Genomic DNA, 72,089 nt, shown 5'->3' with positions numbered 1-72,089 from the left:
CATAAGATAACTTTATAAGCAAAGCGCATGGCCTGCAGTCCATACAGACAGTGAGACAGATTGTCAGCCACTCAATGGTGACATTCAAATGCTTGGGCTGCCTGTTCAGATTTATTGTAAGCTGGCCAAAATTCCGTATCCAGGCAATGAGGGTCGACAGGGTCAAGCAAAGCGGGAAATTTCATAGAAGGGAATGCATAGTTTTGCTACAAAAACTTTTCACAACAGAATTTCGCAAAAAGGGTTGGCGGGCAGCGTTTGCTTTATTATTATTTTGTTGCTTCATTTTTATATATTATCGGTGGTAACTTTTCTGCTATTTTGGGCACAACTTATGGTGCAAAAAGTAAATTGGGCTCTGAGTCGAACCCAGTCGAGTCGAGTTGCTCTTGCTAACTTCCTACTACCAAGGAAGTCGCAGACCGTGCAAAAAGTTTATACTTTGCCCACGATGAGGAGTGTTTTGGGGGTGAGAGGGTACCCATTACAGCAACTTCCTTTCCACACAAAATTTGTTTAATTAAAATTTTTGTTAAAATCTGTAAATTGTTTTGTTTTGTCGGTTCGCTGGCGATGTTCCCCTACTCCAACCCCAACTCCGACAAACTCAAACTCGGACTTTTGGATGCTGTTCAAGTCGCATTTTTATACTTTGCAACTAATATATGGCAATCTTTTCAAAATAGTTGGCACCAACAAAATATGTCCAACACAATGCGAAATTGTTAAATAATTGAACTGCAAAAGTGTGGAAGTCCGTTCATGTATATGCCCATATAAGAAATATTTCAGAAGTATTTATATGTACACCACTAATTAAAAGTGAATAATATAATTAAAATGAAAAGAAAAACACCCCTTAAATATCTTTATTTATTTAACGTACGCTTAAAACAGTTCACAGTTTTCTTTCTAACAAAATTGTTGAAATTTAGTGAAAGAAAAAGTGAATTTAAGAAGTGTGCGCGGCCATTCATGCTAGTTCCCCCCACTACAACTTCAAAGTATTGAGAAATTTTCTAATATTTGTTTTCAGCTTGGACATCCAAGCAATCTGTCATGTTAGCTTCATATTTTTTGTTTATAACTTTGATGTCCCCGGTGCGATAGCTACCTAGCCATCAATTATTTTCTAATGCGCATATAATAGAGTTGCATAATAACACTTGGCCATTATTCCCACAACGAATTCATCATGCGAACTAGATGAAAAACTAGGTATATATACATATACAGAAAAGAAAACTGTGCATGTTGCGACGACCCCAAAAGGACAAGGCACAAAATTATTCAAGTCAATGAACAATTTAATTTATCATTAATATAAAATCGGACAGTCTCAGTTTCGAAGTCGTTTGTGTATGTGAAAGTGTCGCCTTGGCGTGCTGCCATTCGGAGGCGCCACTTGAGCTAATCTCATATATCATCGTTGATCTGGCAGCGAAGCGAACCAAACCGAGCCGCAAACCAATTCGAAGACGAGGGCTGAGAGGCATCTGTTATGGGTGCCGAGCCTTCTTCTTTTTTTTCTTTTTTTCCTAATACGTATGATTTTACTTTCAAATGCGGCCAGGAATCGACTGCCTGTGTCTGTCTGTCTATCTGTGTGTGTGTCGGTCGGTCTGTCTGTGTGTCTGTGCCATAATTCTGAGCAGGAAACTAGCTGGCATCAGCAGCCGGCAGTCTGACCATTAATACTCAATTGGCTGTGCTTCCCGTGCGGATTGTGGTCGGTCTCCGTTGGTCTCCGTTAAGATCCTTGGTTCGCTGCCATCATCTTTGTCGTCTTGTGCTGACACTTGAATTGAATCGAAATTGGTTATTAGCAATTCTTACGAGACGCTGCCGGCAACGCCGACTCTGGGGTCCGTGTTCGGGTCCGGGTCCGGGAGCGCATCACTTGAAAGCGAATATCTTGGAGAATAAAATTGGAAAATTCAAGTAAATATATTGCGTCGCTAGATACGTCAGTGCTCTAACCGAAATGGAGGCTGCACTCAGCAAAAAAAAGCACCACATTTTAGAAAAGTGCCCTGCCAACTAGAAATTATTCTTATTTTTTAGAAATAATCTAAAAATGTTTCCAATTGTGACTTTTTTAAATTTGTGGGTTTAGAAATGGAAGAAGACTCTTAAAAAAAAATTTGGGAGGGAAAACCATAGTTATATTGACATCTTTCAATTTACTTAAATTTAATTAAAATGAATTTTAAAAATATTTTTTTATGTGCACTTCAATCTATGAAAATTTGAATTAAATAAACTATTTCTGTAAACTGCGTAAGTGAAGCTATTATTTTATTTGCAATTTGTTGACACTTTTCCCTTCAATTGAAAAAAAAAAATGTAACCATATCTATTGAAGAGAATTCGAGGAGTAGTACTAACTTTAATTTAGGAGCCTTCTTTTCTCTGAGTGTAGTTGCGTACACGCAATATTTATGTCTTGGCTTGCCCTCAAGTTTAGTGGATTTCGCTTTAAGGCGCCACAAGTTGCAGAACGCAGCCTTGGGGGCCCAGTCAAGTTTGCCAGTTGATAGCCGATCCGTGTCAATGCAAACAAAGCCACACACAGACAGGCGGACAAACGGACGGACATACTGAGTCAGAGTCTCTGTGTAAAAAAAGAAGAAGAAGAAACCATTGGAAATGCAGCATTTCCAAAGTTGTTGGGCGCAAATGAAATCGTTGTGTAGCAACTTCCGTTTCCGTTTCCTGTAACTGCGGCAAATGGCAGCCATGTTTACGATTGAAAGTCGCATTCACACACACACACACTCACACACACACACATACACAAAAATATTTGATTTTGATTTGTTTGCAGAAAACCCACTCGCATCGAGCACATTGCACATTGCGCATTGCACAGTGCACATTGCGTGCGAGTGCATTCGCTTGGAATATCTAAGTTTTGTGGCCCAGCTAAAGTTCTCAGCACAACACAATACACAACAGCCAACAACAATAACGACATCGGCTATCAACAACCAAAAATATAAAAAGAAATAAGGAATAAAAATGTGGAAGTTAACCCACGTTGCATGCCACACACCCACACCCACACACACACACAGAGTGGATGACAACTCGCTTTTTGGTGATTTCTGCTGATGTTCGCATAAAGTGCAAAAATTGCATGCTTTATGCATAAATAAACAAATCAGTGAAATCAAAAACATTCAAAATGACTTGACAACTCAGCTCAATGCCCATTGTAGTGTATGTGATTCGATAGATCTCTCCATGTGTGTGTGTGGGTGTATGTATGTGTGTGGGTGTATGTCTGTGTGGGTGCATGTGCATTAGCTTTTCATGGTATTTATTTTTGGGTTTTGCATTTGGTCGACTCACATGATATTTGGTTGCTCCGATGCTTGCAACAGATTGAGGACATCTTTATTTGCTCTTTCGCTTTAAAAAAAAGTTGAAAGCATCCTTTTAAAGGACACCAAATATAAAAATCCACAAACAAGAAAGGCAAGCTTAAACAAATGTTTAATTTGCGTGTCAGTCACTTGTAAAAGTTGTTCATTAATCTTTAAAAATATTTATTTATTTAAATGATGTGAAATTTAAAATTAATAAACTAGCTAAACTCAAAAATACCAAAAACGCTTAACAGATATACAAAAACAATATTTATTTAATTTCAATAAACAATTAAAATGAAAATAAAATAAATAAAAATATATTAGGTATAAGATGAAATTTTAAATTAAGATTTATAATGAAAAAGACATTTTGACATAATACTAATAAAAATAAGTGAAATCTTATATGCAATTTGAATATGAAAAAATGTTAAAAATCTTTTAACTGGTTTTGGGATTAAGGTTATATGTACAGACCTAAAGGATGCTTAGCAAAATGACAGCAAAAGAGAGAGAGAGAGAGAGAGAGAGAGAGAGAGAAGTGTTGGCCTGCCTTGGCTGACTTTTGCCTTAAGCCTCTCAAGATGTCAGGCAAACATGCAACACACACACATGTGCAGGCAACACTTGAGCCTCTGCAGCTTGCTGCAAGTCTGTCAGCATTTAGTGTGACAGTTGAGGATTTTATGACATAAGCTCAGCTAGACGTCTGAATTAAGGATGGGGGAATGGAATGGGGATTGGGGACGGACACAAACAGAGAGATGGAGACAGTGACACAAATGTAAATTTGTTATATGAGCCCCATGCTGTGGACACTGTAATTACAAACTTATGTTAATGACTTTCACTCTCTGAATCTGAAACTGAAACTGAATCTGATGAAGGTCGTCGTCGTCGTCCAATGGTTTTGGCCTTATATATAATGCATGTGCATATTTGAGTGTAGCACATGAGACGCGTCTCACAGAATGAAGTTGCGCAAATCATCATCCAATTAGAGGTGTAAAATTATACTAATTACAACTTTGGAATTAGAAATATGCAAATTTGTGCAGACGCGACGAGCCGGCCGACAAACTTTTGTGATTAAAAATTGCCAAAAAGTTAAATGTGTCACATATATATATATGTATATATATCTATGTATATATAAAGTTGCATACATTTGCCTAAATTATATTGACATCTAAAACAGTCCCGCTGCAAGATGCCTGCAAGCCAGCTGATAAGTGAGCTAAGCTCAGTCGGGGGAGGAGAAAAGGGACACATATGAAAGACCAGTCAAAGCCATGCATAAATTATAACAAAAGAGCCAAGTCACAGCTAGCAGCTGAAACTGGCTCGTAATAATTAAAACAAAATATGCTTCAAAATGATAAAAAAAAGGAAGTAAACTTTAAATTCTGACTTGTTAGCACATCAAAAGCGGAATGGCTCTTCAAATGTTGGTGGAAGTGAGTGTGGGTGTGTACACTGAGAAAAGAAAATATAAACCTGTATTTTTGAAAGTTATCATACTTCAGTCAGTCAACAGAGCAGAATTTATTTTTTAAAAGAAAATATTTTTTAGGAGTGTAGAGTGTGTTTTAGCTCATTTCGGCAACTAAGTAAGAGCTGAGAGCAGGCGCAATGCATGGCTGACAGTGCGTATACATAATAAGGCATACTCGTCACGTTGCACGCTGCAAGTCACGCGCGCCGCAAGTAAATTCAGTCAAGTTGCCCCAAGTAGCAACAGCAGCAGCTGCAGCAGCAGCAGTTACTGCAACTGGACACGGATAATTTGTGCTAATTGTAATGCATTTAGTGGCCCAGGGTTTTTACTTGGCCAGGTCACCTTGAAGGACAATGTCGCACAGCACTTCAAGGATGGCAAGAGGGGGAGGGGCGAGGAGAGAGTGGAGTGTTCGAGAAAAATGCGAAACTAACAAGCTTAGCAACTGAAATATCCCCCGGGCTTGCTGAGGTTGTTGTTGTTGTTGTTGTTGTTGGTGTTGTCAACACCATTTACAGTTATCAGTTTCACTTGCGATGCCAATTTCCATTTTCCATTTATTCGCGCCTCACTTTATCATTTTCCAATTGACAACGCACAGCTGTTGTCAGCTCAGAGCCCCTTCCTCCTCCATCTTTTACGCCCCTCCCAACTGTTTTCGAATTGTCAAATTAAAACGGAAAAATGTTGAATTTGATTAGCGAAGCGTTAAAGAAAAGAAACGCCGTAACGCACAGACAAATGCAGAAAAGCAGCAGAAGCAAAAAGCAGGGCTGAGTAGAGCAGAGTGAAAAAACACACCGAATGAAAAGATAATGAGCCTTGGCTCAAGCCAAAGCAGCGTTTAAGCAAAACTTTTACCCGGAACCAAAAGGCGTGCCGACCAGGGCTGCATTAACTGCCAAAAAAAAAGAATAGAATAAAAAAAACTAGTGCTGAGTGTGGGCAAATAATGGTTAACAAATGCATACTTTCCCTAAAAAATTATGCTTTTTCTTCTTTTCGTTTAAATAAAATACTCTTTTTCAAACATTCATATCTCTGCTAATATGCGTATTTTTGACGTTAATTCTGAATCTTACCAAAATTAGAGAAGTCAGAGATTGGCATGACTAAGGTGCAGGATGAGTAACTTTGTCGTTAAAAAAGAACATTGATGTTTAAAAGAAAATTCCAAAGCAACGGTATATCGAGCTTGCAGTTTAATTATAGCCGACGTCAGCAGTTTTGCTTGATATTTTATTCAGGATTAGCTTTGCAGCCCTGGTCGCATAGTGAGTCAGTCAAGCAGGCAGCTATCATTGTCAGTTACACGGAAAAGTGCAGCTGCCGCTTTAGTTCTTCGGCACCATTCAAAATGTCGTCGCAGCAGCGATGCCACTCTACCAAAACAAACACGCGCACACACACACACACACACACACACACACACACATACACACAACACACACACACAGAGAGAGAAGCACACACAGTTTGCAGAGCCAAAGCCTTTGAGTGGTAAATAATTTTGTAATTATTTAACTTAATGGAAAACAAACTTAATTTTCGTGCAAAAATTAAATGAAGCAACTCGGCGCGTGGCATAACAAGCAGCACGGCGCAGGTGGGCGTGTCAGGATAAGAGAGGCGTGGGCGGGGCAGGTGAAAGGGTAACTGTAAGTAATGCCGGCCGACCAAGAACAGTTTTAGACAAGTTGAATGGAAAGCTGCCAATTTGTTGTGCGCAAAAATTATTTACTTCTTGTAAGTGTATGTGTGTGTGTGTGTGTGTGTGTGTGTCTGGCGAAGTGTCTGACAGCAGACGTCAGGCAAACAAAAGAAGTCGGGGTCGAGGCTAGCGAGGATTTGCCATCTGGGCTGACTGGCGTGTTAATTTATTTATTTCCTTTTTTCTGGCCAACAATTAAACAGTAATTTTATTTAATTATGTGCCGTGTTTGCACCGCAAACAATTGGCAGCGTGGCGTGGTATGGCGTGGAAAAGCGCACTTGATAAAATCGATGGTCTAATTGTTTAAAATAGATGCGTCGAAAAGTGCAGCGAAGGTTGCCAACGCGAAAAGCGCTCGCCGCGAAAGTGATAATCCAACCAAAAGCAACCCATAACATTCTTCTACGCCTCCTCCTGCTTCCCAGAAGAAACTATGGATAAAGTTTGAGTTGCACAACGATTGGATGCGGAGGAGGAACAGCTCAAATTTCGCCTGACTGCTTGCACTCAGAAAAAATCTAACTGCGTTTTGGAAAAGCTCTCTGCATATGTAACAGTTTTCTTGTATTTAGTAATAATTTGTAAATATAAGAAAAATATTTGAATATAATTTCTTAACATAAGAAACATTATACATTATAAATGTTTATATATATTAAAATTGGATATGTTTTCCCTCAGTCGAAAATCGCAAATAAATATTTATTTATCTTATTTTTCATAAATATTTTGCTTTATGAAGAAACTAATTTCTCAAAAGCAGAAAAATAAGTTTTATTAATTTATAAACCATTCTAAAATTCATGGCGACTTTTTTCTCAGTGTGCCTGCCAGCTCCTTTATTAAGTGCAGCAAAAGTTGCTAGCACACAAATGATAATTGGGCATTGAGAAGCACTGCACTCCCGACGCTCATCCGCCCCACCCCCATTCAACCCTTCTCCCGGCCAGTCGGCGAAAAATGCATAATTAACACAAAATAATGATAAAGCTCAGGACGCTGAGTCAGCGCAACGATTTCTTAATACTCTTGAGCGCACTCCAGCAAGTCCTCTTCCCCTCCCCCCTCTCGTTCAGTGAAAGGGAAGGGGGAAGCCCAGTTGATACATTAACGTCCCAGCTTCTGGAACTCCCATTCGCGATTGTCCAGCGGACAAACGGATCGGAACTTCAGCCAGCGTGAAATGCAATGGAAGTGATAGGCGTGATTGCAGACGCCCCAGGCAACGGTGCACTCCCCGAAGTCGTTCTGATTCGGATCCGCCTGGCACTCGATGCACAGATCCATGATGGAATTTCGACAAATCGCACAAGTGTCCACAGCAATGTCTGCAAAAAAACAAACACTAGTAGAGGAACGTCGGAGAAAAATTGTTTAATAATCACACTCAGACAAATATTGTCATGAATTACATAAATTATTCCTCATAAAATATATATTATTTACTATTTTTGATTTTTCAACTCTTATATTAGCCAGTGAAATTTATTTCCAAAATAAAAATAATCAGAGTATTTTTGAGATTGCCGATTTGGCACAAGTCTTTCTAAATTTTTGGAACATGTTTCATTGTAATTAGACATTATTAAGAAAACAAGAAAAACTTTCTAGTTTTCAGTGCTATTTTTTTTCTCAGTGCAGCTTTGAGGTACTTAAGACTCACCCCAGGCCCACATGGCAACGCTGTTCCATCGCTTGACCGTAAATCGCTTCTTCTTCAGGCTCCTCTCATAGTCAGCGCTGCAGGCTGGCTTCTCCTCCACATCCATCTTCACATTCTCATCCCTATCCATCTCCAGTTCAACCTGCGAGCTTTCGCACTTGCTCGCTGTTGGCGCATTCTGAGACGTGGTCGGATCCTCGCTGTTCTCCGTCTCGGCTGTGTGGAATGCAGAACTACTCGATTCACTGGTGTCCTCCATTTTGTTAGTTTTGCAGTGTGTAATTTTCGAAACAATTCCTATTATTTTTCTAACTGACTACTTACTGCATACTTTGTTGTATTTAACTTTGACTGTGCTGTTTCGACAAAATTGCCTTTAAGTTTTATTATTACTCGAATTCTAAGACAAAAGGGTGCCAATTATATATATTATTATAGACATAATTCATTTAAGTTGTCGTTTAATTAGTTTAAAGTTTATGCTATGTAAAACCGATTTCTCATTGCTCCATGTTAAATGTATTCAGGATCAAAGCGGATATTTGTATATAAAGTCATTTAATGCATGCTTACTTTGCATGTTCTAAGTCAAAGCTTAAACAGATAATTAAAAGTGGGTAAAATAATAAGATGCTTGGTGGTTGTGGTGGATTTCCTTAATTAGTAATGATGCAGAGTCTATCAGGCTGTCACAGGCTGGTAATATATATACAGAAAAAAAACTTTAAATTAAAGAAAACACAGGATTTGGTTTCCTTCCAAGTGTTTCAACTTCATACATTCGAGTTGCTTCTATTAAAGTGAAATAATTTGTATTTGAACTACTCGCTTGGCTGCAATACTAGTTGGTTTCAAGCTGCTGCACTCGCTGCTCTCGTGCCACCATCATTATGGCCTGGATGATTATGTGGCATTGACCAACTCATTGCATGCACCATCTCCACTCTTCTCTCTGCTCTTTTCTTCTCTGTTCTGCTCTCTTCTCTTCACTTTCAGACGTTCTAATTACGTGACGAGCAAATTTGTACACCGTCCATGGCTCTATTACGCAGTTCTTAGTCAAGGTCCTGCAGTGCATTATGCTTATTTAGGGTCATGCCCCCTACTACGACTTTCCCACCCCCGACACCGCCCCACTGCTTTTTGCGAGTGTAGTGCATTTTTTTAGTTGCTCTCTGTTCGCCTTCGCTGGCCAAATGTTTTGCTATGACGCTTGAGTCAACATTAATTTAAATGAGTTGCCACTTAACTTTTAATTAAAAATGCACTCTTTATTTATTTAGCTGGAAATGGAATGGAATCGTCTCGACCCCCTCTCCTTGCCCCTCTCTGTTGCCCCTCACTCGAGTTTCCTCGACGGTATGCACTTATGGCTGCTGGGTCGCAACTCGGTTTGATTTAAAGGCAGCGGCGCCAAACTAAAATAAAATTTAGCGCAACACAAACCAACAAAAAAAAAATAGAGCAAGATGCCGCAGAAAATTAAATAGAATAAATACAAAGTGCACCAGCGGACGAGAGACGATCGCGTTCTCACACAAATTAAAGTTTGTGTTATTTCATTCTGCTTGAAATGCAGTCAAACGGGTTTCTATTTAATTTGCGTACACTTTAATTGCCAGCTAAATGAATAAATTAGTGCAAATACGTCAGCTCCAGCGCTAGTGTTTAAGGATGTGATTACCTCACCACTACCCCACTTCCACTTCCTGCCACTCACATCCTCCATTTCCCTCCACCCTCAACGATATACGCAATTAATTGCGCACTAATTAAAATGCTATGCGTTTCTTATTTTTCTTACATTTCCATTTATACAAATTTTTATTTTTATAAAGCTGGCATGCGTGCAAAATGCTGTGTGTGGGTCTGCAAACACCTGCACTCATCTACGAATGGTGGTTGGGAATTCCTGAAATAAAGTACGCAATTTATTATTTATATTCAATAGCGATTTGTAAGTGATGCATATCATACTTAATATATGTACCACATATGTCGATCGCAGTTCGTCAAAAATACAAATATTTATATAAATATTACATTAAGCATATTATATCTTGTAACTTGAGTATTTTTGGATGGTTAAATTCGTTTCAAATAAAAATTACTAGTTTTGCCCAGATGATCAGAATTACTGGAAAAATATATATAATTGATAATAAATCATATCATATATGAAATTTACTGATATCTTAAGTAAACATTACTAAACAAGACTTTGAGTTTAGCATACTTGAAGCATTTATGTGGATCGCTATTTAGCTATTTCTGGAAAAGAGTAACTATTCAGAAACGATTTTTGAGTAAAGCACAGCATAATTTATATTTTATAATTTTATTATTATATTTATAAGCTTGGCTCCTTGTCAGCTTTGAATAAAGTATTAAGTAGACGATCCCTTCTACTATACATCTTTATTATCCACTACACTACACTCACCAACTCCTTCTGGCATCTTCTCTTTTAATGAGAACTAGTTTTTTAATTGGCCAAGTTGTGCTTTATAGTTCCAATTATTGCCTCATCGAGTTGCCAATTAACCCTTTGCTAAGCTTGCCACGTCAATTTGCACCTTTCACCAGTAACTATCTATCTCTATGCCCCAACTGCAAATTCATAATTCTTACTGCTGAGCATTTTGAAATGGCGCCCAAAGCGTTGCTGGCAAAACTTACACAAAAGTACTTGGCATGCAAATTGCCGCCTGGCCGCCTGGCGAACAGAGTTGCCGAGCTTGCCAGTTTTGCGGAAGCTGCAGTGTTGCCTTGCGGCAAGTGTCGATTGCCGATTGGCCTCAAATATTCAATATTGCATTTCCAAATGTGTTAATTTTGTCTGCAAGACATTTCCAATTAATTGCAATCGATGCTCGTGGGGCGTGCATACACACACATACACACACACACACACACACACACACACACACACACACATACACACACCATACTCACCTGGATACACTCTCTGTTTTAGTTACAGTAAGTAATGCGAAAATTGCTTTTGTTCTCGTTGTCCACGCATATTAAAGTGTTTTTATGGGCTCATTGAACTATTTGATTCGGTTGCAAGTTTATCAGACCATTTATCGAGTTCACCTTTTGTGTGTGCCACTATGCCACTATGGTGCCACGCCCCTTTTAGCCCCCATTTTGCACCTATTTTGTCCGCATTTTGTAATGCTTTTCATTTGCAATCGATGTATTTCCATCCGTTTGTAATTTCCTACGTGCGCCTGAATATATTTTACCCAACATTTGCCAAAATGCTGCAACCAGTCAACCAGCCATTACGCCAGAAATACACACACACACCAACACACACACCAACACACACACTAACACACACTCGCACATGCATGCTGCTTTGGGAGCAATGAAGCGTTTCTACATCTATATATATGTGACTATATCATCATTTGGTTGCACGTTGTATTGCTTTAATTTCGTCATCATTCTACCTGTCGCTGCCTCAGCTGCATGCAAATTTTATTTACACACCCCACCCCCACCCCCCAGAAATTCCTATAGCCCTCTTGTGTTGCGAGCTGTGTAGCAGCTCCGTCAATATTATTGATCAGGCGACAAATTTTGACTACGCTTCTGGCTGTGTAAATTGTGCCACATTTCCATCGACAGTTTGTCTCATCTGTGTGTGTGTGTGTGTGTTTGTTGTGTGCGTGTGTTTGGTGTGTGTGTGTCTGAGTTCCACTTCAGACATGCACAGCTTAATAATGAATGGGTAAAGGGTTGTGTAGGGATAGGGATGCGGGGCAAATGTTGCACAAATTGCTGTCATTGTGTGTCTTTAGAGTAATTAACATAAGCTAGCGACAAACAATGAAGTAATCCAATCTGATCAACTAACAGATACCCTGAATGCAATACAGACGGCGTAATATAGCAGTTAAAGTAGTCAGTATTTTAGGAAATATGCACAACTGAGTTTACAAGAACTTAAAAAGAAAAAATAGACTCAAATTTCAAATATTGACCTAAACTGTAAATCGAATAAAAAGAAATGAAATGTTCTGTTTCTAAATATACCCAAAAATACTGCTTAAAATTATAAAAGAGTTTTCCTATTTTTAAAATGGGGTTTTAAAAGCCGCAATGAAAATGTAATATTTTTAGTGAAAAGTACTTTCTAAAGTGCAGAAAAAAGTAATTAAATATACAGTATCTAATATAATAAAGTTTAGTTGTTAGAAACATCCAAATCAAATAATAAATAAATAAATGTAGCCACTAAATATAAAATCAGAGATGCTTTAAGCACCGACTAAGGAAAAGATAATTTTGTTGACAGTTGCCGCAGATGGTTTTCATGGCCAAATGTCACTTAACGATTGTGAGAAAGACAAACAACCCCTTTTGTTTTAGAAATCTACTTTTCGAATAAAAAGTTAAGCTGTCTTTGCTGCCAAAACTTTGGTGAAATTCTGAATTTTAGGGTGATATTATTGTTTGTGTCTGAGTGTTTAAAGTAAGTCTCAGAAAAATTATAGTTATTTGAAACGATTTGATGGTTGGCCCAATTGCCTAGTAGTTAAAGTGACTTTGCATTTTTTTGCTCTATTAATTTTTGTTGCCCATATTAGTTGAAGGAGGAGCTGAAAGGGGAGGTGGAGTGGTGGATGAAGGGGGAGTAGGAGTAGTTGGAGAAGTCAATGTTGTTGGCCCAAAGGCCCGGCGTTGCCAATAAAATTTAATTGAGAGTCAAGCGAAGCAAAAAACTGAATAGAAATAAACTGGCACACGCCAAAGGACTTCCGCACGCACACAGACAGACAGACAGACAAAACGAGGGTGTGAGAGAGAGGGGGAGAGAGAGAGAGAGAATGAGAATGAGAATGAGAGAAAGGGAGAGAGATCGACGCACTTGGCTTGCGCCTTTGCGCCTTATTAATAAAACAAATAACAACAAGAACAGCAACGAGCAAACTAGAAAAATAGAAAATAGAAGAAAAACATTTTCAACGGTATTTCCATATAAACCACACACATTTTCAATAACAAACGCGGCCAGCGGCACTGAAACTTGTGCAGAGCTGTTGCTTTCCGCAAGTCTTTGGCCCTGGCACAAGTTTTCTTCTGCAGTGTTAACTACCACGCCCCCCAAACACCCCCAACTTCCCCGCACTTTTGCCCCGTTTGTCTTATTTCTTGCTCGTTTTATTTTCATTGAACATTTCATTGACACTTTGACAGCAACATTGACATTTGCGTGACTCGAGTGATTAGAATATGCGCCGCAAAAGTAGGCAACGGACAAAGTTGTTGCCGGCATTCACTTGCCCCACACCCTTCTTCACCACGCTCCACTCCTTATCATGTCCCCTCTCTCCTTCCTATCATGGCCCCTTCGCAACCAAATGCGACATGAAACTCAATCTTGTGCGCATAAAATGCCTGACTTAGTCTTCTATTGCTGTTTAGAGTCTCTCTCGCCCCCTCTATTTCTTTCTATCTTTATATATATATATATATATATATCTTTGACAGCCACCGTCTTTTAACTGATGGCTATGTGAATCGTTTGTGTCTATCACAATCCAATTTCTGCACTATTTCACCAAGCTTGCTTTTATTTATTTATTTCTTTACTTAATGTCAATTAAATTCAGTCGAAAAGGAAAAATTCAAAATGTCAGAAATAAATTAAAAACAGAATGTATTTAAAAATACGAAATATTATACAATCTAAGTTTTCTTAATATTTGTTTACATCTATTTAGAAAACTCCAGATTTATTAAGTATACGCGAGAGACATCTTCAAGCCATGTTTGGTACAACTATTTCTGCTAACTGTAAATTTGTTTGAAAAAGTGCTTTGCATAATTAAAGCCAAATTCTAGCTCGTAGCAGTCGTTTTTGCAGAATGAAGACAAACGACAAAGCCTGTTGAAATACACTCTAAAAATATATAAGAAAACATTTTTATAAAAATAAAAAAGACTTGCCCAAATCGGCAATCCCAAAAATATGGTGATTTCTTCTTATTTTTGTTTAGGAATATTTTCTATTGTCAAGGTAAGGTTAGAGTTGCTATTATTCAGAATTTTAGAAAAATATACCCTTAAATGAACAAGCGAAAATCGCTGGTTTAAAGTGGAGCTCTAAACTTCAGTTCGAATTGTTTTTCTGAGTGTAGTACGTGCTGAATCGCCGAGAATGCCTCAATGTGTGTACACAAGTACAGGGAAATTTATATGCCACAGTTGGAGTTGGAAGTTGGAAGCTGGTAGCTGAAAGCAGCTGCAAAACGAGTCGCAGTTGCCGTGAAATTTATTTGGCTTGTAATGCGATTCAATTGCTTGTCGCCTGGATAATGCAGGCGTATCTTTTATCCCCTCTTCTCTGCTCTCCTCCACTATGCCCAGTTGAGATAGACGAGTTGCGCTTAAAACGCTTGATGTGCCAATTTTCATAGTTGATTCCGAGACGCAAACAAATAAATATATTTATATAGACAATTTGCCAGATTTAGTGTTTTATTGCTTATTGCTTTGAGTTGCTGACTGCTTTTCTCGCTACTTCCATGCTCAAGTAGTAATGACAGCTTCGAGCTGTTGTTGTTGTTGTTGTTATTGTTGCAAGTGTTGGTGTCCAGCGAGTGGTAGAAGTTTTTGCATTTGCTGCACTTTATGCGACTGCTGCTCATTTTTATTATTTGCTGCAGTCATGACAAACTTTTTGTTAAGCCAACTTTTGCACTTTACTTAGTTGAAGCGCTCCTCTGACGGCTGCCAAAGTTTCGCCAGTAATTCCACAACAATAAAATAAATATAATAATAGCAGCGGCAGCAGCAGCAGCAGCAGTAGCAACAACAACAAAGAGGCACAAATAATAAAGCAGCTTTACCTTAAATGATTCAATTTGCCACACGCACCAACACACACACACACACACACACACTCCAATAAACACACACAGAGCACATACCCCCAATTGAATTAGCGATAATTGAGTTTGCTGCTGTCGCAAACGATAAACATCAGCATCAACATCCGCATCCGCATCAGCATCAGCAACTCGGCCAAAAACTCGAAATAACTCAATAAAAGGCAATAAATTAAATAATATGTTTAATATGCTTTCCATAGTTAAGAATCTGGGCAGTAAGTTGTGGCCAGCGTTTGATTTTAAAGTAACAAATTAAAACGATGAAACATATTTCCTAAAATATGTGAAATATCTGTAACTCATTTATTTTGATTTAATTATTTATTTATTTCATAGCTTCTCGATTTCAGACAAGTTTGCCTTGTCATAATTTATTTCTGTAATTTCTAATTTATATGTAATTATTAAGAAAGCATTTGATTTTATTTGAGAATATATTCTCAGCTTTCTTTATATGTAATATATAAAAATAAAGGTTAATAAGGAACTTAACTTAAAGTATCAAACTAACATCAGAAAATATTTCAAGCTCATTTATTTTGAGGAAATAAAATCTACATCATTTTACTCAAGTATTCTTGCCACAATTTATTTTTTGTAATATATATTCCTATTTTTAGTCCTTTATTTAATGCCAACAATCAAATGGCAAAAGGGAGTAGCAAAGGTCTTGTAAACAGCCAGGACGATAGAGAACTAACCAGCAAAACTAACTAACTAACTAACTGTCTGACTGAATGTCTGTCTGAGTGACAGACTGTGTGTCTATTTTGCATTTTTAAACGGCACCGAGGCATTCGAGGCTGAGGGGCATTTAATTGAACAACTGAGCACTTTATTAAAATGTCACTCATCGTTTTTAGTTATAGAGCTAGTGTAGAGGGTTGAAGGATAAGGGGAAGCTAAGGTGCTAAGGGCTGCCAACAGGCCGTGTGCAAATTTCATTATCGCTGTGTCAGGCATTTGACAGCCGGTTTCACCTACTTTTAACAGCAGCAACTCCGACTCCGACTCCAATGCGGACTTCAATTCGTACTACGACTGCAGTTTCACCTATGCTTATTTAATAATATATATTTTCTGCTGCTGCAGCCCGGCAAAGAGTTGCAGCCCTCGTCTAATCCGCAGCCGCTCGGCAAAAACAACCTAAAAAAAATAGCAAGCAACAAAATGAGTTAACTAAAAACTACACTGCACAACAAGAGAGGGACAACACACAACTCGTATATCATTTGGCGCCATTTGCAAACCCTACCCAAAAAAAATACAGAATGAAAGTAGAAATAGAAAACGGGTTGCTTGGCTAACAAGAAGTACAACAACAGCCAAACACACTGGCAAAAAAGTTTGAAATGAAAAAGCAGTCAGCATATGAAATGAGTTTATTACTCAAAATGTCCACATACACACACGCACACACACATACGTATGTGTGTGTGCTGCTTTAAGTGGCGTGCAGTGTCGGCCACTGGAATGGATGACGTTCTACTTGGCTGGTTTGTTGCCTGGTTAGTTTTGGGCTGGTTCGCTGGCTAGTTGGCTGGTTGAGTAGTTGTTGGCAGCAAGTATTACGGTTGCTTACAACAATGTTTAGTTGGTTCGGCTTGCATTTATGTATAAATATTTTAAATATATACCAAATCAAATTGCATGCCTTATCTACACTCAGAATAAAAAACCACTGCAATTTAGAAATTTTTTGTTGAGCTTTAAAATAATTTCGAAATATGAGAAAACATTTTTCTAGCATTTAGAAGAGCTTGCCATAAATCGGCGATACCAAAAGTCTGGTGTTTGTGCTTCCAATTTCTGAGAAATATTTTATATTGTTAAGAAATGCTTTTCAAAATGTTGAAATGCAAAAAAATCGATTGTCAAATTCAGAATATAGTGATGAATTTTGTCATCATTATTACAATATTATAGTTAGATTGCCATAGTCAGCTTTAGGTCCAAGTAGCAGAATGGGAAAATACTCCAATCGCGAATGATGAGTCTCTTTAAATTAATAAAGAGTTAAATAAGAATTATTTACATATATACAACAAACGTTGAAAACAACATATTGTGTGTCACAACCTTCAATCTTAGAAATGTTCATTCTGAATAATGAGATCAGCTGCCCTTGGCGCCACAAAAAAAATGTTGAATCTCTAAAATAAAGTCAATTCTTTTTGTGAGTGTGCATTTGTGCAAAATGGCGGGAGCACTTATGCAACGTCATCATCAAAATGGTGTGCAAAGGAAATGCATCAAAATCAACCAGTGTTAATTGAGCGCGACACAACAACAACAAAACACAACAACAAATTGAATGTGTTTTTGGTTTTGGCTGCGGAAATTGGTTTATAGATCTATCGCATAGATGCGCATTTAGCCGACATCCAAATTGTAAATTGAAGATGCGCACGTGCATTGCATATGCAAATTGTTTGTCGTCCTTTCCTGAGCACCTCAAATTGCTTTTACTTGCGTATAACCTCACCTCCCCCACTCCACACCCCCTCCAATATACCACCAAAATACCACCAGAAATATGTGGACGAGGGCTTACTCACAAGTCTTTGACCCGTGTCTAGGCACAAGAATATTTTGTCTATTATTAAAGTAAGGAATTTAATTAATTTGTTTTGTCTACTAATATTAAACGAGATTTATGCTACCAGTATTTTAAAAGTATTTTCAAATATATTGTAGTATTTTAAAGTATTTTCAAGTATTTGAAACTGCCCTCGATTGCGCCTGAAGAGCACATTAGCCTTAGCCTTTAGTTTTAGTTTGAGCATTTTTTGCAGCTATTTCTTCCAGCTGGCCGGCAGCACCAACTCACAAAAACAAGCATTCATAGGTCTGAGAGAGGCTGATAGGGGAGGGGTAGGGGTAGGGGTAGGGATGGGAGGTGCAGAGTGGGCTGATGCGGCAGGTTGTTGGCTGCATTAGCTGCAAGCGGCTCAAGTGCAAAATCGAATTTACTCTCGTTGCTAACGGCATTTCGTCTTAACAGGTCAGCAGCAGAGATCCCTCAGCTCCCGCCCCATGCCCTCTTAACATACACTATGCGCTGTCAGCGGCACTTAGCCCCCAAGTTCCCCCTTACATGCTGCGACGTTGCCGATAAGCGCTTGCAACATGCGTGCCAAACACACGTGAGAGTTACCAAAAAAAAAAAACACAAAAAAAATTGCTGAAATACCTGGGAAAAAAACACAGACGAAAAGGGTATAAGAAGTGAAGGGGGGAGGGGCAAAGAGGCAATGGGACAACATCAGCACCTTTGCCATTAACTCGATTTGGGGGTCTCGTTTTAGAGTCTGGTTCGGTCTGCCTCCGGAGGCGGCACAGCTTCTTTGCTATTAGTTTTCGCCACTTTTTGTTCTCTTTCACAGCACATGCCCCACATGCCGCACATGCCCCACTGTTGTTGTTGTTGCTTAAGTGCAACATGAATTGTGCATACCAAGAAGCCGTCCACAGCTGCCACAAAAAATAAGGAAAAACAACTCCGTGCTTGCAACTCATCTGCATGTACTCAGAAAAACAATCGACCCTATCTTTAGCAATTCGAAAACTCATCTTATTATTATTGGTAATCAGGGTTTTTCTTTTTTGAATTGCAGGATGTGTTTTCTCACTATTTGGAATAATTATGTCTAGATCCTAGGGTGTTTTGATCAATTTATTTGCTTTATGTTTGCGTATATTGTTAAGATAAATTATTATTATTTAAGATTACATAAATATAAATCAAATAAATATTTTACATAGTTGATACATTTATTTGTGCTATAAAAAGCAAAATATTACGATTTCCCACAGAACTACTTGTACAACAGCTAAACTCTAATTTCAGAAATTTCATTATTATTTTCTGAATTTCAGAAAGTATATTATCTAGGAATCAGCATTTGCATATCTGCTCTTTAGAAATGCGTTTCTTAATAATAGAAAATATTTATAGAAACATTTTTATCCATTTGTAATATGGAAAAACATGTTTTTTTCTATTTCGAAATGATTTCTGAAAACAAGAAAAGCTTTCTAATTTTTGGAGCCATTTTCTAAAATTCAAGACGATTTTGCTTCTAAGTGTGTCTGCCAGCCACTCTCTTTTTAAAGTACCCACTATCTATAACTTTTTTTCTCCCTCTCTCTCCCTCTCTCTCTCTCTCTCTCTCTCTCTATATTTCTTTCTCTTTGCTGTTTTTGGTATCTGTCGTTAAAGCTGGCCACAAAACTAATACATTGACAATGTGCTTCCACCTGCGTAAACATGTGTGTGTGTGCGAGTGTGTGTGAATGTGTTGGGGAATGTGTGTGTGTGTGTGTGTGTGTGTGTGTCAGTGTGCTTGCAGTTGACTATGTACCCAATGTTTGTTACTCTTGTTTGGCCCCCATACAAAGATATATGGCATCTGCCGAACGATGCAAAACATGACTTTTCGAGCAGACAAAAGAGAAGGCAAAATAGAGAGAGATGAAGACAGAGATAGAGAGACAGAGAGAGAGCGAGAGAGAGAGAGAGAGAGAGGAAGTGTGTATTTGGAATGTCTTTGACAGCTTTTGTTATTGTTGCTATTATGCATTTGGAAGAATGACACTTATTATGAAGAAGAAAGAAAGATGGGAGAATGCCAGGAAATTGCATTTCTCCATAACAAGCTCATTGAAGTCCTTTGTATTCAAAATTATTGTTGAGCATATTATGTGATAAGCTAGACAAGAAAGAGCGATAATCCCAGGAATGTCGCAGATTACATGCCCTTCTAGACAAGAATAAGTCTGACAAAATAAATATATAATGAATGATGAATGATCGAGATAAGAAATTATACGAATTATTTCTATTCACTATAAGCATAAGCGAAAAATGCTGATTAATTAAATATATTTCTTAAGTTTTTCCACTTTCAAAAAGAAGTCAATAAATTATTTCGTTTATTAAAATTTCAATTCGGTGGTTCCCTCTTAAGGGTCTTTAATGATGTCTTCGATCGATTTCGACTCGTTGAGGCTATTGCTTTAGTTTCGATCACGGAAATGCGACTAATTATTTGTTTTTGCTGTTCTCGCAGTGTCTCGACCGAGTTGCGTTTGGTGTTCACATAGTCGATAGTTCTGTCAAAGTCCTTCAGCAGGTGGGGATAGCAGAGCAGGGTTCCCGAGGTTTTGATTTTGTTTAGCTCCCTGCACAGCCTGATGTGCCTCAACTTGCCGTGGTACATGAGATCGTGGAAATGCCGTCTAGATTCCTCGCATTCCTTCAGCCTGGCCGCGAGGCGAGAGTAGGTCCTGAGATTCATGTGCTCCTTGCACTTGAGATGTGCCAGTGCATGGACATCGTATCTGGCTTTCAACTTCAAGCGATTCAGCTCAGCACTCCGCTCTGCAATCTTACCCACCAGCACTTGGACAAGCGTCTGATTAGTCAGATAATCCCGCATATAGAGTCCACCCCCAAGATTTTCTAATTCCTCCGATTTCTACAAAGACGCAGATTAAGCAAGTCAAGTTGATGCACTCAGAAAAATCAATTGAATTGAATTTAGGAGAAGCCTTTCTATTTTTTAATAAAATGTTTTCTTGTTTTTTGAAATTATTTTTAAAAACAAGAAAAGTGATCAACTTTTTAAGGCGATTTTCAAAAACTTACATTTTGTATGTCGGCATATCGATGCTGCATGTGGAGCAGCTCGAGTTGCATGTCGCATAGCTCGTTCCGGAAGCGATCCATGCCATTGAGGAAGTTGTTCATCATCTCCTGCAGATGGACATAGTTCTCATTTGTGAGCAGCGTCTTTTCGATGATTTTCTTCAAGTGTAAATTCTTCTCCGCAGCATCGACTGTCAAACTTTCGACTTTCTGCTGCAACTCGTGGCACAGAGTTTCAGATTTATGCATTGTGGCATCCTCCAACTCGAGCAATCTGTCCAATTCGATAAGGCTGCTTTTGTAGCGCTGTTGATTGATGGCCTCAAATTGATTGGGGTTGATCATGTCGAAGGCTTTCCTGCGACTGAAATAATCCTTGAGTCCCAGCTGCAGGTTATCATTGAACCAGAGCTCCTCGTCAAGCTGGTGGCTCAGCGCGATTAGTTTTTCCATCAGTTTCTCCTTATCCAGACGGTGATGGAGCCCCAACTGCTCCACCCCCTCCTCCTGCGAGTTTCGTTCACATTTCTGCACAACTTGTTCGATCAGATGTTGTAGGAATAACTGACAGATTGTTGTGGCCATCGTTTGCGGATCCTGCGGCGTTTCCTCAGTCAAATTTAAGAATTTCACATTGCTGTCATAAATCCTGATACGTGTGAAAGCTGAGGCAATGTCCTCTTCCCCCATCGATGCCACAGAGCGCTGATCCCAAGCACTGTCGCTGTCACTGAAACTATCCAGCGATGGCAGCGAACTGCTATATGTGGCATCCCCTTGCTGATCTCCAGTCACTTCCTCCTCCACTTCATCAATTGATGCGGACTGAACTGGTGCCACAAAATGTCCCTTAAGATCGGAGACCTCTTCCTTTTCCCCTTCCCCTTCTCCTTACTCTTCCCCTTCCTCTTCCTCTCTGGGTTTCAGCTCGACTGACGAACTGGTATCGGATAACTCATTAATATCTGGTATTTCCTTTAACATATCTAAAATCGCATTTCTTCTGTCCATCGGCTGCAGGTAGACAATTTGTTCCTTTTGCTCGGCAATAGATAAATCTGAACGCTTATCCTCCTCATCCGAGTAGAGCAGTATATCGGAATATGTTTTGGATTCCTGCAAGACTGGAACTGGTTCCACAACTGGTTTCTTTTTTACCCGCCACAGTTGGGCGACGCGTTGAATCGAATCCTTTGAATGTATCGATTTCGAGTCACTCGAGTGCTTCGAGTGTTTCGAGTGGGATGATCGAGATATGGTGCTATTGCTGCTGACACTCCTCGAAGACATTGTTAGCGAGAGATGGGAAAAAATGCTCGTATCACTCAATCTTGAGCCGCTGGATTTTTTTATCTTTAACTTGGTCGAAGCCCTGCTAAGTTTACTGGATGGGTTTGATAATGATTGAGCTTTACTTGAGACACTTGACTTGCTTTGCCCCTTTGAGTCTGGGGTTTGCCTCAACTTCTGCTTCGGTTGTTGCCTTGTGAGATCCATGATAGATTCAACTGCTTGCAATTTTCCGCTCATTTTGGTGTAAGTAGTAACAATGCCAAGAAACACACAAAATATATAACAAATACCAAAATGATAGAAGCAAAAATGTGTTAAGTAAATGTTCTAGTTAAAATTAAAAAAAACTTAAACATTGAATGCAAAAGTAGCCAAGTTTTATTCTCTTTTGTTATTCAATTAAGATTCAGAGTAGCTGAACAGCCGCTCAACGAACTAGAATTTAACTGGAACACTGAATGGAAAAGTTGAAAGTATATTTTTTAAATTAAGATTGCAATGTGAATGCAATTTTGCGCAATTAACCAAATGCTGCGAAAAACTAGTTTTAAACTCAAGCGAAATGAGCCAAAAGCCCAAAAACCACACGATACCCACTAACAATATTTTGTGGCACTAGACACACACACACGTCGCCACACATGTAGCAGCCGAGCTCAGCCCAAGGTAAGCAGAGACGACCACAAGGACGACTCCCTTTCCTGTTTCGGGCTTCCTTTTTTCCTTTGACTTGCTTCCTTTTTCACTAGCAAGCTGGCTGACTGACTGACTGACTGACTCGACTGGTTGACTTGTCCGTCCCTGCTGTGTTCCACTTTCAGTAACTGTTCGGGAGTCAGGCCTGTTGTTGGTTAATATCATCACTCATGTATGTCGCATACTAAAGAGAATTTATCATGTCTGCTGCGGCATACCCGTAAAAAAAACAACAACAATAAAAAGGGTGGGAATCCAAACGAAAACAGCAGCAAAGTTAGTAAAGGCAGCAAAGGCAGCAAAAGCTGCAGTTGCAGCAGCTCTCGAACGGGTCTCGCTGCTGCCATTGTCGCTCAAGTGTTTCGGCAGCTCAACACTCGCTTCCTTTTCCTCCCTCTCTCTCCCCCTTCTCCTCTCTCTCTCTCTCTCTCTCTTCACCTGTATATCCATACACATATATGTACAAGACAATATGTACACTCAAAAAAAAAATTGCCCTAAAATATAATACTAAAAATATTTTCTGATTACTTTTTTTTATTGCTTGTAGATAAACGAAAATAAAATTCTTAAAATACTTTTTAAGATTACAAAATAATTACATAATACATACAAAATACATAAGGGTTTTTGGAAAGACAAAAAGCCACCCCTTCCATTTAAAAACTCTACTTTCTGATTCGTTTTTTCTGAGTGTATGCTGTATAGTAGATGGCACTCTGCACCGGCTTGAGCCTGTGGCCTTCATCTCACCTGCTGCTACTGCTGCAACTGTTATTGTTGTTGTTGTTGTTGTAGCTGGTGCATATTCGGAAATTCGTTTACGTTCTGGTTGCCCCCATCTACTAAGTAGATTTGGTGCTTAAATATATCTATGGATACCTGCATGCTGCAGTCAGCTCGTTACAGCTGCAGCGTATGGGGAATTTTCTCCTGTTCCCTCCTCACCCTCCCCACAGAACTCTCTCTCTCTCTATCTCCCCTCCCTCTCCCGATCTCTCCCTGATAGTTTAGCTTTTTTTGGGGTCGTATTTTTTGGCAAATTGCCTAAAACTTTCTTTATATTTGATGTAATGAATTCCTGACGTGCTGTCGCCGGTCTCGTTCACGTGCAAAATGTTTTGCACTAATGCAGACACACACACACACACACACACACACATTCACACACACACCACCTACACAACTCCGCCCTTCCCTAGACTATACCTATGGACACAACACCTGCATTGGCAGCGACAAAGAATGCGAACGCTAAGCAAAGCAACAGTCACACATTGCGTATGCGTAATGTGTAACAGATAGATGCACAGCTGTGGACAAAATAATAGCACCACTCTCTCAAGCAATGTTCTCAAATTAGTGAATTTAGGCAACTTGTAAATACATATTTAAAAGTTCAAAAATACTCTTAAGAAAAATGAGAAAAATCCATAAATTTGTTCATTGCTTTCAACTCTCTTAAATTCAATTAAATATTAAAAGAAAATGTGGAAGAAAACAATCATAATTCATTTAACTTAAAGTTAAAGAGCATAATTTCTCAAATCAGCTCATAATTATAAAAGCTGGAAATAAATAAACTATTGCCACAAAAAGAATGGTGTTATTTTTTTTCGCTACTTTACAATTGGTAAAAAAGATATATATACGTATATATATACATATATTGAAAATAATTCCAGTAGCAGTACTAACTTTAATTTGTAGGCGGAATATTAAAAAGGACAGAATGTTTTTTGCATTAGTAAGATGAAAATGTCGTAGTGGTGCTATTATTGCTATCACAACTGTGTAGAGGTGTGTGTGTTTGTATGTGTGCTGGCCACATGTGTACGCATGTGTGTGTAAGTGTGTGTGTGTGTGTGTGAGTTCCGCTTCCGCAATTAAAATGTTGATTACATGAAGTACGAGTGCCGCTTGTTTGTTTGCCGCTGCTGTGGGCGCCACAAAGGAAACGGAAATTATGTGAATGCGGGTGCTAGCTAGCGCTTAGCTCAGCTTCAACACCAACTCCACCAACTCCACCACCAACACCACCAGCAACCACAACAGCAACAACAATAATCTGAACAATGCCATTCTCTGACGTCTCCGATAAGATTTGCCAGGTCTGCTTTTATGTCCGACCCTCAAAAGTGGTTCACAATTAACTCTGCAAAACGAGACAAAGCTAGCAATAAACAATTTCCCTGAAAATCGACTCTCTGAATTAAACAAAAATGGACAGCTCGACAAAGAATTTATGCTCAGCTTTTAATATAAATATAGCCAGAAAATACTTAGGCAAATGAATAATGAAATATCAACTAAATAACAAACAATCTGTGCTCAGCTCTTAAAATAACTCAAAATTTAAATTTTAAATATCATTTTAATTTTTTAAAAGCTTTCCTTTCCTTTGTGGATGGTCTCTAGTCCACAGTAAATAAATAATTAAAATCAAATATAACCAGACTAAGTTCTTAGACAGTTTATGCTCAGCTATTAATATTAAACACTTTTTTCAAGTGAACAAAAAATAAGTAACAATTTATTGGCAATACATTATTTTAGTTTTTTGCTCAACTTTTCAAATAAATTATTATTTTTATTTTATTTGTAAATCTAATTGGTATATTTCAAAACTCAATGCAGAAATAGAAAAAAATAATTAATTACAAAACAAAATTTGTATATGCGCAGCTTTAATATTATATTCACTTGCACTGTAAATCAATGCATGAATTAAAAAATAAATAAATAAATATATCCAAAAACGTTTACAAGTTTTTTAATTAAATAATTTCCAATATTAAAATCTGCATTCCGAAATCAGCATAAATTTCAATGGTGCTCAATTCCCAAGATAGGCAAAATAAATGAGAAATGTTACATTTTTTTACAGCTGCTACTATTTTGAAGGCCAAATGTCATTTAAGGGCAAAGGTCAGGGGCATGCAACAGTCTGTTGCTCAAAAAAAAATCCAAAGCGGGGCAAATTCGATGAAAAGGCGCTTGTCAGACAACTCGCATTGCATGGTAATTAAATCAATCATACGCCACGTATAGGCAGCAAAACGCGCAACACAGCGCAAAGCGAAGACACAGATTGGGGCAGAGACTGCGCCAGTTAATGGGGCAAAGAGTGTGGCAGAAACTGTGGCAGTGGCAGACACTTGCAAATACTCACGCGACGGCGCTTAGCATAAATGAATATTTATAATTCAGTGTCTTGGCATTGCCCCCAAGCCTTGCCACCTTACCACCTTGCCACTGCCCCCAAGCCTGCTTGCCCCCTAAAGATCTGCAGAGTGCTTTTGAGAGTGCAAAAATATTTTTTTCCTCTTTCTTTTTTTATGAATATTTATTTGCTTTTGAAATCGAAGTTATGCATTTGTTACTGCCACACCCCGCTCGCCTCCAAAACCAAGCCCCTGCCACCCTGCCCCCCTGCTCCACTTGGCCATTATTGCTGAGGTCGTCAAAGTTTTGCCCTTTGCGAGTTGTTGTCTGAAAGGTGCGTAAGACAATTTAATTTATTTGACGCATTAAAGCAAAAATATTAACGCTATAAATCAATAAAAATCATGCCGCAAAGTGCACACAGTGGAGCAGGGGGCAGGGGGCAGAGGGGGATGGGGCGCACAGAAGTTTCTTTTCTTTAGCAAAATATATATATATATATTTTATTTTTATTTAAGTATATGGTGGAAAGTTCGTTTCGCTTGCCTTTTTTGTGTTTTTCTTCTTTTTTTAGGCAGAACTTCTATTAATTTATGTGGCATTCGGAGTAGAACCTTTGCTGAGCAGCGAACAGCATTTTTATGACAGTTGCGCAAGTTATAAGGCAAAGTCAAAAAGTTACTTTAATGTTATGGGCCCCTAAGGGTATTGCACTTCATAATATAATCCCATATATGTATATCTGATTTCCATTCGAAGTAGCCGCCATGCTCAATAAATAAATCTATATTCAAATGGAGAAAGAAAAGGGTTGAAAAATTTGCGGCATTTCATTTTTGAGATTAAAATTCACTTAATTACTTGACATTTAAATAGGCTACAGAGTGCATGCTGACTACTGGATACCCTCTCTGAATATAGAGAAATCTAATCATTAATCATACGCACCGTTGACCAACAGAAATAATTTTGTGTATGTTTTTGATAGTTGTGCGAATTTATTGAATGCACAATTAATAGCAATTATTTGATTTACAGCTGACTGGAGTATATATAAGCAACTTAGAGTGCTTAAGTTGTGTGTGCACGACTAGCAGATACCCTGCTTTTGAATTCCTCATATAAAAATATCTTTTAATTTTCAAAAATGGTCGGATTGTCTACACAGACAAGCAGGAATATTTATATTTATTATTTATTGTTTATTATCTGTTATTTATCATTATTTATTATGTGTTACATATAATTTTCTATTTGTTATTTGTTTACTATTTATTTATTTTAAGCTTATTATATTATATATTTTATTTATTTATTTTCACAGCTTAGCACAACTTAATCATAATATTTGCTGCCATTTTTAATGCTTTCGTATCAGAATGAAAATTACCGACAATTTGGTGAAATGAAAAATGTGCATTTGGTTTTTTGTTAGTCAGTCAGTGGGAAGACCACTTGTAAATATAAATATATATAGAAAATTATCACAATATTTAATGAGGCAAAAAACCAAAAGCCAACTGAGGCAACAGCAACAAAAGTTGCCCGCATTTGTTGGGAATTTAAATGTGCATAAAATGTGTGAAATATGACTTTATCTTTTCGATGCATACAGCAAATATAGTAGAGGAGGGGGGGAGGGGAGCGGGGAAAGGCGGATCGTCAGTCAGACAGTTAAATGGCTAAATGACAATGTAAAATTGCAGCTGCCAAATGCGAGCAATAATTAAATTTTGCTTGCATTACTTTTTTTTTTGCACTAAAAATTAAATTTCATGCATTCTTTCTCTTTTTTTAGCTGTTCAAAAATAAATAGGTAGAAAAAATAGTAAAAAAAAAAGGAGCAGCAGGATTAAAATAAGCTGCGCATTAATTAATTATTATATGTGTGTAATTTGAACTTTTTTAACTGCATTTTGTGTGTGCTTCAAACTGCAATTCTTTAATTCTGGGTTTTATTCAGGCAATTTTAGTTTGAAGCATTTTTAAATGCTTGCAAAGGTGTCCAATGTTGTCGAAGGACACTTACACCCACACACACACACACACACACAAATATATATATATATTTTTTTTATATATATTTACTTCAGCCTTACAAATGCAAATTGTGTCCGAAAAGGGTAGTATAAAAAGTAAAGAAGTAAAAAAAAAGAAATGGAGAAGAAACCAACGCTGACCAAGGCTGCCAGGGATGTCAAACACATCCTGGCAGGAGCAGCAGGAAGAGGAAGAGTAGCAGCAACAGCAACTTTTGGGTCAATGGCATTTAACTTCATTCTTGCTGCAGGATTCGACTTCTTCTTGGACGAGAGAAAGACCAGCTGTGCGAATCCTTTTTGCATAGTTTCCCATTTCTCGTCGCAGCCCAATGAATGCAGGTCCTGCAAGGGAGCTGAGAGGATGAGTGCTGAGGGGATTGGGGCAGCTGGTTGCAAGGGGCTTCTTCTATGTGTGTGTTTAGGTAATGGACCAGCTGAATGCTAAGTGGCAAATAATGCGGCTCTCTGTGTTTGGCTTAACAACTGCCACAAAGTAAACAAGGCAAATCAAAGAAATTAAATTAAATAAATACTCCACTTAAACCAAATCTATTTCTTTTTCCAATGCACAATAAAACTCTCACTTTGTTATTTCTTAAAGTTATTTTCAAAAACTAACAAAAAGTCTGCAAAGCAAGTCAAAGAAATTTAATTAAATGAAAACTTCAATGTTGATTTTCTATTAATTCATTTGCGAACCAAAAATAATTCTTGGAACAAAATATATTTAAATTTACCCTGTCAACGAAAATAGCCAAGGATACGTTAAATTTGTTAATTTTTGAGTAAAACAAAGCAAGGCAAATCAAAGAATTAACTAAAGTAATTTCTTTAACTATTAAAACAATAAATATGTAATTATTACTTCATCATTTTCTTGATTTTTTGTAAATTATCTTAAGTCTTGCAACTTTGAAACTAAGAAAAACAGAGGCGACAACGGAGCTGGGCAGAGGCATCAGGACTCCGTCAAGCCAGATACCTCTTGGGAGGCTATAATCGTAAACGATTTAAGCAAGTAATAACCATGGGGAAGAACAGGCTAAGGATACTCACCGGTCTACGGACAGGACATTGTAGACTAAGAATTCACCCAACTAAACTAGGTATTTATAGCAGCGAACTGTGCAGGATTTGTGACGGCGAGGAGGAATCCTCAATGCATATACTTAACCATGAAAGGATGCATTATTAATTTATTTTTACAAGCATAAAAAATAAAATTAATTATTCAATTTACAATTTGAAGAAACTTTTTAATTTATTCTCTATTGATGAATCAGTCAGATTTATAAAAATTTAGCAAAACAATACAATAATTTATGCAAAACATAAATAAGAATTGAAAATAATAATAATAAAATGCAAGTGGTGAAATAAAAATCAAGCGCCAAATAAAATCCCAATATTTTAACAGAAGCAGCGTAGAGCTTTCAGCGCCACTGTTAACTAACAGCGGAGCACTGGCACAGCGCGCGAGAGCATAATGCAGTCGCTGAGAGAGAGAGAGAGAGCGCGCACGAGAGAGCGTCAGCAACCGACCGGCAGAGAGCGCACTGCATGCTCAGCCCACGCTCGCCAGCTGTCGCTGTTCGCTGCACTCTCCCGCATGCGCTGCACATGCACCGTGTGGGCGTAGTTCCGTCGTTGGCCACTGGATGGCGCGCCAGAAGCTTGCACAAGAAATGTGAAATTTTTTTTAGTTATGATTTGCACGCCAAGACGAACGCACGTCGTTTTCATCGAGCGCGCGTCTCTCAAAAGCTGAAACAGCAAACAGAAAACAGACAAAAAACCCGAAAGCGAAACGAAACCAAAGCGAAAACGAAACTGAAAACGAAACCAAACCAAACCCAACGACAAGTGAGACACACTAACACACACACACACACACACACTAACACACACATGCTCATCGATGGACAAGGACTAAAAGTTATTTCGTGTTAGTTTTGCCATAAAAAAAATAAAATAAGAAAACAAAACAAGAAAAGAAACACCACAAAAGGGAGCCAAAATAAGTGTTTAAAAAGAAAATAGAACAATTCAAGTTAAATAAAAAACAAAGTGCAACTTTCGAGTGCTTGAACAAATTGTGCAAAATAAATATAAAAATAAAAAATAATGTGACAAACATTTTGTTTGGTTGTTGTTTTTGTTGTTGTTTGCGGCGGTTAAATAAATTTGAAACATTTAAGAGTCTAAAGAATGTTAAAAATAAATTAAACTATTTATTTATTTATGTTAAAATGGGACTAGCAAAAATTAAATAATTATTTTTATTTGAAATTACAATTCGTTTATTGGTTCATTTGTATTAAGATTTAACATTTCAAGAGTCGAAATATTTAAAATAAATAAATGTAAATAGCTTACAACTAAAATATAATGCTTCTGTTTATTTTCAATATAATGGAACCAAAAATTCAAAAGTTTAAATACTTAAAATAAATCAATTTATATCGATTAAAATTAAAATTAATTTATTTGTTGTTTGAACTGAATTAAAACTATAAATACATATAAATTAGTTTATTTTTAGCTTAAATTAAAACGGAATCTTTCAACAGTCAAAACAGTGTTTAAAATAAATGAGTTTATCTTGCTGAAATTTAAAAATAATTGATTTGTTTATCATTAAAGTGAAGCGAGCGGAAATTCAACATAAATACATAAAAATAACTTAATTTATTTTTTGCAATTAGCTTATTTTTTTTGCATTTGGTTTTTTTTATGGTTTATTATGCCCATTATAATTTTTAATTATTTTTATGCCATGGCTCTAATTTAAGCTAATTAAGTTGCCTTCCTTCAATTGTCCACGCTGCGCAGTCTGTCTCTGCCTCTGTCTCTGTCTCTCCTTAGCCCTGCCCATTATTCCGACCCACTCACAGGCGCTGTGTGGTTTGAGTCTCTGCTGTGTTTCGTGCACATAAATATTTTGCTGCATATTTTTGGGCGCGCACTCACTCAAAACAATGACGCGCCGTTTTTTATTATTATTATAATAACGGCACTTGTCTATTGCCAGCTTTCTGCTTCTGCCTCTTCTTGTGGTTGTTTGTTATTCTTTGCTGCTCCTCTTTATTATCTCTTTTCTCTTGTTGTCGTTGTTGTTTGTTTTTGGTCCATTGTTTGGCAAACAACAAATTGACAGCAACAATTCTTAAACATTGGCAACTTTTTTGTTGTTTTGAGAGAGTTTGTAAAAAATTTGACAATATTTATTTTTATGCGTGTTTTGTTTTCATTCAACATTCATTGTTGTTGCTGGTGTTGTATAAAAACTTACATTGACTCTTGTTAATCGACTTTTTTTGTTATTGTTCTTTTCTATTCTGACCTGACAATAATATGCCATTGTTCGATTTTAATAAATGTTTCACGATTTGTTCACTCTTTTTGACTTGAACTCATTTTAATTGGCTAGGCAAACAAATAGAGTTATTTAAAAAAATGTTGTGTTGATATGAAAATTAATGTGACACAAATGGAGTAAAAAGTTTAGCTTAATTTATTTATTCAATTTGTGATAAGATCAACTTTCTTTAACTTATAAAAGAATAACAGTTGCCCCACCTTAAACTATCTTTAATATATTTAATTTAGAAAACAAATGCTTGTTGCATCAGAGCGATTAGTAAAGGTTTCCGTTTTTGGCTTAGAACTTAACAATTAAGCAATTTAAAATTAATTAAAATCTGCCAAACGGCATTCAAAGAAGACTTTCTACCCCTGATTTTTTTTATTATTATTTATAATAAGAGTTCTTGTGTGAAAAACTTTACTACCAACCAAAATATCCCAGCTAAACCAAAGTATTTTTCTACTCCAAGCACTTTGAGCCAACATGTTTTGCTTTGAATTAGTTTTTCTTTTTAACTGTTGTAAGTTTGTTTTACTCTGCATCTCTTCTTTGCGTTCTACCTCACTCTCTCTCTCTCCCCCTCTCTTTCTTGTTAACCATTTACTTTTCTTACGAAGTTACTAAGGCTTTTCAGTTTTTGGTCTGTTTGAGATTTTTCTGGGTTTCCTCAATTCTGGCATTAAATGTAAACCATTTTTCATTTTAACACACCAGAGATATTTTGTACTTTATTTTATCTTTTTTTTTTCTCCTTTTTTCATTATATATTTTTAAATATGCATTTAATTTGTAACTTTGATAATTATTTAAAATATAGCTCTACATTTTTATTTTGAAAAAAATTTTCATAAACATTTGAAGGTTTTTACTTTAAAATAAAATGTGAAAATCCACACTTTAAATTTAATCTAGATTATTTAGAATAACAATCTATTATTTATTTCGTCAAACCCTTTCTAAAAATGGTGTACACTTTTAGTACCCTTCATGCCAATTATGGTTAGTTTATTGAATTCAAACTGTAACGCGACGTATTAAAAATAAAAGCACACTTATATTTATACTAAGTATAGATGGTTAAAAAGTTAATGACATTTGTTTAGGGTCGTTGTAGATTTATTTGTATGAAGAGAGGAGAAATGAGGAAAGCAGACGCTGCCGCTAATCATGTTTGATGGGCACTTTAGCTTTGGCTATTGGGGCACATGTGGGTCAGCGGCGCGTGTGGCATTATTCTTATTATTATTACTATTATTATTATAGCAGACAACAACACCAACAACAACAATGACAGCAACAACAACAACAACAATTGACAACAGGCTCAATTGCCTCGTTGTAAACGTTGCCCGTTAGCCGTAAATCAAATGCCTAGAGAAAGGGCTGAGGGGGGGAGTGGAGTGAGGCGGGTTAGATTTTGAATTTATGTTGCATGCGCCTCAATTCACAGCAGCCAGTTGCTGCCACTGCTGTTGCTACTGCTGCTCCTGCTGCTGCTGTTGTTGCGTCTCCCATTTAGTCTGTGCTTTTGCTGTTTGTAATTAATCTTTGGCCAAAATGCTGCAAAATTTATGTCTTTAACTTGGCTCGCTTTTAGCCGTCTGTCTCTTGGTCCCATTTTAATAGTTTCGCTGCCTTTTTGTGCTACTTTCTGCCAGCTATTTTTTATACTTTTTTCAGCTCTTTTTCTATATTTTGTTGTACTGTTTTTCCAGCTCGGTTTTCTGCTTTATTTTTTATTTAGTTTTGTTTTCTGCCTAGTGATTAATTGGTCTGGCAGTTTAACCAACAACAAAAATAGCCCGTCAACTCAATATCTTAATTATATAGGTGAATTCTTGCCACCCACAGAAATTAATAAACACATTGCACACACACATCTCACACACACACACCTAACACACACTGTGTGTGTTTGTTTGTTTGTTTGTTTGAAAACTCTCTGGACGTATAAATAATTCCCAGAATTCGTCGAGTGAACAAAGTACAGTGAACCCCCCACTAATCAACGAAGCAACCCCCGAAAAGTGAAAGTGTTTTTGTAGCTGCCTGAAAATGTGTGCATTGGAGCCAGCTTACACACACACGCATACCCCAAGGCACACTCCGGGACAGACTTTGAGGCACACTTTGAGGCACAATTTGAGGCACAGAATTGATCCCAGTAGTCAGGCACATTTGGCGCCGCACCACCGACAAATACACCACCAACAGCAGCAGCAGCAACAGGCTGGCCAGAATGCTGCTAGCCTGGCCAAAAGGACAACAGCAACAACAACAACAGCGAAAACAGTTAAGAGAACGCATCTGCAGCTTTGGTATTTGCTACATGTGATATTAGTGCTAATTGGTGAGTGAACCCCAAACAACACACAAAACTTTCATTTTTATAATTATTTCAAATGGCCAACTATTAATTCTACACACACCACACACACATACTCCACACACGCACATACACACACACACACACACACACAGACATTTCTTATAGACCCTCAACCACAGCTACCCAAAAATTACGATTAAATGCTTCAAAAGTTTGCAAACATTTGCGCAAATTGAGATGAAAATGCTTACACATTTATGTGTGGAATGTGTGTATGTGTGTGTGTGTGTGTGTGTGTGTGTGTGTGTGTGTGTGTGTGTGTATGTGTATGTGTGTGTGGAAGAGATTGCTCACTTTACATACAAATCCATAATTAATTCCAATTGTTATCTGGTCCAAGATGAAGTTACTATTAAATGCCATACGATTCTATTCAAGCAAATAGTATTTATCAGTTACAGATCAATTTTTAAGCTTAACAAATAATTACAACCTCTCTTAAGACGAATAAGTGTACAGATAATCGAAATATTTGATGTGAAATCACAACATAAATAACTAATTCTTGTATATTATAATTGACTTCATTTAATAGTTTTTAGTTACACCTTCGACACTTAAAAAGAAATGCGCATATTAAATTCGATATTTAATGCATTTGAATTAATAATTTACCTGTGAATAACCTTATTTTCAATAAAGCTAGAATCAATAGACAAATATGAAAGAATGTATTTACAAATTAAAACAAAAGATTCAATGCACTTACGATAAATTCCGTCTCAATAGAACATCAAAGTGCTCGCGATAATTAAGAGGATTTTCCAGAAAGAATCCATTTATGCTCTCCTTGAATCCAATGAATGAATTCAAAAGCCACAACTTTTAATGGAAGCCCCGATATTATAAAGATGCATGAGCTCAATTATAATTGTGGCAATAAGTTAAGAGGATGCGCCCACACATTGGAACATCCTTTTGTGTGCTACAACTAGGAAAAGGAAAAAACTGAAAATAAAAAGCAATATAAAACAATCAACAAATTGAAAGCAAAGCTCAAATAATTCCAAGCGGGCAAAACTGGTACTTAAGTAATTTTGCTGGCTAAGAAAGTAAAAAAAAAGAAGCAAACAACAACAAAACAAATTACGATACGCATGCTGCATAGAAATTAATAAATTGCCTGAAGATGGATAAAAATAAAGTGAGGGGGTGGAGGAGTTGTGGGTTGGGAAAACAGACATTTTCCGAGCATAAATTTGTTGTTGTTGCTGCTGTTTTGTCACTGGTAAAGCGCAAAAAAGTTAAGTTGACATTTCCGCACACAAACAAAGTGAACCAAAGAGCACTGAGAAAATACAAGTCACGATGCTCTTCGTTGCTAGGGGAGAGACAAGAAAGGGGCAGGGGTATGTGAATCGGTGAGGGGGTGAGGTGGTGAGGAGGGGATGTTGCACACATTAAAGCCATTGAGCAGTGTTCGCTTTCATTATTTTTAAATCATATCAGCAGGGGAGAGAAGAGACAGCAACAGGAAACGGATATGAAACCAAGTGATGTTTGTATGCCTGCCACTCTCTCTCTCTCTCTCTCTCTCTCTATGTGTGTGTGCGCGTGTGTATGTGTGTGTGTGTATGGGCTTAATTCAACGTCTCATTTGCATACATTAAAATGTCACATTTTACATGCCGTTTGTGCGTCTCTCGCCCTAAGCCAAAAACGGTAGGCCGTCAGTTAACGTTAAGAAGCCTCCGCCTGTTACACATAAACTACATTAGCAATTGCCAGTCAGCCAGTCAGCCAGCCAGGACGGCAGGACACCCAGTGATCCTACACTCAGCGAAAGGGAATCACCCTGATATTTCGAAAGTTTTTCTTGTTTTTTTTTACATATTTTTTTATATATATAAATAAAAATTGTTCTTGAAATTGCAAAGGTTTGTCATAAATCAACAATCCCAAAAACAAGGTATTTTCTATTTTAAGAAATATCATCATTTTTTAAGGAACGCAGTTCTAAAAAGTAGAACTGTTAATTCGGATTCTTTATTTCAGAAAATGGTAATTACAACTGCTATTGTAGAGTTTTCAGATTAAATTGATTACACTCATAGAAAGCAATACCCTATAAATTAGTTATATTTTTTTTAAATTAAAAAAATCCAATCTGAAATTCAAGACCGGTTTTAAGAAAGCCACAATCTTCAAATTTAGAGATATACTTTTTTTTTGAGAACAATGTGAGTTACCCTTGCCTTCTAAGAGTATTCCAATTTTCTAAATTGTTCCCACATTTTTTCTGAGTGTAGCTGGAAATCGGGAGCAGTGAGCAGGGAGCAGGATTCAGAGAGAGAGAGAGTCGGGGGTGTTGGAGAAGGGACATCTGTGTGCCTCGACGGCATTGCGGCCATGTAAAAATGGCTTAACGCGCAAATCTTTCAACTAAACATTAATCCTAATGGTTTTCAATTTTTTTCGCTTCGCTCTTTTTATTTTTTATTTTTACTCCCGTCTGTGGCAAGTCAACTTAGCAGCAACAGGAACAGCAGCAGCAGCATCAGCAGTCATGCCCCAAACCTCAGTTGTGCCACGATTCCTGTTTTGCATGTAAATACGCTCTTTGATATTGCGACGCATTTCGCATTTCGCCTGCAGCCTGATTGCCTCTGACAGCCACGCCCTCCCTCTCCCCCCTTCGGCCCCATCGTAAACAGGCCCTAAATTGACTGACTCAAATATGAAATTTTAGCGAAATGCGAAAAGGCCAAAAACACATCAAATTGGGCCCATTCTCATTAGACCATCTCATTAATCAGCAGACAGGACCATAATGTAAAAAATAAAATAAAATTTATTAACGATGCCCTTGACTTATTAAGTTGGCCAACTGCTGTGCGCCTCAACGAGCTAATTTCGACTGATACAGCAGACAGCTGGCCTCCCTAATAGACGTGAGCTAAAAGCAACAACTGATTGACTATCAAATACCTCTTAGCCTTATACTAATTTCCATATATTATTCAAAAAGCGTGGAGTTATTTTTTCGTAATTAATGGAAAATATTACACTTTGAACGTATATCCAAATAAATTCTATATACAATCGCTAATAGACTCTAGTCAAAAACATCAACTGATCGACTAACACATACCACTTAGTCTTGGACTAATTTCTATTTATGCTCTAGACTTCTTTGCTAGCAGTCAAACTAATAGCAAATATTCTCGGAATATATCCCATACTATCAAGTTTAAATCTATTCTCTATCCCGAATAGACTCTAGCCAAAAACCTAATCGACTACAAAATACCCCTTAATCAGAGACACATTTACATATTTATTAAAAATGCGTTAAGTTGTTTTTGGAAGTCAAATTTATAGTATATGCTACAGAATATATCACGTGCTTCGTGGAATGTATCTCATCTTAAAAATAAATATTCAAATAAATTAAAAATATAAGAAATATTTATAAGACTCATAAGATTTCTGGGGGCATTTATTTATAAATATTACAAATACCAGTCACATTTTTCAACATATTCACTTGAATTTTTGTTGTTTATGTTTGTGTATTGATTGCACTCTAATAATATTAAAATCTTTGATGGACAAATTGTAATTGAAACTGCAAAAACAAAATATCGGCAACAATTGCTCTTATAATTAATATTTTTTGCGAATATTTTCATTGAATTATTTGCATTGCATTCACTAATAATAAATAAAATATGTGATGATATTCGATGACATTTTTTGTAAGCACATTAAATGGGTCAACAGGGTATAATGGTTTTGTGCAAAAGAAGACATATCCGATGGCCGAACCCAGAAGCCTCAAGAGCTACATACTTTACATTTGTAATATAAGTTCTCGTATATCTCGAGTAGATCAAGTTTATTAATTAAATGGATAAATGTCGCTGTTTTGCGAGTATCGAAAGATATCGATTTCTTATTGAAATAATTTTAAAGGCAGATACTTCAAATGTATATATTATGCACTTCGACATATTATTGACCACCTAAACAAATTTGCATGAAAACAAAAAATAACTTTCCGTTTTGATCTTATTACTATCAGAAGACGACAAAAAATAAATATTTTAACTGTCATATATTTATTAAAATCTTTTGAAGCGGCTTCTCATGGTATGGTGAATGTGAAAATTAAAATTTTAAATAAAGAAATATAAAAACAAATTCAAGACTTGATTTGGGAATTGATGAATCTCGATTTGGCTTTTCAACTTTTCTAAAATTTGAGTGAGCAAAACGCAAGGCAATTGGAATATATTTAAATGCTGCTGCAGGGTATCTTCTAGTCATGTCAACTCAATAGCAGCATGCCTACTTTTTTTATAAGCCCACACACACCTTCTGCGGCCTTTGGGTGTATTGTGTATACTATTTGAAGTACACTTTAGGAGGTCTACTGTGGCACAGTGGAGCTCATCACATACTATCACATTAAATAGGTGTTGTTATTGTTGTTGCATATGTTGTTGTTGGAGTGAAGTGAGCAAAAGGCTCAAGTGGGCTTTTGTTTTGTTTAAATGAAACTGTGTTTTTGCTACAACGGCAAAGCAAGTGTTTTTGTTTTGATTATCCCCCCACACACACACACACACACACACGCATGTGTACAATAGATGATGATAGCTGTCTGATTGCGGGATATGTGCACACTCGCACACACACACACACACACACACACACACTCGCACTCACACACTTCCGTGTTGCCCGTGTGACACACATAAAAAAATATATTTTGAGCCACTAAGCCATTGTTGAAGTTTATCTCTGCATTTGCCAAATGATGGCAACTTGGCTTTTGTTACTGTCCCCGCTTTTTATTTAGATTTTGTTCTGGTTTGCAATTGACATTGACGTCAGCAGCAGGTAGCTTAAATAGAAATACATTTTGGCAATCGCAACGCTCATCAGCGTAATTCCATCATTCATATTTAATGATGACTCCACTAACCACATTTTGATTGTCTTCCTTAGATGTAGTCGTAATGATTGCTCTAGTTATTATTATAATGTTTAATAAGTACTTCAACTATTTTAGAATAATTTGATACCATTTGTATTACTGATTGCCTTTTATCCACGGAATTTGATTGTTTTCTTTAGATCTACTAATTTGAGTGGCAATTGCGAATATAATTTCAAGTATGTAGCTCAACTATATTTGACGAATTTGATATCATTTATATTTTAGATAATCCCATTTTTCAAAGGGATTTAGGTGTTAATATAAAGTTAAATATATAATTAACTACAATTATATTTTTTTATAATAATTTGAAGTGACTCTATTGACTGTTCCCCTTCGTGAGAGATGAAATAAAAAACTGAATTATTTTTTAAATAATACAAGTCTCATGTTATTTATATTTCTTAAATAATTAATAATTTTTCTAGTAATTTATAAAATGTTATTCTGTCACTTATATTAACTATTCCCTTTCTTAATAGGGTATATTTTCACTTAACTATTTCATAACAATACAATATTATCATTTAAATTACTGGCTACCTTTCATCAAATGAATTTGACTATCTTCCTTGGATTAATTAGTAAGACAATTGTGAAAATAATACTGAATATCTATTTCAATTATTTTTCTAATAATTTGCAGTCACTTAAATTAACAATTCCCTTTCACCAAAGGGTCTATAAACTTTTACCTTGTCATTAGTAGCAATTAATGGCCTTTTTTGAGTTCTACGTGATTTCGATTTGAAGAAGAGACAAAAACAGATAGCCACCCACAATATTTGTTATATTTTTTTTATAGTAAATTGATATGCGCAGCGCCATAAATTGTAACGTTTCAATTAAAAATGATAGCCATGGCTAAAAGCCAACAAAAGAAGGGCCCAAAAAAACAAGAAACCCGCCAAGACAAGTGGTTGGTGGGGGTTGGGCAGAAGTCAAAGTCAAAGACGTTGGTCAAGGGGTCAGGGGGTCGAGGGGTTGAAACGCCAGTCTGACCGGACAACGCCCAAAGCATGCTAAGCAAATTGAAACAAAATGAAACACATTCTCTGTGTATGTGTGTGTGTATGTGTGTGTGTGTGTGTGTGTGTGTGTGGGTGTGTGTTGACTTTTTTCGATTTGTATTGAAATCATTAGAGCGCAGCCAAACAAAAAAAAGAAGAAAAAGTAAAAAAAAAAACAAGGAAAGTTGGCAAAGGGCAGAGGCGTAAAGGGGGTGGTAGAGGGGTGCTGGTTGGCCAGAAGGTGCTTTAATGTCTGACGAGCAAACAAACGAGCGACTGACGCCTATTAATCATGCAGACTTTACGTACCATTAAGCACGAATATTTCAACGCAGACCAAAAAGGCGTTTCGACTTTATTTTATTTTTTTTTGGTATATCATTGCGGCATGATACGAGAGTTCCCACGGGGCAGCTAGATAGTGGGCGGTGGTGGCTACTCTAATGAGTTGAACGACTGGCCAAATACCCTCTGCCTACACATATACAGCTGTGGTCAAAATAATAGTAGTGCACGCAGATGCTTTCGAAAGTGTTAACAAAAAGTACTTAAAATATAGTTTAACAAAATATGAAAATTTACTTTAAACACAAGCAAGCAATACTGATAATGATGAAGATAATTGAATATTAAAAGTTGAATCTTCATTATAATGAAGTGGAATAATAATAAAGTTTTTCAGCTTTCCCTGCGACTGAATTATATTTCTAAGAACTTGATTGGTTGGTTATATTTTACGACGTTCAGTATTTGATATACTCGTACAATAGATTTTGGAAACATTCGCAGATGAGAAACCAAATATTTGAAAATGTTGAAGAAGTCTCTATTTGATCGTCATAAAATTAGTACAATTTTTAATAAATCCTTTGAGAAGCAGCACTACTGTTATTTTGACCGCAGCTGTACATATACTACCCTGTGGCTGTAAAAAAGGTTCAAAGCCAAAGCAAAGTTTAAGCAACAAAAAAGAAGAAGAAAAACTGAACCCTCGAACGCAAACAAAGTAACTGGTCGCATTTTTGCCCATTTGGCTGCCTAATGGCAAAAATATTGTATTACAACAATTTGTGCAGTTAACCCGAACTCCAGCAAAAAGCAAAAAAAGAAGAAAAAAAAGAACATCAACATGTATAAAATGCTAAAAAGGGAACACAGCCCAAAGGGTCGCCAACGATATGGTAAATTTATCAAAAAATACAAGACCCACAACATCAACAACAACAGCAGCAACAAGATGAATCCAGTCAACAGTCAACCATCAACCAAGTCGGCAGTCCACAGTCAGTTAAGAGGCAGGCATAAAATAATCAGCAGTCGACACCAGAAATGAACCAGAAAAGGCAATGTTAAGGCTAAAAGGCTTTTCAGGTCGCCGCGATGACCCCGCAGGGCCAGCTGCAAATTGATTTGTTACCCCTGGCCAAAAATGGCCAGCTCTCTCTCTCTTAAATTATTTAAATATTAGCTAAAGCAAACTATCGAGCTATTTGCAATATTCAATGCAAATATGACAAATGCGAGCGGAATTGTTTTTTTTTTCTGGCGAATCAGCGCTTAGCTTAAGCCATGTAAGCAGCTCACATAAGCGGAAAAGACAATTCAATCGATTTGCTCAAGTGTGTGTCTGTTTGTCTATTTAATGCGCTCTGCACAAAAACTAACACACACATCCACACACACACAGGCAACACAAAGCATTGCGCAACTGAAATATTTTCATTTTGTCATTTGCTCGAGCAAATTCCTGAAACGCAAACAAAGAGCAACAAAAAACGCTCCTAAATATGTTCACACAAGTTAAAGAAAATTGTAGCATACTTTTTAGCGCGGCCAATGGAGCACTTTGAGATGGCAGCGTGATACAAAAAAAAGACCACATTAATCCAAGAGCTGAAGCTAGTAATGCAACCCAATACAAATATATTATTTACTCAATGTCCATTATTTGCTGATATCTTATAATGTTAAAAAATCGATGGCTTAATGAATATAACTGCGTACCAGGATCTTTAAAGTTGTGGGCAAGGAATAATTCACATCTCTAAGTAAATAAACAAATACGAAAAAATAAATACTTGTGAAAGTTGGCACTTTAAAGAGAATTCTGAAATAGAACAATGTTTTTTTTCCCAGATAAAAGAGAGTTTTATCTGTGTGTGAGTTGTTCTTAGTCCTTCGCACAGGATTTGGCTGGCTGGCTGTCACGTGCCCATCGCTGGGTGCTAATGGGGATGGGAAATCGTGCACGGAGCTGGAGCTGTCTGCGAAATGCCTCCAACACTCTTGCCCCTAAAAGCAGCGCAGTCGAGCGCAACTTTTGGAAGCGCCTTCAAACTGGTAAATGGCAAATGGCAGATGGCAGCTCGATGTTAGTTTTAGGTGCTTGCACTGAATTTTTGGCAATAGACGAGCGCAAATAGAGCAGAAAAATTGCGATGACCTGAGAACTATGCAGCACGACTGAGTACTGGCAACTGAAACTCAAAATCCAACAGTGAAAGTTATAAAGAGAAAGTTTTTTCTCTCTTTTTGCTGTATATTTTTTTTATTTTTTGGAGCGAAATATTGGTCGAGTAATTTATTTGGTAAGTGGTAATCAATGGGCGGCTGTCCATTGCCGTTGATGGTGATATACGAGAGATGGGTTAAGTCGTGCTTATCTTAAAGTTGGGGAAAGTAGCCAATGCGGTAGTTTTATGGCCGACAGTTGAAAGGTCACTGCAAGATTTGTGGCCAGGATTTATGACAAAGTGGCACAGCATTAGCATTCCAAACATGCTGTTAACATCAGTATTTGCATATGCATATGACTACCACTCACACTCATACTCACACTCGCACACTCATTCGGAGACTCATTTGAGTGCTCGCTCGCATCATATGTGCGAATAATGTGCGGCAGTCCAAAGCACTGCCAAAAATGTATCCATAACAATAAAGCAGCATTAGCAGCTGCAAAGAGACAGCAACAGCACCAACAACAACAAGTTGTTAGCTAAATTATGGCCATCATTTAAAGTGTTATTTCCCTTTATCCCCCATTTCAGCTCATTGCTTTTGCTTTTTGTTTTTGTAGTCGGACAAAAAGCAAAACTCAGCACTAAAATTGTGGCGCAAATTATGCCAAAAGCAAAAATGTAGAAGTTAATATAATAAAAAAAAGTGATGAAATGCTTCTTTATGCAGAATACCAAATGCTCTACTTGTCAGTGAATTTTGTTTATTTAACAAAAGTAACTTTCTTCAACTCTAAAATAAAATAGCACAATAAATTAATCACTACGGATTTCGAAATATGGAGGAGTATTTAAAAAATACAAATATACTTGGCCTGTAGCCAGCGAAGAATATTCTTAAGTAATTAATTAATGTACTAAAAGTTTTCACACCAGCATAATTCACGGAAATGTCTAAGTTTGCTTAACTTTGGTAAATTTACCTTAATCCACTGATTAACGTAATTTCCTATATCTTTTTTGTCTGTCTCAATTCTTATCCCTCTCTTTCGACATCCCTTTTAAACTTTTTTCGTTGCGTTTTACTTAGCTAATGATGTTTAACCATTTTTGATCCGCTTGCGTTTTTTTTTTTTTTGTGTTGTATTATATACCCCATTTTAATTTCATTTTTCACTGTAAGTTTTTAATTGACTTCCTTTTAATTTTATATCATTTAATTCGTAACTTAATATTTGACTTTATTATTATGAAAAATTTCAAGTTCTTGAATAAAATGGAATATATTTACTTGATTTAAGAGACATGCTGCATGCTTGTTTACATAATGCACTTCTAGTCTGGTTAACCCCACTGCTGGGATTGCAGGGTATTCTTTATGTTTCTGCCAAGTGCGCAGCACTTGTGTGCAGTTGGTGCGGCCACAGAGCTGCCAATGGCCGCAATACGCTCATGTATACACTATGTAGTCTCTCTGTGAGCGTTGTATGTGTGGGTGTGTGTGTGTGTGTGTGTGTCGATGTGGGTGTGGTGTGTGCTTGCAGCTGCTTTCATTACAAGAGTCGACAATTTCAGGCCGCACATTTGGACTTTGTGCATTTGTCGCGATTTTTATGCGCTGGCAAACTTTTTTATATTCCAGTTGTTATTTTTGAGAGTGTGTGTGTGTGTATGAGTTTGTGTGTGTGTGTGTGCTTGATATTTGGTTTCTCTTTTTTAGCTGCAAGCTCTGCCACTTTGTGCATATCATGAAATTTTAATTGAATTTTCGCATTTTTATTATGCATATTTGAGGGAAAAAGATGGCAAATGATGCGGAGACAAACTTTACAGCTGTCAATAACTTTGACAGTCAGTCAACCGCCCTCATCCCCTCTACGCCCAAGGGCAATGGTGCAATTGAAAAGAGTGGACTCCCCTCATTGCCCCCATAGGGAGAACTACTTTTCGGGCTTGTGCGTCGGTGTTTTTTAAGCATTCATTCATTTGGCCTCGTTCCGCGAAGAGATTCCATATTCAGTTATTCAGTTATTCACTCGCTGGGCAACATATTCAATATTGCAGATGTATTCTGCACTGCACATTCCATTTCCATTGAAATAAAAATAATAATTTTTATTTTTAATGCAATTTTAATATGCGCGCGCAGCTTAATTAAATATTAAATATTCGATGCGATGGCGAAACTGCGACTCTGCTTCTGTTGACCCGGTCTGCCTCTGAATATTAACTGATTTTATTTTTATTCCGTTTTTATTTACATCGCTTGAGAAGCGAAAAGTTAATTATCAATAATATTTGTACGCATCACTTAATAAATTAAATTAATGTCATCCATAACGAGCTTGGCCTTTGACTTATTCTCTGTGCGCACACAGAGTTGCACGAAGTCGCCGAAGGGGATATGTCAACAATAAGCATGTAAATAACATGTGACAACATACTCATAAATCATCGGCTACAATATTAATGTAAATCGGTTGGATTTAAATTACACAAACTCGTAAGCCGATTTAAAGTTGCAATTTAAGTGCGTTTCAGATAATTAGGCGGAGCTCACTAATTTGTGTAAGAAGGAGTAAGCATGTTTTATTTAAGTCAACTCGACTACAACTTATGGTTTTATTGCTTTCTGAAATCGATATTTATCGATATTTGGGAAACTGGTGCAGTTATCGGTAGTTTTAAATAAGCCTGATTTGCTTGGGATATATGAGAATTTATATTCTAGTCTCAATTGTTGATCCCAACCAATAGAATATTCCTATTGCGCGTTACATACTTTGCCACAAAATAATTATACCATTTTTAACGCATTTTTAATGCGTTCAGTATCTATAAAAGTTGACAGTGTTAAGTTGAATATTTCAATGTTTGCCTATCGCTCGTATTTACCTACATCGATTTGTACACAGATAGATATCTGTTGGGTGCGACTCTGTCTTAAATTTCACTTAAGCCTTTAAGTAAATTATTGCTAATGGCTTGCAAACAGCCACAAGAAAATCAGAGACAGGAAGAAGAAGATCTCTATGTGCGTGTGTGTGGCACTCGAGTAAAGTAATCACAACATTTGATTGATTGAAATCAATTTCCCGTCAAAGGCATGTCTGTCTCTCTGATATACATTTAAGTGTGTGTCAGTGTATGTGTATGTGTGTGTATTTATTTGTCTATGCATATTTACTTAAACTTCATTTCTTTCTTGCATATCTCCAGTGTGTGTGTGTGTGTGTGTATGCTTGAGAATGTGTACTTAGATGGCGCCGATAAACGACGATACGCTTGAAATCAAACGAAGCAATGACTACGGCTCCGACTACGGTTCTAACTACAGCTACCGTTACGGCAACGGCTACCGCTCACTGGGTTGCCGAACGCATACCTGCAACAAGCACGAATACACTCCAAAATAAATAGTCCTACATTTTAGGAGTACTTCTGATGCCAAGCATAACTCACTTTAATATTCCGAAATACATTTCCAACTTGTTGTGCAAAAATTTAGACAAAAATATGTCTAGTTTCTATGTTGTTGTTTTTCTGTGTGTATACGTAGTAGTATTATTATATTGGCCTTTATGTTATTAATTAATGAATTAAGTTAATTAAATTAATTATTTTTATAGGTGTGGATACGATTCTTAAAAATAATCTGAAAATGTTTGTTGAAATTTAAAGACTGTTGTTCAATTTGGGGAAAAACTCTTCTAGTTTTTGGAAAAACATTTAGTTTTATGTAGAAATTATTTGAAAATTAAGAAAACCCATCGAATTTTTTTTGTGAGTGCACCTTAAAGGTTTCCAACTTGTCGCTTGTCCCGCAGCTTTATTCCGCGAAATTAATTTCAAATGAGTGACTGATGACGATTATAAAGAATCATGTGAACCAATGCAGACATAAATGAAAAGTGAAATGCATTTGTGTGGAAAACAAGCGTGCCGCAAAAATTTAGCCACCAAATTGACGGAGTCCTCTTTGTCTATGCCTCCAAAAGCGAATCGCAAGAAACAAGACAAAATACGTGGCTGGGATTTTTATAACCAAATCAGGACAAGGCTCCAAAACAGCTCCCTCAGCTCGGAGCTGGATGTTGGCCTCGTTTCTTGGCGCTTTGCTTTGTTTTCTTGCTGGCAAACTGCAGATGCCTTTTGGCATTGCTTTTTATTGTTTTTTATGATCATTTGTATTCATCAATTTTGTATTGATTTGGCTTTAACCCAGGCCAGCGTTTATATGCCAAGACCACCCCAGCGAAAGGATGAAAATATTTACAAAAATAAACATATATATTTATATACATTTATATATATATATATATATATATATATATATATATTGTGTGTTGGCAAAAAGCAATGAATTCGGATGTCTTGACTTTGCCCCAGTGCCGATGGCTTTGCCTTTGCCTTTGCCATTGCGAAAACAGCATCTTACAAATTTATGAGCTATAAAAGCAGCTGCTGAGCTCGGCCCAATATCAGCCAGCCCAAAAACAAAAACAAATACAAATACAAATACAACATCAACAAGAGTAACAGCGACAATAGCAACAACAACAGTTAAGAGCCCCATTTTTTGATTACTTTTGTTATTGTTTTTATGCGTTCTGGCATATTTGTTGATTTTATGCTTTTTTATATTTTAATTATGCGCCAAGTGGATGATAAACAAAAATTAATGTTTATTGTTCAGTTCAAAGATACATTTTGCAAATGCATTACCACATTTTCAAATGAAAGTTATTTGATACTGTGAAATAATTTGTGGCAAACATTTTTGCACAATTTCACATTCACAATTTGGTTCTTCTTAGAAGTGAAATATATTTAGAAACGGGAATCGAATGTAATATATACCACTCAAAAGTCTGGCTCCGTCCTGTCTCTCTCTCTCTCTCTCTCTCTCTCTCTCTCTCTCTCTCTGTCCTCTCTTTCTTTGCTTGTCGCTGTTGCGTAGATTTTTATTACTTTGAAAATGACATGAGTTTTGTCAAAGTTAAAACAGATGAAATTTATACTTTTGACAAATTCTGATTTTTCAGCTAAGAATGAATGTTGAGCAATAATCGTATTTCCAAATTTAAATGTAGTATTTTTCCAGAGCTCGAATCATTAAAAAAGCCATGTTCATAAAAATCAGTAATTTTTTTGGACAGTTTTGACCCGTGGCTATAATTTTAATATGAACTTCGATCAAGAATCGCGTTTTAAACTTCAACTATAGAATTATTCTGGAAGCCAAACCATAATCAAAAAGCACTCATTTATTAAAATCGGTTTAATTTTGACAAAGTTATGGATGTGTACATTTTGACCATCGTTAAAATCATTCTTTGGTATTTAAATTTTGACAAGCACACAGTTTTGATAAAGCTATGGTTAACACAGTTAAATTGGCATACGTGGAACGTTGTGGGGCCTTCGATTTGTCAAACTGTTAATAAGTTCATTAGCCAAGTTAATCAATCCTGTCAACTGCATCAGCACCAGCATTAGTTGCTATTGTTGTTGCAAATGCGGCAGTTGCAAATGCCATTGTTACCTGCAACTGGCCACAGCTCTAAACTGGGGCAAGGAAACTATTTGGACAGAATCTTATTGCTTTGTGTTGGGCTTTTATGATAAATTGATCGATATTTGAATTTAATGGTAAGCGGGCAGTTAGCAGTCAGTCTCGACCACTGATGAGTTGGCAATTGAATTGTCTTTGGTTTTTCATATTTCATTTTTCATTATTCATTTTTCAACTTCAAGTTGAGCGCCAGAAGCAGACGATGCCGTTATGGTTTGGTCCTTGATTCTTTGTCCTTGGCTCTTCCTCCACCCGCTCTTATATACTTCTCCATGTGCGTCTTGTGCCCTGGCGAAATATGCAAATTATTGTACACTTGATGCTTGATATAAGCAAAACTTTTGCACTGATAATGACATTTTTATAGTGCGTTGACGAGCTCAACAGCCATTAGGGGCATGCCACAACTTGGGGTATGAGCAGCAGCAGTTGCCAGCTGGTCGCCTCCTGCGGTCCACTCACAGCTTCGGCTTCAGCTTCAGCTCCGGTTAAAACTGTCGCCGTTGTCGAACTAACATCAATTTGTGGCATTGCTCGCATTGCTGGCGATGGGCAATCGATTTATATGCCAATTTGCATAATCATTAAGTTCACACACACACCTACACACACACAAGCAACGACTAACTGTTACACACACATCTATTTTGCATATATTTGCACACACACACACAGCAGTCCAGACATATTGCCAATAACTTGAGCTCCAGCAAAAGGTTCGCATAAAATTTGCTTGAATTTTTATACGAAATTGATTTTCTCAGGCATTTCAACGACCCCCCCGCCTAGCTAGCTCTGGCTTATTTCCGGTAGACAGACTCTTTCCACACTTAAAAAAAATTGCTTTGCATTTTTGTAGATTCGCCAGGCGTAACTCACCTCACTATACAGAAAGTATATTTCTAAGAATGAGCTTTTTAATACCAGCGTATAATTTTCTACAATTTAGAAAAATAGTTGTCTAATTTGAAGGGCATTGCTTATATTATTAAAAAGGATTATTATTTTAAAATGTCACTTATATAAAGATTTGAGGTAGATCATAAAAAATATAATTTATTATTATTATTATTATTATTGGGGGGAAAGTGTACCGCAACCTATTTGATCTATTGTGCCCCGTTCTGAGGCTATAGCTCTTCCATCAACCCACACGAATGTGAGGATCTTTGCTGCGTTGAGGTTGAGGAAAAACATAAAATCGAATCTAATTCTGACTTTAAGAAAAGAGTTTTTCCTGAGTGTAGCCCGTTTTGTATGCTGCGTATTTACCTTTGGGATGCGCAGGATGTAAGCAAAACGACTTCAACTTCAACTCTTGCCACATGCGAAAGTTGAAGCCTTGGGACATTGTCTGATTTTCAGGTCCAATTTTAATTTGCTCATCTTCTGTTTCCTGTTTTTTCTCTCTCGTTCTATCACAATCTCGCTCTGTCTAACAGTCTATGTGCATGGCAAAATTTTCATAAATTTCAAATTGTTCAACTTATGAAAGTTACATAAATTGTTTAAACTTCAGATGGCCAGGCTGCCAATCTTCATTCATTTTGGCCTCATTAAAGCGCCCCCAGGCCAGACTTGGTCCACTGAATTATTTATGAAGCCGTGCTGTGCGAAAGAAATGTACAAGTATAATAGCATATATATACATATGTATGTATATATATATATATATATATATATATATATATATATATATATTTATATGTTTATATATTATCTGGCATGGGCATGAATATGGACTGAGCCTGATCCGCAGGCGGAGCCTGGCTATAAGCATGATAATGTCCCACAGTCCAAAGTCGGCCTTTTTTTCTTCATTCTTTTTTTGTTGGCCAAGGTGTGCCAGTGCCAGCTGTACGGCCACCCTACCCTACCCTACCCGACCCTGGCGTAGGGTGGGTCAAAAACTTGAATATAAGGAAGTGCTGCAAATTATGCCGGTAGCACTTTTCGTTGGAAGCAGCAAAAGCAGCCAAACAGAGGAAGTCAGGCGTTTCACTTTGGCCTTTTATTTAAACTGGTATATTTAGACACACATCAGGTACACACACACACCTGTATACACCTACACACCCACACACCCACACAAGCGTAAGTTTTGACCACTCTTACATGCAAATGTATTTATTTTGAAATAGTTTTGCTTTTACCCAGTTAGCTAAGTTAGCTAAGTCGGCCAGGGGCATTAAATATTCTTTTAAATTTTGGGCACATGGCAATGTATGTTGGTCAGGATTAGTCTTTCAAGGTATTATATATAGTACATATAGAATGGTTTTGGCATCTGCACTTAAAGAGATGAATAATGAATGTTTAATTTAAATTTAATCTTCTTTTACCCAACTCCATACTCGAATTTGTATGCCAAACGTTTGGATTTATTCAGAATTCAGATACATCCTTTTTTGTTTTATTTTGGTAATCGGTTTGGTTTAGCAAATACTATATATCTATAAATACACAAAGTCTGAGGGTTAGGGTATAATTAAATCCACTTTGCTATACCAAATTGTTGTGCTGTCTCATTAAAATGAATTGCTGTTAAAACATTCAGGCAACTCTATTCGTACACTTGAAAAAAAAATCGCAGCGCAAATCGAAATTGAATATTTTAATATATAATTTTTACTTTTAGAAAAAAATATTCGTCAAAAATAATAAGCAACCTATTTTTGCAACTGTCGATTTACGGCAGACCTTTCTAATTTCAAAAAATAAGTAAAACTTTCTTATTTTCGGGGAGCTTTTCTGAAAATAAGGAAGAGGTTTTTTTGACTGTATCCCCTCGTTGAGCTCTTGTAAATTTAAGCCGCTTTTAACATGACTATTCACTGGCAAAATGAGAAGACGTTTAAGTCCATCTTAGCCCTACTCTAGAGCATGATGTGCATAATCCGCGCACTCTATACCAAGATTATTAAGCGACTGCCAAAGGTAGAAGCAAAGGCAAAGGAAACGGTAAATGAACTGAGGCAAAGTCAGAGGGTTGCCCGGACGCCACTTTGAATCACTTTGAGGCACCTTTATGTGCCACAGATTGCATTAAGCGTATTAATTTGGCTGTTAAACTGGGCTTTGCCTTATAAAATCATTGCATGCGCGAGTATTGCCACAACGAAGTATTCGGCACAACCCTCAAATACCCTGTACGACGTTAAGCTATGAAATCTTCGCTCAAAGTGTTCCGATCCCTATTATATACTAAGTCTTACACCTCGCTATATAAATTGTGAATTGAAATTTGAAAATAAATTTGGAGAAAAATGTTAAAGCTGCAAATTCCATATCTTCAATAAAAAAATGTACCGGCAAAAGTGCAGTTATAAACTGAGCAATCTGAATAAAAGCGTAGTTATAGCATGACTTCTATGGCCTCCAGCTAAAATTTTACAACATTTAAAATTCCAATTTCAATGTTTTTTAATACAAGCTTTCCGACTTCCCGAGTTAATGTTATGCTGGATTTGTTACCTATATTAATTCCGCATTAAGACTAGCTACATTTATTTTTTCTCTAACATTTCTAGAAAAACACGGCTTTAGAAACGCTTATAGAAAGTCATAGTTCCAACGATATTATGCAGGTTTTCATAAAGTACTTCTGTAGTAGAACTTAGAGGTATATTTTGGGAGAGACAGGTTTCAATCGTTTTTTGTTGAGTTGGAACTCTATTCCTATATCTACGAAATAATGAACAAACTCTGCATTAATTTTCTTATCTGTGTTAATTCTATATTCCATATTAATTCCTAATTAAAATTTGAAAATACATTTTTCTGATACACTTTCGAGAATTCTTCAGCTACAAGGTAACGCAGAGTCGAGCACTCTCGACTGTAATTCCTGTCCACATCCACAATCTGATGCTGGCTCAAGGGGCTCAGAGCTGCCAGTTGCACTTCCACGCCATGCCACGCCCCCCAGATAGCTGGGCAAAAAAAAAGATGGTACGCAGCTCGGCGCTTGTGATAAGACGCGACTCGGCGGCGAGCGGCGTTTTGTTTCTTTTCAATTTAGCGCCACTTGAAGCTCCACACAATTGAAATATTACATTTGATAACTGTCGCCCATTTAAGCGACAAGGTAGCCAAGTAAATTTTCCGCCCTCCCCCTCTTAAAGCAACTCCCAGCCCCCTTTTTAAACCTCCAACCCTGGGGGCAACAACAGTCAGCGAGCCGTGTCGCAATGGCATTTGTTACTTTGCCTTTTGGCTTCTGACTCTGACTCTGACGCTGACTCCGCTTTGCGCTTTGATGTCGTCGCAATTGGAGTGGAATTGGCTTCAGGTGCAGGTGAGTGCCACAGGGGTAGGAGGGGTTGTGACTGAGGGTTGAGGGGTAGGCGTGGAAAATTGTGCGCCGCAATCTCTTAAGACCGGGCGACAAATATACTTGAGCGCCGTGGCCTGAGTCGCTTTTTGGGCATTAACCAAGATTTAACAACAACTTCACAGCGCTTTGTCTTTGTCTGCCTCACACACAGGTGTGTGTTGTGTGTGTGAGTGTTGTGTGTGTGTGTGTGTGTGTGTGTGTGTTGTGCTGTCGTTTTGTTGGTCTGCGGGTTAAACGAGGCGTTGTCGCTCAGGTAGCGCCGGCATCGTAAATAATTAATCTGGCCGCAAAGTGCGATTATCAAAGTGTTGGAAAAATGTTAAATAGCTCCCCGGAGGCAATGGCACATTAAAATGTGGCGACAGTTGGCCCATTGCTTGACAAATGCGCCCACCCCCGCACACAAGCTGCCCCGGCAAGAAGGTAGAAATGAAAAAAAAAAAAATGCCACAGGCCATTTTGATATTTGGCTGGCAGCTTCAGCTTGATGTTTTTCAATTATGCAAATAAAGGGCTTAATTTGTTGGCCCGAAATGTTTCGTGATAGTGAAATGAGGAGCTACGCTAAAAATTGTTTTTAAGTGTGCCGCGAGGCGCTGATAAAAGTTGCTCTGCCCCGTGGCAGACGCAAAGCGGCAACTATAAATATTTCAATTACACGGCTAAAAGGGGTGCAAGCACCGTGCAGGTTGGATTTTGCAGGAGGGGGTTGCGCCAATTAAGTTAACTGCATTAAATATATTAAAAGAATTTTGGTGCGCGAGACAGCGGCAGATGTGTGAGGAATAAAATATGAAATGTTTCCACTGCTTCGCATCGGCCTCAAGAATCTTAAGCTATTTCATAATAATTTAAAATGTTTATACAAAATATCTTATATACAAAATTTCAGTTAAGTAAGGAATTTAAGCTACATCAGAGCTATGGCTAAAATGAGAAATGTTTCCACTGCGCATCAGCCACAAATATCTGAGCCTATATCATAATAATTTAAGCATTTTTGTACAAAAGATTTTATTGACAAAATTGCAGATAAATTACATAGTAAAATTGTAAAATTGTATCAGTACGGAAGCCAAATTAAATGTACTAAATGTTATAAGGAATTTTTGGATGCAGATGTGAGCTTAGCGATGCTGAAATGAGAAATGTTTCCACTGCGTCGCACAAGCAACAAAAATCCAAAGCTATTTCATAATAATTTATATAATACTGTGCAAAAAGATGTTGTTGACAAAATTGCACTTAAAATACAAATTGAAAATCTAATGAAAACTCATGGAAAAATCGCCGAATGTTGGCAAGTGGAAACACAGCAAAAGGGTTGCCTGACAGCAGTGCCAAAGGAATGAGCATTTTCGGGTGCGCTTCATTTAATTTTATTTGTCTCAAAATGTGGGGCGTCAATTTCAGCTGTGTGATGGTGTGTGTGTGTGTGTAGGAGACTATGTGCGTAGGAGTGTGCGTGTGTGTGTGTGTGTGTGTGTGGGTGTTCTCTTTGAGTGTGACTTTTGTTTAGTTGTCTGTCTGTTGGCATTTATTTTATTTGCCGTTTCAATTGTGAGCTGATGCTGGAAGTGGCTGTCGGGTATTAGGTCTAAATGGGGTATTACAACATTTTAACAACAACAACAACAACGACAACAACAACGACAATAACAATAACAAAAATAATAAGAATAAAAACAACAACAACTGCTTTTGTATGATATGAGTGCTGGTGTTTGGTGGTTGTGTTGTCAAGTGTAGCAAGCAGTTGGGTGGGGTTTTGGGGCACGTTGCACAAATTAAACCCGAATGAAAATTAAACGATGCATGAAATTACTTTGCTGCTTCTTCGCTCTGAGTTTCTTTATTTTTTTGCTGCTACTGCTCCGGCTCAACTTTTTCCTTGGCTTTGCCTGGCAAGAATTCGTCGTCGCCTCTTTTAATTTTTAATGTGCAGTCAGTTGTTGTTGCTGCTGCTGCTGCTGCCGTCGTTCACTTGAAGCGTTTTTTGTGCCACACTCGTGTCGAGTCGGAGACGCAGGAGGCGTGGACTGGATAACAGCAGAAGGATACACGCCATTTACGCAGAGCTAGCACTGCACTGAAAAGAAAAAGAAAAAAAAAACAACGGGCAAATACGCAAAAAGAGACGCCAAACAGCCAAGCCAATTTATAAAGTCAAATGTCAGCTAACTGCAATTAAGGCGCATTTAGCTGAAGGCTGCCCGGTGGCAGGAAACAAACGTGCCACCTGTCCGCCCTTGACTTCAACGAAGGTCTGCTGAAGGCAAGAAGATATCAGATGTAGATAGAAGTTGAAGATCTTTCTGGATCATTGGCCAGATTGTCGTCACATGTACATTATGCCTTATTATTTATTCAAACTTATTTTTTTTTGTTATGTTGGTTTTCAAATATAAAATAGAATAGAAACTTGATATTTTCATAGTCTAATACATTTAAAAAAATTGTTCCATATCAAACATTCCGTTGCTTTATTTAGCGATTCTCTTCTGAAAAGGCTAATTTATTTAATCATACAATATAATTTTATCTTCGCCAAATATTTAAAGGAGTATTTTAAAGGTTAAAAGGAAAGAAATGAGACTTAGTATTTCTTTGTCTAATAAATTTAGAAATTCATTTTAGAATATAAAATATTCCTTTGCGTTGAAAATTTAATTCGTGTGTGAAAGGGTAAGCTCTTAACTTTTATTATTAATACGTATATTTTTGACTTTTAAATGTAAAATAGATAGAAAAGAAACTTCGTAGTAAATTTTAGCATAAATTATTCCACATTAAATATTCCATTGCATTGTCAAACTTTGGACACCTCATAAATGAAATCTAAATTTGGAGAAAGAGCGCAACCACATAATAATAATAATAATATATGTACATACATACATACATATGTATGTTTAAGTGGCGAAACCTTTTCGCAGTAGGCCACAATTTATGGCGGGGAAGTATGCAAATGAGCAATGGCCTGATATTGTAGTCCTGTCTGATGGCTCCTCGTCATCCTTTCTGCTCAAGTGACACAAATCTTGTGCTTATTAGCACATTTTATTGCCTATTTTAACCACTTTTTTTGTTATGCGGCACTTTCTTTTTGTCAGCGCCAACAAAAGTGAATCATGAAATCAAACCAAACGAGAGACTCGCATAATATAAACGGAAATGAATTTATAATGTACGACTTTCTTTGCTGTTTATCCTTTTCTTATACAGATACAGATATATAAATATATATATATATATTTTTGCTGTTATACTTTATGATGTGGGCCATAAATATGTTGGCCAAAATACACACACACACGCAGGCAGCAGAAAAACGCGCATACAACTGACTCATTTTGTGGTTGGCATCTTTTTTTTTGTAGCAATTGTCTGGCTGGCAACTTTCTTTTTTATATGCTTTATAGAAATCGCGACAGCGATTCCGATTCAGATGTGTGCTTTTGAGTATCTGATGAGTTGACTTTATGTCTGAGTGTGTGTGTGTGTGTGTGCGCTTGGGTGTGTGTGCCAAGCCAACATGGCTGTGGGTTGAACGTGTGACAGCTCAATATATTTGCCATTTGTCGCCGTAGCAAGGTGTAGTCGCTGGAACTGTCGCTCTGCGGTTGCCGCATGTTGCAAAACTGTTGAGCGCTGGCACAAAGCAAAGCACACAGTGTGTGGCACACTGAGGAAAAAAAACAGCACTCTGAATTTTATAAATTCAGTTAGGGTAACTCACCTTACTTTACAGAAAATATGTTTCTCATAATCAGGGTTTTATTTTCTTACTTTTGGACCACATTTTTAAAAAAATAGAAAAATGATCTGATTTTAATTAGTAATTTTTAGAATTTTTTTTTCTTAAATGTAGACAATCTTTCTACTTTTCTGCCGATTTGCTCAAATTACTGACGATTTTTTTTAGTGTTGCAGCAGCAGCAAGGAGCTGTGTACCAGTGTCAGTGGAAGCCACATCGACATCCACATTCGCATGTGGGCGCGTCCAAGTCTCAACTCCTTCATATGTTGTTCTTGCTGTTGTTGTCCTTGTTGTTGTTGTCGTTTGTTGTTGTCGTCGTTGTTATTGTAGTAGAAATGCAGGAAAATCAATTTCGTTCTCCATTTGCAGTTGGCAATTTGCATAATAAGGTCGTTTGGCGCAATTTGCATGTGAATGTGATAAATTCAACGGGTGGCGTTTTGCCGCACGCGGCGTATACGTTACACACATACACAGACACACAGTCACACACATGTGTGAATGTAATATGTGTGTGTGTTTGTTTTTTGTGCGCCTTTTCAACTTTCCCCCATTGGCTTTTTCACCTTTGACACACACTCGCAAGGGGGGACTGGGGACTGGGGACTTTGAGAAATGAAAAGTGTAGCGGTATATTAAATAAGTAGGTGTGCCCGTGTCACGGCAATGCTGACTGCTAACGACCAACTTGCAACTGCCAACTGCCAACTGCCAACTGGCAACTTGCAACTACCACAATTGGTGGCAAGTCTTGGCTTTGGCTCTTTACGGTCAACTGCTGCGGCAATTGCAATTGCCGTGCAATCATAAAAACGTGAAAATTCAACGCGCCAAAATGTCGTAAAAGCAAATATGAGAATTTTTGTGATTTAAACGCTTTGACGTTGCACATTTTGGATGGGTGGGCGACTATTTGGCTAGTATTTGGAGCCAGACCATTTTTGAATTGTGGACTGCAGTAACGTTTGTCCACTCAACGGATTTTGCGGCTGTAGGCCATTTTTTGTACGCTCAGCCGATTTGTACTATTGCCGCTTTCAAATGCAGCAGCAGCAGGAGCGGTTCAGGCTGGCGGGGATGAGGCCGGGGCCTGCTAGGCCGGAGCTGTGGGCAAAACAGTAGCTGCATATGCAGTCATCCAAGCATAATTCATGTGACAGCCGGCAGTGAAGTTTTCTTTTTATATTCTGTTTTAAGTTTTTTGTTTTTTGGTTTGTTTGATGCCCGACTGCACTTCCTATTTTACATGCAAAATATGGCAAAAGGCTGACAGTTCTTTTTGTTAGTTTTTGTTGTTTTTAGCTTTTTGGATTTAGGGGCGCTTAGCCCATAACTGGTAAGAGTATTAAAAATATGCATGCGCTCAAAAATCGATTGAATTTTCCGTGCTGCACATAGTAATTTTTAATACGCGCTTTAGGTAAAAATACATAACATGTAGTGGAAAATATGGGAAATTAAGAAGAACAGTCTTTCAGCAAGTTTAATTGATGATGGATGATATCAGATATTCGTTGGACGATCTGAAATGTTTTGGGAAATAAATTGATGTAGTTATATAATAAGCTGAGCCATAATTGAATTCATTAATAAGTATTAAGTACTAGGTATATGCATGCAAGGACTAAGTAGTATAATTTTTACGCTGCGCCTCGAATTCATATTCAATACGTGAAGTGTATATAAAAAATAGGAAATTAATTGATATAGTTGTATAAAAATCTATTGCAAATTCAATTCATTCATTAATAATAAGATATCCCCAAATTAGTTGGGTATTTTAAATTAAATGCAGCGCTCACATGACATGTGAGCTTAATAATACATCCTGATGATGATAGCATTTGAAATTGGAGATGTGCAAAAAAGCGTCTGACCAAAGAATATTCCCCTCTCTCTTTCTATGCGGCATTGCAGGAGGGCAAAGAAAAAAAAAGAAGAAAAATGTGTGGCACGTTCTGGGGCAGCTAATGCATGCAGCTAACATGGCTGGCACTAAAAGTTAACATTTTGCCACAAAAAAGCAAACCATAAACCCAAACTTAGTTACCTTGCTGAGAGAGAGAGAGAGACAACAAAAAATGAGGAACACAAACTTTATGGGCAGACAATGCAGTGAGGGAAAAAACAATTGAAAGCTGGCAACTAAAACTAAATGGCTTGCATTTAAAATGGTTCATAGTCAGAGTAATGCTTACGTTTCCGTTTTCACTCTATGCACTAATTGCAGATATAACCAGCTCGCTGACAATGACCGAGGTGAAGATACCCAATCACATAATGCGACTGAAGAGCGCCCTGCTCGGCTGTCGCTATGCCCTCGATGGAGAATCCCTTTACTCCGTCAAGTGGTATAAGGATGGACACGAGATCTATCGCTATGTGCCCAGGGATAAGCCACCTGGACAGGCATTCCCATTGCCCGGCGTCAACATCGATGTGAGTACTATAACCCCACGTCAAAAAAAAAGAAAAGAAATAACAACAGGTGTTCCTCCAATGCGCAAAACCGAGAAAAATGTAATTTAAAATTTAATTGCAATTTACTGTGGAGCTGGAGAGGATGGTGGTTCCAAATTTACTGTTACGGCCTTATCATAATGATTATTTTCAAAGAGCATGTAATTGCCACAGCAGCAAGAGTAACAAGCAAACACTCGACACTCAAAAAAATTGCTTAAAATAAAAAATAATAAAAATCTGAAGAAGAGAAAAAATGATGGGAATTTTATAAATAGTTCCAAACTATACGAACATAATATTCTTTAAGTTAGAAAGTCTTCTTCTATTTCCTAGAAAGGTTTTCTAATACTAAAATTACATCTCTATTTTTAATTTTCAATATGGTTTTCAAATTCAAAAAGAAGTAAATCAAAATTAAATTAAACTTAAAGTTATTAAAATTAAAGTGACTTTACTCTATAGAATGCTTTGTCGAATTGCTTTCTGAATCAACCTTAGCCTCAACCATACAGCAATGTTCTAATATTAAAGTCTGATTTTTCGCTAAGTGTATTTTGAACATCTTGTTGCATAGTTGTTGCTGTTATTTTTGCGTGCTGATTACGTCGTCGCAAAATGAAATTGCTGCCACGTAGTTTTGCCATTTAACTTTAATTTAATGTTGATGTAATTTTTTGTTAGCCATAAAAATGTTTGCTGCCAACTCTGCATGTGTGTGTGCCGGGTTAGCTTAGGTCACGTTGCGGTCTGGGCTCTTAGACTGCGCTCTTTAACGTACATTGTACACGTCACTCAATTTCAATTGCGATTGAAAAGGTTACAACACGGCCATAATCACTTAAAGCTGCCAATCCTCAAGTTGAGGCCAGCACAGCCCCAACCACTCCACTCAACTGGATGGCTGACTGGCTAAACCGAACTCTAATAATAATAATAATAATTTGCTAAAGCACTTAAGTGCGTCTACTTTGAGTGTCGTTTTGTTGACAGCCAAGAAAAAAATGCAACAAAAAAAAAAAAAATGGCAATGGCAAAGACGAAGGCAAATAAAGCAAAGCCGACGCAATTGCCGTGCGGCTGACGCGGCGTATGAGCAATGCGAGCGCGACTTTTATAGCCTCTGTGTGCGTGTGTGCGAAGTCTGTCCAACAATCCGCGTCCAGCTCGTCCTTGTACTCCTTTCCCCCTCTGCTGTGCGTAATGTGTCGTCGTGAATGTCTGCATTTAGACATGAAAGAGTTGTGCTCAAGTTTGTGTTGTGTGTGTTGTGTGTGTGTGTGTGTGAGTGTGTGTGGAGGACCACGCAAAATTGTAACAGACATTTATGGTCGTGATTCGAACAAAAGGCAGTATTTCGTCGAAGGGCGGACGTTGAATCGCTCAAGTGACATAGATTGTGGTCGACTGTTTCGTTTAAGTGCTGCCAATTAATGGGTATATAAATGCATACGGGGCAGCCCGTTGTTGAAACATTCCACAATTAAGGGAGGAGGAGGGCAATGAAATTTAGAAAATCGGTAGTAAAAGAATGTTCTGGCTTTTAAATATAATTGGAAGGGCTTATTTCTATCCTTCTAAAAAATGGCATTTCTTCTTAATAAAAAAATATTTCCGTATGGTAGATAAGAAATTCAGAAAATAAATATGAAATTAAATTATATCGACTCAGAAACGAGACATCTTCCCTACTAGATTCTAAATTTGAAAAGGTCTTTAACAAAGTTTCTCAGTAGCTTATCTAGAAGGTCTGCTAAAATGTCTTTTATGAAGTCTTCTAGAAGCTCTTCCAGGCGGTCTTCCAGAAAGTCTTCGCTGTGTTCTAACAGTTCTTCTAGAAGGTCTTCTAAAAGATTAGGAGCATTTCTAGAAGTTCATTTATAAGGTCTTCTAGTAGGTCTCCTAGAAACAAGATTTGCTCTACTTAATATCATTTTAATTTTCTTCAAAGTGAGCAATATTTAATGCTGAAATATTTATCCTTCAACCAAGCGCATTTATCACTCTCGTTCTGCACCAGCACAGGGCGTATACGTAATCTCGCAACAGGTACTAGCCATTAGTAGTAGTTTGCTACCATTTTTATATATATTTTTAGCGTGAGTTGAGAATCGTGACTATTGAGCGCTTTGCTGAGCGGACAGAACTGTTAACTGCTGCTTGCTGGCAGCAGAGGAACGGGTTGATAATCATAATAAATTGTGTGAATTGCATTTTGCTGCAGCCATCATAAACAAAATGCCGCTCGCACGTAGCCCTGGCGATGGCAATATAAATGCGAGGGAAGACTCCCCCCTCCGCCGCACACCACTAACCCCTCCTTTGTACACTCTGCCTTGTCCCAACTACAACAAAAATTTGAATTGTGGCCAGTTTTGGTTCCGGGCTTTGGGCTTTGGTCTGAAAGTCGCCTAACCTGCCACGCTGACAACTTGGGCGCTCATAGAAATTGGCAAGCGGGAGCTGTATCCTGCCACCCCCACCCACCACAAGGGAAGGGAAGGAATCGGCTTAAGCACTCTCGAAAGAAGCAAACAAAAGCCAGTTCGTCGCAGTCATTGTAACGGGGTAATGCCACTAACCAGGGGAGGGGATGGTGGGTGGGAGTTGGGGGCTATGGAACAAGCAACAAACCAAAAATAATGTTGAACGTGACTTTTGTGATTGTTTGCACCAGCAGAAAGAGAGAAAGAAAGCAAAAGCAAAAGCAAAAGCTGAACTGGACTTGAAGCGGAGCCGGAGACGAACGAATTTTCATAAAAATTTGCTCGACAAGTTTTTCGGGTAGAAAGAAATGAAAACTTTGCCAAGCACTTTTCGGCTGCGTGTATGTGTGTTTGTGTATGTGAGTATGTGTATGTGTGTTTGTGTGTGTGTGTGTGATCATAAAACTGCAAGTTAAAGAACTTGACTGCAATTGTTTCTGGCAAAGATGTTGAGTGACTTTTACAACAGGCACTTCTGTTGCTCCTACAGCAACTCCACTTTTGTTGAGCTTACATTCTCATGCGTTCTGCAACGCTTACAGAGTTGCGTATGTATTGTCCCCAATCCCCTATTGCCAGCCCCTCCCCCTATCTGCCCTTCCCCACTTGAGTTGTGGATGAGAAATGTTACGATTGTTTCAAGATATTTCATTGCATGTTTTGGCTTTGGCTCTGACGCTGGCTTATGACTTGTACTTTTTTATATTTATTTTTTTGTTATTGTGCTTGCTCAAATTACTTTTGAGAGACGCCTCCAAGCTACCTCCATTCGCATCAAGCTGGTGCGTCCTTAAACTAATAATAAATACAATCAGCTTTGGTTACCTCCTCACAGCTACTTGCTTTTCTTTTTGTACCAACACAAAAATCATCATCAATCTTAATTTTTCACTCAAAATAGGAAAGCGAATTTCGGCACAAATCTCAAACGAGTGCAAAATGTGAAAATCTGTGAAATCTAATTGCCTTCATTGTGTGGCCAGCAAGCAAAGACTGCCGACTGCCGACTGCTGACTGTCGAGTCATCGCGTCGTCATTTATTTGAATTTCGAATTTATTTAACAAACATTTCTAACGCACGCCCTCTCTCTCTCTCTCTCTCTCTCTCGACCTCTAATAGCTGCGCAATTCCTCGGACACACAGGTAATGCTGCGACGTGTAACGCTCCAAAGTTCGGGACTCTATCGATGCGAGGTGTCCGGCGAGGCGCCCGCCTTCAATACCGTCTCCGAGTCGGAAACAATGACCGTAGTGGGTAAGTCAAAAGATCTTAATGAAATAAAAAAAAAAAGTGCAATAAGTGACTGTTCCCTCCCCTTCCCCCATCCCATGTGAAGAGGTGTGCAAAAATTTAATTAAAATGCTAATAGTCCCAAACAGCAGTCAACAATGTTGTCGATTGACAGACAGCTTCAAGTGGGCAACAGATCAGTGAGCATGTGCAACATAATTGCCAGTTGCAAAAATAAAAGAAACAAGACAAATTCGACAGGAGCTTCGACAGAAAGCCAACAAAAAGTGGATAGCCAGAGTTAGAAAGAGATTTACGCATAGCTTTTAAATGAATACTCAGAAAAAAGTCCTATGTGGGTTTTAAAGACGTTCAGAAATGATTTTTTTTTTAAGAATAAGGCTTTGCATTTGTGCATTTTGGAAATATATTTCTTAGTAATATGAAATATTTTATTATTATTTATTTTATTTCTAATTTGTGGAAAAAAGTAATCTTATATGCAGAAATTATTTCGAAAAACAAGAAGAACTTGTTAGTATTCTAGGCGATATTCTGAAATTCAGTTCGATTTGTATTATCTGAGTGTGGGGTTCATTTGTAAGTGCTTGAACTGAAGCAACACTTTAGACTATGCTTAAAGCACAATTTCTGTTTTTTTTTTGTTGTATTTTACAAGAAAGCATACTTGCAGCAGAGCTGAGACCTTGCAACTTGTCGTCCCCGAGCATAATGCAATTCATGCCTTGCTGCTGCTTCTGCTGCCACTGCTGCCTTGGCCTCAGTCTTAGTTTCTGGTTGACTTAAAGCCTTTAGCTTTCTTAGGCTGGATGGGTGGCAACCCTGGCTTCATTCCCATGTCTCTATTTTTTTGCTTAATACAACTGCATAATCTAAGCAAACAATTGAAATGGAATTTTTGCAGTCGCCGCCGCAGTCGCCAGAACAAAAGCCGCCAGCTTTTCAGGCACACTCCCATGTGTGTAGGTGTGTGCGTGAGTGTGTGTGTGTGTGTAGGTGTGTACGTATGTGTGTGTAGATAAAAGCGTTCGCTTGTAATTGAAAGTGTGTGGGCGTGGCTGGTGCTGCTGCAACTGTCATTGCAATTTGAAGTAAAATTATGTTTTCATGTCGTGCGATTTAGTTGAGTAAAAAATCCAGGAAAAATGGGTTAAAACAACGCGCCATCTGTCAGAGGGCTGAGACTGGCAAAAAAAAGTGTTGCCTTTTGTCTTATGTGGCATGCCGGAAACGAAAGAGCACTTGGGCAACGTGGCATTTCATTTACATATGCAAAGTGCTTGGTTGTTGGTTGTTGGTGGGGCAAGAGCCACCGCAACAGCAACAGTGTTTTATTGGAATTTGCGCCACGCAACCACAGCGTAAGCAACTCACTCAGAAACCACACAGCCAGCCAGCTAGCAAATCATAAATTTATAAACTCATACAAAATCAAACAGTTATCAATATGTGCAGCAACAGTCAACCACAAGCGCAGCCGCAGCCGCAGCCGCAGCCAGAGCGTCAGAGTTAGCCATCGAGTGCCTCAGGGAGGCAACATCATCAACATCATCCTCAGCATCAATATTACACTCGGAAAAACCGTCCTGAATTTTCGAAAAAAAAAACTAATTTAAATTTCAAAATAAAACACACTTTTTCATATTGTTGTGTAGAGCGATATTGGTGGACATTAAATAAATGTATATTAGAGTTTAGCTGAGGTTTTTTTCTTCTACATTTTAGAAAAATGTGTACTGAAATTATGAAAAGAAAAACTCGAGTTTTTAGATATATACTTTCTGAATAATAAGCTGAGTTACTCTTGGCAAGTTTCAAATATTCAGTACTAGTGTTTTTTGTGAGTGTATCATCAACGCCCACAGTAAGCGCATTTCATGCTGATTTGGCAGCCTTTGGCCATTGCTCATGCTCTTCGTATATAAGCGATTTCCCCTAACAACCCCTAAGAACAACGAACAACGGACTCAGACGCATTGGAATGTGTTGCGGAAATGGTTTTGCATATTAAACAATGTCCTCGGCTGCCAATTGGGCGACATTCGACTCGATGGAGCAAAAAAAGCCTGACAGTCCCACGGTCCCCACAGTGCCCAAAGAGCTGTGTGTACTTACATGTGTGTGTGTGTGTGTGTGTGTGTGTGTGTAATCGAACCAAAAAAAGGGGGCAACTCATCATCAACAACTACGCCAGCATCATCAGCCTCAGCAGCATCATCATCATTCTTCTCAGAGTCTTCAGAGTCCTCCATCCAAACAAAATTTCTCATGACTGCCTCTGCTGCCTCAGCTGCCATTGCCACAGACCCTGCTGCTGTTGCTGTTGCAAGTGAGCCATAAAAAATGCTTTAGTGCGTTTGCTTCGAGTATCCAAATTACGCAGACAAGGCGAAAAATCGCACAATGGGTCAGGAACATCAAGTCATCTTAAGCACACTAACAAATCAAAACTATTATTTTGAATTCTTAAGTAATATTTGTTCATGAATTGAATTTGAGAACCAGACGTGATTTCTAACATAATTCCTAATTTAAGCTCGAATAAACCATATTCCATTCTGAGTAACAGTAATTTAAATCTGAATAATATAACTACTACGACTTATTTGAACTTCTATTTGATATCATTCTTACTTTGAGCTCAAAGGAAACTTTTTCTCATATTAGTTTAACACTTTTCCGTTCAGGAGATTCTTCAAAGATTATATTCAAGCCCCTTAATTATTTAAAGCACAAAACTTGCCTCTAAATTTTCACGTATATGGAAAATGCACCTTATATATAATTGGAATTTTAAATCAGAATTTCTCAGAAGATTAAATCTTTTCTTATATTAGTTTAACAATCTTCCATTCCTGGCGTTAATGGAGTAGACAGTTAATAAAAGTCTTTGAATTCACAACTCTTTTCTCTTAAGCTTCTCGCAGTTCAATAGATAACATTGAGAAGTGCAACTACAATATAATTGGAATTTTATATCGGCATCTCTCTATGACATTTATTCGCCCCCATGGTAAGCCAGCCAGTGCCAGCGGGGTTTCTCTTCTTTCTTACCAATTGAAATTTACATTTTGCTGGTGAACCCCCAAAACCCTTCAATCCCCCCTCTCGCCTCGTGTTCTGCATGAGTAGTTGCCTGGGCTGCGGTCAAAATGTGTCGCGCTCTCAGCCTTTTGCTCTCTCCCAGCTGTGGCAAGCATTACTCATACGCCGCATTGGACAGGACGACTGCTGTGCAGTGCTCTGCCACGAAAACAACTTAAAGGCAACAGTGAAAATCGCGACGGTTTTTGTTATTGCAGTTGCTGTTGTTGTTGTATCCATATTCAGCGCACTCAGCAGCAACAGGAGCAGCAGGACACGTCTCGCTCCCCGAGCGACCCTTCAATATTTGTTATCTTTGCTTTTACATATGGCAACGATTTTTAATGCACGATGCGCTGCTCTGCGCCGCTGCCATCGTTGAGGGCATGTTTGAGTTAAGAAAACATTACTGTAACTAGTAACCAGTAACCAGTAACCAGTTACACTGCAACAGCTACACTGTAACTGTTATTCATTCATTGCTGGGGGTCCTTGTCGAAGTCGTTGTCTGTCTCGGTCTCTGCTTGTGTATCCTGGGCACAGAAATAAAAGTAAAGCGCGTTGTTTTATAATTAATGAGCTCGCAAAGGCGCATATGTCCTTCCCCCTACCTTCTCCTCCCCCCCTGCCCCGTTGTGTGTGTGAATTTATGGTTAAGTGCACTTTAAAGGACAAACATACATATAACTCACCCTGCTGCTGCTGCTGCCTGCCTGCCTGCCTGTCTGCCTCTCTGCTGCCTGCTGAGTTACTTCATTCCATGCATGCACACATAATGTGATCGCTTATCGATTTTACAATATAAAAAGCAATTGCCCGCATAAGGGTTCGCCACGCCCCCCTCGTCGCCCTCATCAGTGGCACACCCATTACCCCCACCCTTTGTGTAGGCCAGGCAAAACATAATAAAAAATTAAATGTAATTTTTATGAGCTTTGAGTAGCCACGCTGCAAACTACAAGATATTTATGGCAGCTCCCACTCCCCCTAACCCAAGAATATGTTCTTGCTAATGAGCTGTAAATTTGAAAAGTTACAGTTAAAAGGTCATTTGAAATTAAAGTGACGACTGAATATCGATTTAAAACTCGGCCACTTAGTTTTAATTAAAAATTCTTCGTTTTCATCTTTGACATTTCTTGCAATCACATTGCATGCAATTTTTAAATTATGTTAAATAAAACAAAGTCCTTAAGTCTCTTAAATATGGTGATCAGTTAAGCTTCTTTTTTTTTTAAGTTGTCCAATCATATTAAATGCAATTCTTAAAGTAAATTGAATAATGCCAAGCAGCTGATTTTTAATTGTCTACAATTGCTATTCATAAGTCTCTCAGTTCTCAGTCCTCAACTCTTTTAAATATTTTGCAAATGCAATTAATAAAATTAAGCATACAATTTAATTTTACTTTCTCATTTCTCAAATGAAATCTTTTCTCATATTAGGCGAACAATCTTCCCTTCTTGGTTTTAATGTAGGAAATTATTTTTTTAAATCTTAAAACTTTTTTTAAAGCATCCCGTTTATCAATGAAAATTATTGCAAAATGCAATAATAATTGGAATTCTATAACGGCATCTCTCTTTGATATACTGAAGTGCCCAATTCTTGATTTTCCTCAACTCTCCAAAGTATCGGTTATTTCAAGTCTTCAACTCTCTTAAAACTTATGCACAAAACAGTCAATCAATGATTTTCTGTGGTTTCGTTTACATCAAATATATATTTTTACATTGGCGCATAAATCTCAAATATTTACAAGTTATTTATGCACACATTTCAAAGTAACTACATATTTTGCAAATTGAACTTAAGCTTAATTTATTGACATACTTAAATAACATTTTATTTTTAAATGTGAAATATAAAACAATAAAGCAAACACTTGAATTGCAATTTTGCCTCATATTTCAGGGTTGCAAATATTTATTAAAATTTTCGAGAAGCACTTAGAGGCAGATATCAACGCACAACATGTGCATAATCCACATACTCACGCACTCCACACGTTGACTTTGCATATAGATCAAGTTGCTGCTGGCAGTCCAATTGAAGTTACACCCCAAAACTCCCTCAACCCCTGACCCAGCTTATCGCCTTCTGCAAGGTGCGCTTACCAAAATAATAAGACGAAAATGGAGGAGCACAAAAGCAAAATAAATAGAATAAGGGAAGAACATACCGCAGCATATTAAAAGGCATCCCCCAGCTGTGTTGACTAGATGCGCTGCTTGATAGAACTCCCCTTCCCTCCCTAGCCCCTCCACATTGCCACTTAAAAGGCTCCGTGGAAGTAGTAGTTGTTTTTGTTGGCTTGGTCTACAGCATTTGCTGGCCTGAAGGCAGCTGCACTTGCAAAAATTGCCCTTAATTTTGAAAATTCTGCAAATTGATGGCGTTAAGGTTAACTTATCTTATTATTATCTTATCATTTGAAAACTCCAACTTTTCCTTTCTTAATTTCAGAGTATATTTTTGTAAAATATAAAACAAATATGTCCCCCTTTTAGCAACTCTAATTTAGAGAAATTTTCTACATATCAGGTAGACTTTTTTTCTGAGTGTTGGCTGCTGCTGCTGCTTTTCACCTTAATGCCAGAATTGTCGTAGCGTTTTGGCCATTTTTTGTCGTGCTGCACAAAAGGCAACAAACGAGCAGCCAAAATGCGATCCGAAAAAAGAGGGAAACCAAATAACCGTACCGAAAACTGCTTAGTCATAGGAAAATGCTTGAAATATACTTGAGCCATGTTCCATGGTCGCCACTCGCCGACTTATTGCAGCTTGCCTGCCCTGGCTGGTGACTATGGGTTCTTTCGTCCTTCGTTCTTGGTCCTTGGTCCTTGGTTCTCCTTTGTTCTCGTCCTGCGCCTGCTTCTGATTCTACCCCTGTTTCTCTGCCGCAGGTCCGAAAAATGTTGTTGCTTTTGGTGTTGCCATTGCGTGCTAAGTTTTTGCCAGAATAAATTGCAAACACACCCATAAGTGTTTGTGTGTGTGTGTGTGTGTGTATGTATTGTGTGGTGTGTGTGCTACGGGGCGCCTTTAGATTTATGCGACAAATAAAACTAAAGTGCGACAATATGGCGTTGGCTTAAAAAATAGCCATATAATATGAAAACAATTATCAGTTAGCTGCCTGGAGGTGTGTGAAAAAGGTCTTTGATCTTAACTGCCGGGCAGTCGACCATGACAAAGTGGGTGTGTGTGTTCGTGTGTGTGTGTGAAAAATACGAGGAGTAATTGTTTCTTCAATTGAGGCAAATATGTAAGGAACAAATTATAAGTTATGCTTGAAGATGAAGAAATTAACACGGGACTATTTTCATTCTATATTCCATTGAAAACTATAAATTATATAGTTTAGTATTCATTAAGAAGAAATAAATGGCTGAATATTACAATGACATGACAAACTCATAAATATACAGTTTCTATCTGTATATAGTTTAAGTCGTACTTGCCTTGCAACAATATATATTTACGTACATAGTTAATTGCTTGAACTTAATGGCTGAGCTTTAAATAAATGAAATAGTAAACAATAGACTATTATAATTCTTTCTTGCATCACAAACTAGTTGATACCTCTCTTGAATTGATTGCCTTGCTGCAATATTTATTTTTGTACATAGCCAATTACTTTTCTGCCTCGGATGTTCAATATAATTGCCTCAAAAATCGATATGCAAAGCAATAATTGCAAGTTGTTTGCAGTAAAATCATAATTCATATGCTCCTATTTGTGATTTCAATTGCTGTTGGCCGCAGTCGCAAGGGATTGCATTTCAAAACTTGGCTTATCAGTTACAGATGTCTGTATTGTGCCCATTTGGAATCAATTTTCTCTTAATTCAATTTGTACAGTTTTGTTTTTCTTTTTTGTTTTTGCAAAATGCAACCGAAGTCAAATGTAAATGCAATTTACAAGGCAAATGCAATTGCCAACCGTTTAATATATACGCATTTATGCAGTGCACCCCAACCTCATCTATCTATATGCCTGCTCAGATTTTATGAAGCTTCGTATTATCCATGCGCTCCCACATAAGAGGCAGCTGCACTAAATTAAATTCTGCCAAAAAAAGGAGAAAAAAAGAGAGAGCAACCCAAGTGAATTAAAGTAAACTTCACTTTATAAATTACAAATAAGCATGGGAGAACCCTGAGCCTTGTTTTGACCTACAACTGGAACTGAATACATATCCTACACAGAACCGGGACTGGACCTGCTCCTGCTCCTGCTCCTGCTACTGATTTTGATTTTGAGTCTGGTTTGTGCCCGGCCAGTGGCGAAGCCACAACAAGAACTCCGACAGCTTCTAAAGAAAATTAATATTTTTTTCTTCTGCAAAACCATTAAAAATTTATTTTATTTTATGGTAGAAAACACACACATACAGACACAAACACACATACTCGTATATGAAGGGGGCAAATGTTATGAAAATTGTGAGGCTGTGCAAAAATGAAACAAGAAATTCTACTCCAGTATTTATGCCAGCATGTGGGTGTGCGAGTGTGTGTGCGAGTGTGTGTGCTTTGCTTTTGGCATGATATATTTATAATGCATACAAACACTCGACTGCGTCTCGGCTGTTTCACAGTGGGCGTTAACTGGACGCCGGGGGGCGCCACACTTGACTTGATTCCTTTCTTTACCATTTTGGCTCATTCGTGTTGGATTTTTCTTTTCAGTTTTATTTTTTTTCATATGCCCAAAAGCGCTAAGCAATGGCCAAGTGGTTGGTGGGCGTGTTACACCATAGCCATGGCCATATCCAGATGCCTTAACAACAACACCAAACACGCCCCTCACATACTACTACAACCACACACACTCGCACACACACGCTTAAATAAACTTTGAATAAGCATTTCGTATGCGTATATATATAAAATAGAGCTCGCCGCTGTGGGTCTGTGCTTGCCGTGTTTTTGTATTTTACTGGCACAAATCTCAACATAAATCTTAAGTATGAACCCCCTCTACTAACCTGCTCAAGATACTCCGCACACACATGGCTTTCATTATGGCACAAACGTAAAGCAAATAATACAGCAAAAGGAGCAAAAGCAGCAACTGGCATCTGGCTGCGAACTTCGAATTCAACTTGCCAAAGCTGGGCAAGAACAACGAAATATTCAATTTGCTTGGCTCATTAAAATTAAATAACTGTGCTTGGAGCACCCACACCCACACACACTCGCACACACATACACAAGACTGATAGTAATGTGTCCGTTAAAAATGGGGCTGAATGCACATTGTCCTGTTCCCCTTCATTGGTGGCCACAATGGACTTCATAATGTGGAAAAATAAATATTAAGTATTCTAATTATACAGCTTGTCTTCATTAAATTACAAACTAGGTCAGAGTTACACCCCATTATCGAAGCAGTAACCATTAACTGCCTCACAGCACTCAGAAAAAAATCGGCTTGAAACTAGAAAGTTGTATTTTGTTTTTAAAAGTAATTGATAACGAAAAATTATATAAAAATGTCCTTTTTTTTTTAAATATACTTTCTGATTACATTGACTACATATATGAAAATTATAGAGATTTTGTCAGTGCGATTTCGTTGCTTACTGTGTACCTATTAATTATTATTTAGTTAACAGCAGTATTTATTGTCTGGCCTCACTGTCAACGCTTATTGTCAATTGACAACGAAAAGTGAACAACCTACTTAGCTATGTGGGTAATTACAGCTAAATGCCTTTTGATGTGCCCTTCTTGAATATGCAAGAGTCTCTTTCAATTACGAACAAAAACTAAATCAATATTCTACTGCTGTTACAGTGACTCCAAATCATGGCCCAAAGATATCCGGCGGGCAGCCACGCTATCAAATCGGGGACACTGTGCGAGTGAACTGCACCTCGGCACCTTCGAAGCCAGTTTGTCATCTGAGCTGGCTCATCAATGGGGAGCCGGCACAGAAACAGCATCTGAAGCAGTTCGACAAGATTGTCGTCAATCGGGATGGACTCGAGATGGCTCGACTCGGCTTGGAGTTTCGAGTGCGTGGCTTTCACTTCAGGCATGGCGATATGAAACTCAAGGTGAGTGAGCCACAAATCTCAGCTCTGATTGACTCTGATTGATATTGTTTCTTTCCTTTAGTGTGTGGCCAAGATTAGCTCACTCTACTGGCAGAGCAACGAGGAGAGCGTGGAGAGTGATCGCCAGCAGCGGGCACCTGCTTTGGAGTCGCGTGAAACAGTCGCTGCCAAGTCCAGCACAATTGGTAACCATTCAGGGAATTTGAGGGGAGTTGGATCATCATCATTTGGCTAATCAATTCTCATCATTCCCCTTACAGGTGCCGCTGCCTCGAGGCAACCATCGTTGCTACTTTCACTGCTGCTGCTTTGTGGCATCGCCGGCTCCTGGAGTTGGCCACCTTTGGGATCTGGAAGTTAACTGCCCAAATTGCAGATTCCTTCACTAAAATTAGCAGCTATCGCCGGATGTCGTCATATCTGAGAAATTACAGTGTAAAAGCAAAACATATCCTATGCCAAATTTCATAGAAAAATCTACATACACTTTACTTACGACTACATTGCGCTAACATTAAAAGTAAAAATGAAGAAAAACTTTAAGCATTTAATTCAATTGATGTGTTTGACAAAATAAGTAAAATGGAAATTCTTTCAAAATTAAAAAAAAAGTATACATACATATAAAAAATCAGATACTAGAACTACTTGTGTAACTAGTCACGAGGCAAAAACTACTCAACTTAAGCATTTAAGTACAATTTAAGAATTTGTAAATATTAAGTGTTAAAAGTAAGCGCGCAAAAAAATGGCAAAATTGTTTAAAAAAAATAAATGAAATATCATAATGAAAATATAATTTTCATTTAGTGTAAAGATAAGTCCATTAGTTCAAGTTGAATTAGAAGAATCAAGAAAAAGATCTGTAATATAAATTTGTTTTTCAATTAT

The 72,089-nt window shown here is 37.7% G+C and overlaps 3 protein-coding genes across 3 annotated transcripts; 1 reads left to right on the top strand and 2 right to left on the bottom strand.

Annotated features, from left to right (window-relative positions):
- Positions 1 to 7,387: 7,387 nt before the first annotated feature.
- On the bottom strand, positions 7,388 to 8,543 carry LOC6562654 (RING-box protein 1). Its single transcript, XM_001989349.3, has 2 exons — positions 8,250 to 8,543; positions 7,388 to 7,914 (listed from the first exon to the last, which is right to left on the bottom strand). The coding sequence occupies exons 1-2, from the start codon at positions 8,506 to 8,508 to the stop codon at positions 7,694 to 7,696; spliced, it is 480 nt and encodes a 159-aa protein (XP_001989385.1). The 5' UTR covers positions 8,509 to 8,543; the 3' UTR covers positions 7,388 to 7,693.
- An 11,482-nt stretch (positions 8,544 to 20,025) lies between these two features.
- Positions 20,026 to 21,505, bottom strand: LOC6562655. The gene is made up of 2 exons (XM_032736233.2): positions 20,808 to 21,505; positions 20,026 to 20,637 (listed from the first exon to the last, which is right to left on the bottom strand). Exons 1-2 carry the CDS (start codon positions 21,495 to 21,497, stop codon positions 20,104 to 20,106), a joined length of 1,224 nt encoding a protein of 407 aa, XP_032592124.1. The 5' UTR covers positions 21,498 to 21,505; the 3' UTR covers positions 20,026 to 20,103.
- Positions 21,506 to 33,123: 11,618 nt separating this feature from the next.
- Positions 33,124 to 71,757, top strand: LOC6562656. Its single transcript, XM_001989351.3, has 6 exons — positions 33,124 to 33,720; positions 58,075 to 58,283; positions 61,911 to 62,046; positions 70,936 to 71,198; positions 71,260 to 71,383; positions 71,459 to 71,757. Exons 1-6 carry the CDS (start codon positions 33,426 to 33,428, stop codon positions 71,557 to 71,559), a joined length of 1,128 nt encoding a protein of 375 aa, XP_001989387.2. The 5' UTR covers positions 33,124 to 33,425; the 3' UTR covers positions 71,560 to 71,757.
- Positions 71,758 to 72,089: the final 332 nt, after the last annotated feature.

This window comes from Drosophila grimshawi, unplaced genomic scaffold (genome assembly GCF_018153295.1).
Source record: "Drosophila grimshawi isolate 15287-2541.00 unplaced genomic scaffold, ASM1815329v1 contig_1377, whole genome shotgun sequence".
Taxonomy (NCBI): domain Eukaryota; kingdom Metazoa; phylum Arthropoda; class Insecta; order Diptera; family Drosophilidae; genus Drosophila; species Drosophila grimshawi.
The sequence above is the reverse complement of the archived record's forward strand: the minus strand, read 5'-3'. Positions and strand labels throughout refer to the sequence as shown.

Excerpts from the sequence above, each read along its gene's own strand:
- LOC6562654 (XM_001989349.3), bottom strand. The coding sequence starts at position 8,508 with ATGGAGGACACCAGTGAATCGAGTAGTTCTGCATTCCACACAGCCGAG. Across the intron at positions 7,915-8,249 it reads CGTTGCCATGTGGGCCTGGG|ACATTGCTGTGGACACTTGT; the intron begins GTGAGTCTTAAG and ends GTTTTTTTGCAG.
- LOC6562655 (XM_032736233.2), bottom strand. The coding sequence starts at position 21,497 with ATGGGGGAAGAGGACATTGCCTCAGCTTTCACACGTATCAGGATTTAT. Across the intron at positions 20,638-20,807 it reads GATATGCCGACATACAAAAT|AAATCGGAGGAATTAGAAAA; the intron begins GTAAGTTTTTGA and ends GCGTCTTTGTAG.
- LOC6562656 (XM_001989351.3), top strand. The coding sequence starts at position 33,426 with ATGTGTGCATTGGAGCCAGCTTACACACACACGCATACCCCAAGGCAC. Across the intron at positions 58,284-61,910 it reads TGCCCGGCGTCAACATCGAT|CTGCGCAATTCCTCGGACAC; the intron begins GTGAGTACTATA and ends GACCTCTAATAG. Across the intron at positions 71,199-71,259 it reads ATGGCGATATGAAACTCAAG|TGTGTGGCCAAGATTAGCTC; the intron begins GTGAGTGAGCCA and ends TCTTTCCTTTAG.